The sequence below is a fragment of the Ascidiella aspersa genome, chromosome 6 (genome assembly GCF_963924565.1).
Source record: "Ascidiella aspersa chromosome 6, kaAscAspe10.2, whole genome shotgun sequence".
NCBI classification, from domain to species: domain Eukaryota; kingdom Metazoa; phylum Chordata; class Ascidiacea; order Phlebobranchia; family Ascidiidae; genus Ascidiella; species Ascidiella aspersa.
In genome coordinates, this window is record NC_139452.1 from 31,337,314 (window position 1) to 31,404,990 (window position 67,677).

The following is a 67,677-nucleotide window of genomic DNA, read 5'->3' on the forward strand; positions in this document are numbered from 1 at the left end:
ATTGTACACAAACATCTATAAATTCAACAGGTAGAAAAATATGAACTCATTTCGCAACATTACTAAGTAATTGCATATAAAGAGGTATAGCATAAATTTTAATAAAAAGCTACTTGCATGAAAATAATAAAGTGTTTAAAAAAGGCACCAAAAACAATATATCTGACAGCGGTTTGATTAATTAGAAATCCAATATCAGCAGTAGGAACAAACACTACTGTAATATATCTTGATTTGGTTAAAAACGGAAATAGTGGAAAATTACAATGTACAAAAACTAAGGTAGTAAACGTATTAAACCACAATTATTCAACATAAATAAAAGTAAACATTAATGCATATTTGTTTTTTAAGGTAGGAAATTAGTAAAATTAATAAAAGGGTTTTAAAAGTTAGGTAATAATTTGAAGACTTTAAACGGAAGAAGGACAGAGTGCGGAATATCATGCCCGATCCCGGCTCGTCCGACACAGCACCAATACTCTAAATAAGACAGCTATTTATTTAAACTTCAGTGGAACATCCCTTCTTCGAGAAGAATTAAGTCAGGAGTTTATCTACCAAAGCGAAAATTTATTAATTAGCGTCGCGGAGTGAAGCAACTTAATAAAGCAAATGTGTAAAACAATTTTTTCACGCACTTCTAGCATTATAAGTAATCAAAATGGAATTTACGTAGAAAGAATATCAAAGCCCATACAGAAGTAGGTGTATCATCTTGAATGTTTCGAATAACTCTTTATTCATTTTCAACTAAAGAGTTATTCGAAACGTTCACAAAATACTTCCTACTTCGTAACAATATCATTCAAAAAGTTTTTTTCGATTTGTTGTGATTTTTAGGCTCATATAATTTCAAATATATCAAAATTAAGACAAAAAACAAAATTGAATTATAACAGCATTTAATTTCACCTTAGTTGTAGGAATTATCAGATGCCAAAGAATCAACTTTTAAAGAGAGCTCGTTAATTTTCAAAGTCAAGTCGTTATGCATGTTTTTAACCTGAAACAAAAAAATATCGATGTTAAACAAATCGATTGAAATAAAAAAACTTTAGTTAAAACTATTTATTATCACTTAAATAAAATCAGAATTTTCTTTCGAATAACAGAATCTGCCTGAATCCGATATTCGGTTTACCAAGTTTCTGTACACTTACAATTTTGTTTGTTTAAAATCAACAAATTGCCTCAAGGAAACATAAAAATCAAACCAAAATATTCAACCTGTTATATTAAATCTTTCTTTTGTTTAACATTACTATTAGGTTACACTATGCAGGATCTGTAATGTAGCTTGCAATAATGAATTGCAAAGCAAAATAGGTCAAGAAAAGCGACATCATGTTTCACAATAACTGAAGAACGTCTGAATTAAGATGATGTCAATTTACCCGAACTTTTTGGCTTTAAAAGTATGAACAAAACACTTAAATACTCACCGCACGGGCGATGTCATCAAGAGAAGCTTCTTTGCCTGGAGTTGAATCGACTTGCTGAACATTAGAAGGCTGTTCAACCTGTGAATGTGAATAAAAAGTTTGGAACTTAAAGTTTAATAATTTAATATCGGTATAAACGTTAAGACGCTAAGCATCAGTTTAACATAATAACAAATTTCAATTTAAATGCGGAGACAGTAGATTATAATTATCAGATGCAGCGCAAACTTTTTAAAGAAACGTTATGCACTTTCAACCTAAATAAACGCCAACCCTCGTGAAATATCATAAGTGTCCAATCTGGGTTCACGGATTGGCTAAGCAGTATTTTGTTTTTGGCGAAAGTTTAATTTTTGCATCTGGTCACCGTGATAAGGGATTAGGCAATTGAAAGATTTAGGAAATGCTTACCTGGCATTGCATTGGTGTAGATGTTGTAGTTTTAAGCTCAGTCGGTGATTCGTAGGATTTAGATTCAAGCCTAACAATGTGAAATTATAGTTAGTGATGTAGAAATCAATACAAAACACGTAGATCACAGGATATTTTAGTTGTAAAAGGCAGCTATGGCCGAGGTCGTGAGTTCGAACCTCACCGAAGGCTATATAGTTGTTTTTCTGCCTTGCTTACACCATTGACTGATGCTTAGTATTTTGTTTTTGAACAAAGGTACCGCGACTTGATCCGACCTCAAATAACGTTACCGGTACTATGCTCTAAAACGCTATATTTTTGACTTCGGAATTCTGTTCTTTGTCAATTTCAATGTAATGTATTGGTAGAAATATATTTATTTTACTAGGATATCTACAATGAATCGCAAGTTACAAATTAATCAAGCATCCGATTGGCACCGGTATCACCCTCACATCGCTCCAATCCACCGCCGCCGCCGTTTGTCTCCAAAATTGAAACAACATTGTAAATATTGGAAATCGCGCTCTGATTGGTCCAAATTTTTGCGATTTGGGGATTTTGGGAAAAACCGCCAAGCGAAGTCTGGTGGCTTGGCAACTGACTACAACAATGCAGTATTAGTGCTGCTCTGCATTTTAGACTTTCTAAAGGCCTTGTTTAAAGTGAGCAGATAAAATAGAGTAGCGTCACAACTTGCGTCATGCTGTTTTCCCCGTGGATTGCACGTAGGGTGTTTTACCAAGCAGACAGCAAGGCGACAAGCTTGTCAAAAAAAGCTTGACCGCCTGCTGTTTATGCACTGCTACTTCCTGACTTTTATTTTTTAAAACGGCTTGAAACATTTATTGGCAACACTTAGAATAGCTTGTATAGTTTGTTTTTAGGTTTTGGTGAACTGTAGACAGGAACAGTTGTTTTGCTATGTGCTTAATACTTTCAACGTTGTTAAGTACGATAAGGCTTTGTTTTTGTTTATTTTTTATTAAACACCTTAATTAAATGTAATATTGATAGATGGGTGTTTTGTATGCATTATCGATGCGTAGCTTTTTTACTGTGAGACTTTGTTTTTGTTGTTTTTAGATATTAAATACAGAGATAATAGTTTACTAGATGTTGATTGCAGTATGCCTAAGACAGGACCATCTGACTACGAATGGAATATGCGCATCGAGCAGTATGTCAACAGCTCATTCAGGTTTCAGCGCGGACAACGACCTAAACCTGGCTCTAAATGGGCAAAGGTCTTTGACAAAATAGACAAATGTCCAAGACACAGCAATGTGTCCGCTAAAGGACTATTTGGCTCTTTGATTAAATGTAATTGTGGATACCACGGACAGGTAATTGAACAGCTTTATAAACAACAAGATTATTTGCCTTTATATCTATTTTAAAACTTTGTTATTTGTGTTTTTACAAACTGATAAAAATTGTTGTTGTATCAGGTGAAAAAACAGTCAAATATACACCAATCGCCGGTAAATAGAGCTGACATGGGTTCAAACTCAACAACAGTAAGTGAAATATTTCGATTACACAGTTTGTAGACTCAAGAAAAAATAAACTTAATCATTAGTAAATTTATCTTATGCAGGAAATTGTAGACTTGCCTTCTACAAGCACACCTACTGATAAAAGCGATATTGGATTGCTTAAGCCGGTGCCCACAACTGAAGGAACTTCTAATGTTGAGGTTGGTGAAGCTTTATGACCAGTTGTTTTCTAATGTTTTACGGCCTAATATTAACACAAAGTTTTGTCATTCAGCCTTCAACTAGCACTTCTGCTCAGGGAGTTATCACCACTGCTACTGGGCTGGCCAAGGTAAGAAATTGCTTTATTGATTTTGTTTGAAATAGTAAAATTATATTTATTTTGTAAAAGGCTTCACGGCAGCCAACTGACTATTCCCTTCGGCTTCCAAAACTCTGGCAAGAGAACTTGGTTGTCAGGCTGGGAGCCAAGGAGGATGCTAGATGGATTGGCAAGTCAATGTTTTCTAGCAAGGGTATTCTTTCAAATAATCTTTCTACATGGAATTTCCCCCCACCCGCACCAAAGCCTACAGATCCTGCAAAGCCAAATCCAGCAAAGTACTTTTTGAGGAGACTTTTTTTGTGGATGCCTTACAAGATGTGGGGTTTAAGTCTCCAATGCAAAAGCTGCAAATTACACCACCTGACATCGAAAGGTCTTTACAAGACCATACGCTTGGTTTTAGATATGGCAGACCATTACTACCTTGCCACCGAGTATTTGCAATGCACACAGTGTAATGCAACTTACAGAGGATATGACAAGGCCGTAATGGAGCAGCTGCCATACAGACTGCACTGTCAGTTTCCTGCAGTGCTGACCTACAAGTAAGTGATCAGGCTTTAATGGACCAAGCTGTGTGTTGATGTTGTGTTCTATGAGTATCAATCTATTATTTCAGATTTGGATGTGACATGGCAGTTGTGTCGCTGATGAGATCACGAACACTGGGGAACAGTCCAACGGCGTTGCAGAATAACCTAGAGGAAATGCATAGCGAAGCATGGCTCAAAAAGTCCATCCACTACTTAAATGATTGCAAACGGTTCCAGAAGGGTGCTGCTAGATTGGCTGGCATGCAAAATTTGGTATTTGAGGAGCCTCCGCCGTTTCGCAATCCCCCAACTGCCAAGTGGTTTTTAACAGCACATGTTAAATTCCTCTTTGAACAGTTGGATGTCATGAAGGCCAGCCTGACATCGGTTTATGGATCTGTTTTAAAAATAGATTCCACCAAAAAGATTGTGAAAAAAATCCAAGGGAAGCATGCAGGTAAACAGCTTTTTTGATAATTTTTTTCTGTGTTTTGCTTGTGCTGACAATAATATGTGTGTTGCAGGTTCTGCCAATTGGGTAACTTCGGTGGGAAATGAAAGAGGAGAGATTGTCCTGTCAATACTGACAACGTCTGAAAGCAAGTCAACACTGCAGCAAATGGCAGATGGCTTGATGAGGCGTTATGCTGCTGCTTCTGAACCACCACCAAGCCTTCTTTACACAGATTGCGATTGCTGTAATTTTCGGGGTCCATCTAAATATCAGGATCTCTTTAGCCAGTGGCCAGACCTTGTTGTCAGACTGGACATTTGGCATTTTATGAGAAGGCTTGCTGTTGGGTGCACAACTGAATCTCATCCTTTGTATGGGCCATTCATGTCATCACTCTCCAAGTGCATTTTTGAGTGGGATACAAGTGACCTGGCCCTGCTGTTTGATGCCAAAAAGAATGAGATTCACAGAAGCACAGGAAGAATGCCCACCGACATAGCAGTGAAGAAAGCTATCGGCAAAAAGGAACTGGCCAGGCATTGTCGGCGTCAAACTCGAGGTGCAGAGGCAACTATGGCATGGATCGATTCGCTCCTCCGTTCCTTTCATCCTGCTACGGATTGCTTAGGCGTTCCAATATTTAAACAGGAAATGTTTGAAATTTGGAATGAACAAAGGAGGCATGTGGAGTGCATCCAAGACCCTCCTAACTTCTCACTTTATATGCTGATTGGTAAAATTGAAAAGGGTGGAATTACACTGCCTGTTTTCCGCTGTTGCAGAGGGTCTACATCTCTGGAGAGTTTCCATCTTCATTTAAATCGTTTTATACCAGGTACGTAATAAGATATCATTTTTCTAATTGCTGTTTGCATCTAATGGCTTTTTAACTGTAACAGGTTCATCAGCTAATCTAAACAATTTCCAGGCCTATCTTATGGAAGGAATTACCCGCTGGAATGCTGATCGGCTGTCCGCCAGCATTGACTTGGAACAAAAGCCAGCATTGCGGCTTTATGATGTCCAGTTGCAAAATGTTGGCAACAATCTGTTCCAAACAATGCTGGGCAAAACCATCCTTCCCGCTCACCAAATGCCTGGGGTTTACACTCAGGAACTGGTAGGCATAGAATATCTGTTGGCACAGTCAGATATTTCTATGCCAAACGTAGACTTAAGTGGGGACACTGATGAAGGTTTTTCCTCGGACCTGGAAGAAAAACATGATGAAGACAGCCCTTCTGAGACCGACATGGACTATGTAGATGTGCCCGGTGATGTGGAAGCCAAGTTTGAGGTACCGTAGGTAACTTTTTTATTTGCAGATTTCAATATTACTAACAACAGCTAACTTAGCACCATATTCCAGGAAATACTTTCAGATGAGTCTGTTGATGCTGCTGGTTTGCCTGGCTGGGATAAGGTGGAAGGCTTGTCCAAAGCTCTGGTCGATCTGCAGGGTCAGACAGTGGGACAGAATGATGGGCAGAAAATTCAACTTCTCTGGAATAACCTTGACGAATTCGACAAAAGACCAATGCACTTTCAGCAACGCTTCCAGTCAAAACCACTGGTCGTTTTCACCGTGTCAAGCAGCCGGATAAAACACACCCTGGATCGGATTCTGCAGCTCGGTAAGCGGATTTAAACTGTTTGGCACGTTTGGCTGTGAACGCTAATAAAGTAATGCGGTCACTTTTTGTTTAGAGCCTTTGTCACTGGCGGAGAGGCCGCCTTTGGTCCTTCACAGAGTCGCCTGATGGAGGCGATATTCACCAGGCTTTGTGACCAAAACGCATCTCCCGAAAAGGCCACCACCAACCAACCTTTTACGTCGCGCTGGAAGCTTGTTGTGTTGAAATACAACGAACTTCGTAATAGCCTGCAGAACAGTCCGTTGATGGATCAAACTGGTATTCAGCTTTTACCAGTAAATGAGACCACCGTCACAAAATGGTACGTTTTGTATGTAGTTGACGTATTTTGAATGCTAAAGGGTGTAATCCCTTTTTTTGTTGCGCCAAATTTATGTGGCACCTCTTTGAATTTCAGGTACAAGGGAAAGGTTCGAAAGCAAACCCAAACGACCTTGCTTCAGGGAATTCCCCGTTTCGAAACAACTGCTGCAGCAACAGCTTTGCCTCCCTACGAAGAACGACCTACAGCGCCGCCAGCAAGGAAACATGAACAATTAAAGCAGTCCGAACCGGACGATACAGTTGGCGGGGCAACCTGGGCGAGAAAGCCGCATGACGTACCGTCCACCTCGAGGGGTACGTTAAAATCATTAACGCACTCAACAATGTTGGTCTCCGTTTTATGAGTGTTTCCTTATTGTAGACTGGTCGGGCATGTCTAGAACAACCATGTACCGCAGAAGGAAAAGAGAGCAGGCTTTATCTGAGGCGCAAGGCTTGTTCGCTGCCGCGCCGCCCGTCAAAGTTGTTGCAACATCCCGGCAGCCATACACGTGCAAGAAGTGCGGGCAGCCTCCCACAAGGGATACTGGCCACTCCCAATATTACGGTCAATCCTACTGTCCGAACGTGGAAGGTCAAATTCCCCGAGAGCAGTGGCTGGTCGAACGAAAGGCTGCCCGAGCACAAGCTAAGGCTGCAAAACTTGCCGCGTCCGGTTTATAGTGTTTAACCTGCTCTTCACCCCTTAAATTTCCACTTTGTTTACCAAAAATATTTCTATGCAATTCGAAACCCTGTGAACGCTTTTATATTGCTTTAACGTACTATTCACTGTATTTATTTAATTTTTCTAGCCCTTGTACATTAAGAAATTCACTGCGTGCAATTTTAAACCTTGTGAACGCTTTTATATTGCTTTAACGTACTATTCACTGTTTTTATTTAATTTTTCTAGCCCTTGTACATTAAGAAATTCACTGCGTGCAATTTTAAACCTTGTGAACGCTTTTATATTGCTTTAACGTACTATTCACTGTTTTTATTTAATTTTTCTAGCCCTTGTACATTAAGAAATTCACTGCGTGCAATTTTAAACCTTGTGAACGCTTTTATATTGCTTTAACGTACTATTCACTGTTTTTATTTAATTTTTCTAGCCCTTGTACATTAAGAAATTCACTGCGTGCAATTTTAAACCTTGTGAACGCTTTTATATTGCTTTAACGTACTATTCACTGTTTTTATTTAATTTTTCTAGCCCTTGTACATTAGGAAATTCACTGCGTGCAATTTTATAAACCTTGTGAACGCTTTTATATTGCTTTAAAGTACTATTCACTGTTTTTATTTAATATTTCTAGCCTTTGTACATTAAGAAGTTCACCACGTGTAATTCTAAACCTTGTGGACGCTTTTATATCGCTTTAACGTTACATTTATCGTTTTTGTTTATTTGTCGTTTTTGTTGTTTGGTTACGCAATAAAAAGACTGATTGTAATTCGCAATTCTATGTCATTTTATCAATTCCCGGCTTGCGTTGTAGCTGTGTTTAACGCATCCTGAAAACTATTGCAATAAGCAGTATCTGTTCATTCAAAGTACACAGTCGTCTAGAGTCTAGACCAGGGATGGCGAACCACTGACCCGCGGGTCACGGAGTGACCCACCACCCATTTTTAATAACCCACTTGTCTCTCTAGAAATACCGAAATGTTATCAATCAGTTTCAAGAAAGAATAAAGAAACAATTCTGCAGCAAAGTTTCGAGTAAACGCAGAAGCTAACTTTCGTGTAAAATCAGCATAGAGTTATATATATGACCCACTTGCGCATTTTCTAAGGATTAAGGTCGTGCTTGTGACCCACGCGATGAAAAGGTTCGCCATTCCTGGTCTAGACGAATTTGGGACAAAATACTGTAAACGGAAAATGTAGTAGAACAAACAAACAAATGTAAGGCACAAGTGTTTTTTTCAGCTAAAAGAACTTTTACCTTTCAAATAGAATGCCAGAAAGCAAATAAGTTAATTTTGAATAATTTGTGGCGCCAATGATCGCCGTCCGTCAACCTTGTTTAGCAATGAACGCTTGCGCGGCGTGGAATTCCCCCCACCCTTCTTGTCCCCTATTTTTTTGCCCTTCAAGTTATAGTTTAGGCAGTTTAAATATACCTTTTACTTCATCATAAATAGAATTCAACAAATCAAGTAGGGCAAAGGTCGCCGTTCTACCTTGTTTAGCAATGAACGCTTGCGCGTCGTCTAGCGGTGTGCGTTTTTTCTCCCTTCTTGCCCCCTTTTTTCTTTTGCCCCTCTTTTTACCCCCTTTTCCCCCCTCGGACGAGAAGATCGTTCCCCAGCTTTTTTGCCATATTAAGCTCAATATTCTAGTAAAAGTCAAACGAGGTTAATAATTTTCTGACAACTTACGAGTAGATTTGCTGGTCCCCGGCTGTTCTTTCAATTACCTTAAAAAACAAAAACTGGCATTTGTAAAAAAATCCAACGTTATAAAGTTCGCCCAAACAGACAGCATGGTGTTCCAATGTGGAGATTTTTTATTATGTCATAAAACTAGTAAATCTGTTATTTATTAAGATATCATGGAACAAGCAATAATCTCATTGTGGATCGAACCCGTCGTTATCCTGGCTTACTGTGCAGTCTTCGCCGCTTCCCCGCGCCAGAACAATTAGCTTTAGCAGGAAAATATTATAAAAACACAAGAAATGTCCACAATATAAAGACAGTTTCATTTCTGTTGCAATATAATATTTAAAAATTAAGAAGTCACCGTTGAGGGGCCGTGATTCACCCAGGTTTGTTTTAAATAATAACCCTCCATGTTTAGTTTAGTGTTGATTGGGATATTTGTACTTTAGCCTAATTGGTTAACCAGATAATAAAAATCAATTATTATCAGACTTTTCGCAAACGTTTGGCCTTTTTTAACTTTTGCATTTTGTCACCCTGGTTGAAAGATTTAAGCGCTTACCTGGGTTTGCATTGGTGCAGATGTTGTAGTTTTAACATCTGTCGGTGATTCATAGGATTCAGAATCCAACCTAAAAATTCGTAATTAGTTAGTAATGTGGGGGTTAATACACAATGATTACAGGATATTTTAGTTGTAAAAGTCCGTATCCGATGAAAGATACACACATGACCGAGGTCGTGAGTTCGAACCTCACCACAGGCTAGTTGTTTTTCTGGCCTGCCCTGCTTACATCATTGACCGATGCTTAGTAACTTTGTTTCACAGTTTTTTGGACAAAAGTTTTGCGGCCTGACACCGAATTACGTCACTACTTTACTCAAAACACTAAATTTGTCAAAATAAAACAAATTAAGATTTATAGTTTCATGACAACTTACACGTAGCTTTGGTCCCTGACTGTTCTTTCAGTTACCTTAAAAAATATAAAAGGGTTTAGAAAAAATTGAAATATTACATTAACAAGTTAAATTTAATTTTTTTAACAAGCTTAAACCCAACCAAAAGAAGTCGCGAAGAAATGGGGAAGAAGTGCAACTGAACATGGAATTTAATGCCTTTCTACCAGAAGTGGGCAATTGATTTAAACAGGGGCCGCATAAGAAACAGAAAACGTTTTGGATCGCTGGGCTGAAAAGAAGCTCCGAATTACATATAATACAACGTGCTATTCCCTTAAAAAAATCTAGAAATTTTCTTAAAATAAAAAATCAAGAAAAAACAGCAATAAAAGAGACACCTGTGGTTTGCCAAGGTCTACTTCCTCATAAAACCAAAATAGCACTAATACCTCATAGTCGTAATACAAAAAAAGATTAAGACTTAAACCAGTCGGAATATCACCTATATGGCCAGAAGCAGGCATAAACAACATTTTAGCTAACCTCAAACCCCACCCACTACCCACCAATAACCCAAAACAACTAAAACACCAAAAATGCGGTGTTAAAACAGCGGCGCCCTAACGGCGCTGGTCAGACGCGTCCAAACGTAGTCACCAAAAAGCCGGTGCCAGACCGACGGCCCCCGATCGTCCCATACCCTTTACCCACAGGTTCGGGCGTAGTTTTGGCCATTTAGGCCTTATTTGAAATTTGGACTTTTCCGACAGATCTGGGTCTTATTCAAACGATTAAGTTCCCATTCTGTAGTAAATAATACTGCGGATTTGGATTTATTGTGTCGTTGGTTTTCAATACTATGGTTTTATAGATCTTTCTGCATTAGTTATTATTGTTTTACCGAGGTCTACTTTAAATAATACCCGTCCTTATTTAGTCGTTACCTGAACAGGTCCACGTTCGACTTTGTTAGGTTCAGTTCGTTCCTCGGCGCTGAAGTAAAGCTCGGCTGTGAGTCGGGTTACGATCGACGGAATCTGCTTCTTCTTGTTCATTTTTGTGTCGGAAGTGCTCGACGCAAAGTCGTAAGCGACCATGTGGTTCACACGGGTCAGTATCTGAAAAAAAGTTACAAGAAAGCGAGTTTAGTGTTAGATACCAGTGTGGTAAACAAGTCATTTCAAGATCTATGTTAACTGCTAGAAAAAATGTGTGTTCACACCAAAATGACAAAAAATCAATAAATAAATAAATAAATAAATAGTGTTATGAAATAAAACCACCATTAAAATTGACAAACTTATATGATTATAATGAACAATGATTCTACCAAAAAAAAAAAAAAAAAAATTATTGTATAAATCTAACGGTTTTACGTGCAAGTCGCAGGAAGGTCATTCTACCAAAACGACTTTACTGCGAGATATTGTAAAGTATAATGTTTTTTTTTTAAATACCAGTTAAACCTGCTTATTTGTGTTTCATTTCATAAAAGAAGTTGTTTCGTTGCCTCAGAATGTATGTTAATGTTTTTAAAAGGATGTCAAACTGTTGTACTAATCACCTAAATGTGCGCCAGTTTTGGAAAAGGTTTTCAAATTTTTTTCACAACTTTGCAAAACTATTTTTAAAAACTGAGCATTTTTAACATTTAAAGATAGCAAAGAAGGTAGGTTTATAAACTACAAGTTGGAAGATTAACACAAAATAAATTGTTGTTTCTGTTTATTTAGAGTCTTATTTACAAAGAGAGCCTTGTTTTTTTTATTAAAAGTGTATTTTTAATCCAGTACATTTTACCATAGCTCAAAACAGGCTTATAACATATGAAATAATAAACCTACATAGTCTAAGTTCTAAAACTAAAAGTTGCAAGATAACACTAAAGCGTGGGTGTTTTACTGATGAAAAAAAGTTTGTTTACATCAAAATGACCAAAAATAGAGCAATTAAACATTTTGCAAAGCAACAAGATGGTTAATAGAAATTGTTCAAGTGGTTACTTAGGGTAAGTTAAAGCTAAAAGTTAAAAAAAAGTCTTATTCACAAAATCTTTTGTCCCAGCTAGATTTTAATAAAGTTATGAAAAAACAGGCTAGATACAGACTTTCAACAACTGAGATAAGAAACCTTCATAATCTAAGGATAAAACTGAAAGTTGTAACTGTTCAAAAACCCTAAACAGGCTTAATACATAAACACTAGGTAAGACTAAACACGCACCTGCATAATCTCTTTTTTGTGTCCCCACGATCGAAGACACTTGCAAAGGTTTTGGATGAAGATTGAACCACTGCCTTTACTTCTCCACGAATAATAATCTTATAAAGTAAAAAACAGTTGAACTATGAACTAATCAACAAGAAAATGTATTTTAAGATCTTTTGTTTAAATTTAATTTTTGTGGGGAGGGGATTCAAAATATTAATTTTATCTTATTTAATATCAAAAATATTATTTTAATTTTTTAAAGCTTGAAGTGAAAGCAACATTAAATCCAACAACACTGCTAAACACCCGAAGGTGGTAAATTTTTTACGAAATTCTTGAAATTTTTAGCAATACCTTCCACTGTGGATTGTCCGATGAGAAAGTCAGCCTCAACCGGAATCGTGTGAATCTCGATTTCGTCCACTTGATCGTCACCGGGGGGCGGTATACTGTCCACGGAGTCGCTTTGAACTTTTCGATAAGTCACGCCTTTGTCACATTTGAAACCACGACAAGCCTTTAAACATAGAAACACAAGATTTATAATTTTTGTATAATATTATTACTATAATTTTACAACAAAATTTTTTGGTGTTTAATCTTGCATATTCAAGTGATTAATTTAAAAAAATAAAAAATTCTGTTGTGTTTAAGAAAACGCTATAAAATGTTTTTATCTCGGTAAAATGTCAGCTCAAATTTACAAAATTATGTCTGACATTTCAGTCACTATTATCAATCTATCTCTGATTTAAATATCAATAAGGTAATTTAAAAAAAAATATTCTCACTATGGCTGTTTGTAGCATGTTTATGCAAAATCTTGTCATTATTAAAATAAGCGATACTTATGTAAAATTTAAATCATTATTTTATTCAATAAAAATAATGCCTAAAAAATTGTTGTAGTTATGATCTATTTCAATAATAACAACACAAGAATAATAACTTAAATTTAATTTAATATTTCTAAATCAGTAGTTCTTAACCTAAAACAAATGTTTAAAACAAAATTTTTCCTGTATAAAAAATTAAAATGGTTGCAGGTAGCAAAGAAACTTGCCAAACCTATCTGAATTCGTGTCAAGCAATAATTTATTTTCAATGAACAATGCGATAGTTCGCAGCATGTTTCCAATTTTTCTAACCTGGCTAAAAAGTACAGACTTTTCAGGCAGGATTCTAAAAAAACAACTATAAAAAATATTATTAATACAAAAAATTGCAATTTGTTACTTTAAAATGAATAAGGAAAAAATCAAATTGAATTGGTGTTAAGTAATAATTTTATTTTCAGTAAACAACGGATTAATTTTTGACATTTTGTGCTAGAATGCTTTTTCTAACCTGTATAAAAAATAGCTTAGGCTTTCCAGCAAGTGAGGGGCAGTTGTCAGGTCTGAACATTGCAGTTAGATCCTTGAGTTTGAAGGGTTTATCATAAGCGTACAACACGTCATCCTCTCCACCATGCGTGAGAATACAACACACAAAGCAATCGTAATCGCTGTGGTCAGCTCCAGAAACTGAAAGGGGGAAGATAAATAGATGAAGTCAGGGTTGTTATACAGAAGGCATTTAAAGACCTTTTCAAAGATTTAATAGGTTTTTAAGGAGTCATTTGAGAACAAAACAGTACACCATGGTCAAGGGTTTATTACAACACTTTATAAATGCATAATTTAAGCAGCAAATAAAATAAATTCATAAAGTTTTTGTCATTTAAAGATTTTGCGACAACAATTTGTCTTTTTTTACGAAATCAGTAAAAAAAGTAATAAAATTTGTTGTCTTTTCATAAATTTTTTTAAAAACTTAAAAACAAAAAGGACAAAAACAGAATCTAAATTTTAAAAATAATACAAAAGAAATACAAATTTATTTTTTGCGTACTTTGTTCCATCCAGGCTGTGATCTTCTTTTCATTTAGGTCGGTAAACACACGGACAGCTTTAAACCCAAGAAACTTTGCCGTGGATTCCAAGTTTGCCGCGTCGATGTTTGTTCCGTCGCGTTGGTCTAATGTGTCAAATTTCTGCGACAAACATATAACAATATTAAATTTTCAAATGTAAAAATACTTTTGTATATAATTCAAAACAGATAATAATATATAGAGTTATTAGCAAAAGCAGGTCTGAAGTGTAAATAAATACTAAATTTCCATCAATTTTTTCTTAAACATTTTTTCAGCAAACAATAATAATCAATTTCAATGTAATTCCTTTTTAATAATCAATTTTCAATGTAATTTCCCAGCTTGACCGGAGGTCGTGAGTTCGAACCTTACTTCAGTCTAGTTGTTTTTCTAGTCTGCTCTGCTTGTTGTATCATTGATCAACAGACTCGGCGAGTCTGCAATTGCTACTCGGTGTACTAATTCCTTTTTTGTAATGATTTTTTCTCTCTTTTTGAAGGGCTGGACAACTCAAGTTCTGAAGAAATACTTGCCAATTATCGATTCAGCACACTCAATATTGATGACTACTTGTAAGTATTTCTGTAAACATTGTGTTATGGTGGCCAGATTACACAGACACATGTTTGTTACTTTTGTACATTATTTAAAACAGGTCTGAAGTGTAAATCATTTATTAAAATTTATACAACATTCTTTCTAAACATTTTTTCTGCTGTATTTTTTTGTCAAATGTCCAATGTATGCAATTAACAACAATAGCTAATATTTCCCCATGTAAGTTAAATAAAACACTTTTTATTGCAAAAAATATGTAGGCTATAAATATAAATGAACAATTTTTCTTCTAACAGTTAATTATTATTACTGTCTATAAAACAGGTATAAAGTAAGTGAGTATTGTTTCTGTTCGTGCTGGAATAAATACAAAAAGAAACAATTTGATGCTGTCGGAGGTGCGATGGATATAAGCGACCTTCCAGTCAGCCACATGGTAAAGGCAATATCATTTTTTTACCAATATAGAACAATATATAAAAGTGAATACATATAACCATTAAGCCTAATTTAACCAGGATTTTTTTTGTAAGTTGTGGTTAAAGAGTAGACAAATAGAGCTTTGTTAAAGATTAACCAGTGGAGAACTTAACACAAGGATAAACTTTACCTCCTGCAACATAAAACTAACAACAAGTGCAAAACAAACCCTTAGAAATAAATAAAACAATGGCATCTAAATTGTGATTTAAAAAAAATACAAAATGTTTTTTTAAGTTAGGAACGAAAAATATACCATTGTTCAAACTTTTGAAAAAATTGTAAATTTAAAATAATCTTTTGAAGGTTTTAGTAAATGCAACGTGCTAATTAAAAAAAACCTTACATTTTTTTTATTAATTGGTTTCCGTTTCCCCGGAAACAAGCCGAAATGTTCTAAATTAATTTGCCTCAAGTAATTCAATACAATTTCTCTACCAACCTTTTGATTAAAGATGACAAAGCAGCCTCTCTCATTATGTTTCATGTCGTATTTAAACTCTTCGTCCAAAGAAAGCTGTGAACTTGACGTTTCTTCTTGTGGTTGGACTTGTACGTTCGACCGAGTGACGTCGTTCCAACTAGAAGTGTCAGCAAAGCCACCTGCATCTGTAACATGAGCTTCATCGAGGATCCTGTGAGTAAAAATTCACTGTTGGTAAACATTTTTATTCTTTCATTGTACAATTGTTTTTCAAGCAAAAATTTATTTAAGTGCCAACGTTTTGAGCACCTACTCTTCACGGCAATATTATTGCATACAGGTGAAATAACCGTAAAAAAAACAAGACTGCAGCTTTCTAAAGCCCGCTAATACACACAATGATAGGTAGGTGTAAAAAAATTGTCTTGCTTCATGTTTATTTTATTTGCATGCTGATGTATCCCATGACTCCAGAAAACCTGGAGATTTTATTCCACCTTATTTTTACCTTTTTCCCAGTAAATTTGACCAAATTAAAAAAAAAAAATTGCAAATTTTAAAAATTCTTAAAGTCAATTTATTTGTTATAAATGTCAAACTTTTAAAATGGGTAAACTCATCTAACTCTGGGTGATATTTATTAAGCAAACAACAAAAACCCTAAAATATGTTTCTAGAATGCAAAAGTGAAGTACAATTGTAACAAACCAAGAGACGAGCTGTTTAATGGGGAACTACTACCTACAATAATATTAGGTAGCGAAAAATAAATTTAAAAAACTTAACATTAAAAAATTGAAGCATGACTAGTTATTGATGTAATGATGTACACCCTACAACAATTAAAAATCAAACAATTAAAAAAAATCTCGAAATAAATTTTGCATACTACAACTAAACACATGGAGCATTGAACTAGTTGTAGCGTTTTTATAAATATTATGCAAGTGAGATTCACTCACGGCGCAAAGTGCTTGATTGAATTTGATGCATTTTCTTGCTTGAACTCAAATCCTTCCCCATTTTCGAGCGTTTGAAACACGTCTTCTGCTGCATCGTAATCAGGTCTTGATTTACAAAATACATAATTTATAAATAGTATCAGGCGGCACCATAGTAACAAACTCCGATGAGAACGACTGGCATAACTGTTCTTCTGGAGTTGACTTACGTTTAGCAAGATTTGCATATTAATTTTGATTTTGCCTTTAATGCTTTGCTAGCTGCACTGATATGAAAATGTGACCATACATCAATAAAACAGATTCTCATGTATATTAACATTGTAGTTGGTAAAATATTGGTTATTAATGTCGATAAAATATTTCTTTCCACTGTCAATAAATATATTTTAACAAAACTCATTACCAAAATAATAGTTGTACAATTAAATAGATAAAACAGTACTTTTCATTCAAACATCAAGTAATTTCAATATTTCATATACATAGAATAATTTTAGTAAATTAAAACCGATAATACAAAGTAACATTCGTCTAATAAAAGCAAAACAATAGAAAATTTGGTTGTGTTCGAGGAAATGCTATACAATGTATCAATAAGTTCATTTAAAAAAAATTATTCTCACTTTGGCCGTTTGTAGCATGTTTATGCAAAATATTATCACTATTAAAATATAATTGGTCAATTAAGAGTATTACCAGATTTAGATTAAAGGCCGTCAAATGAGATTTTACAAACACAGCTAAACAATAACTAAGCCTAGAATATTTTAATATTTAAAAGCAGCTCTTCTGGTAAACTGAAACTTCAAGTATGAATTACAATTACCAGAGGAGCTGTTGTTGATTATTATAACTATGCCTGGTAGCAACAGTTCATATACTGGAGTATTTATATTCAAGTTGGAACATTTTTTTGACATAACATTGAGTTATAAACTTACTGTGGTGTTAATTCACCAAATAAGGCATCTTTAGCTGAAACTTTAGCAGTGCTTGGTTTTGCTTGAGCTATCCTTCCCATTAAAACATCTCCTAAGTAAAAAATAAATATTGGTTTATATTTGTCTTGTTGATAAACAGTATTTTATTAAACCGGGGTGTGTCAAACATTTTCTTTTTTCAATGTTTTACTGTAATTTTTACAAATTAATAAAAAGTAAAAAATAAAGTAAGTGGTGATTGTGTGGTGGATGTATTCTTCCCATTGGCTGAAAATCAGGCCGGGAATGCCTAAAATGCCAGTACTGTTCATTCCTCGGACAACTGATCTCCCATAAGGAGCCTACCTGCAATGTATAGCTGACATTAGGTACAATGCAATTCCTACACTGGTCTTAGTCTTTGGGTCCACAAGGGTGTATATATTTTATAATTGTTGGAGAGTTACATTTAAATTAGTAGTTTTTATTAGACTTTAAAGACCTACCGAGTGTTTTTTAGTGACACATTTTTCGGACTTCTGGCATAAGACTGAGATAAGAACAACATCAACGTTGAAATAACAAGGGGGCCACAAACTATTTGTTCAGTAAAATTTATGAAAAGTAAACTGCCTAATTTTCGGGTAAATAAGTTAGTTTTGATGCTAGATTTTAACTAATTAACAACGAATAAGTGAGAGAACAAAATACCTGCTCGGTTTTTCTTGCTGGACGACACCAGTTGCTCACCAGAACCTGCTTTGTTAAAATATATTTTATTGTATATATGTGATAAATTAAATGACAGCTCCAAAAATGGGGTAAAGTGGGGATTTGGGGGCTTTAAGAATATATTTTAAGTTACATAAAACTGGAAAATAGATTAGTGATGCTTTCCTGCCATTGTTTAATATAAAAATTACAAGGTTTCTGTGTTTTTTAAGAAAAACGTACAGTATCGTGTTAGGGGAAGTCCCAGATTTTAGCAATTTCAGTGTGAAAACTTTGGGGTGTCTGTGGAGCTCCTAAATGTTGTCCAATTGTTTTGAAAACTTATGAAACTTATTTTTATGTGACACATAATGGGAAATCAAGCAGGAAGCATAAATTTTCAACAAAAAGTTAAATCTGAACAACCCTAATGCTAGTATTGTTGTAGACCTTTTTTTTAACTGCACTAATCACGACTTATAACTTAATGTAATGCTTTTTTTGTTTTATAATATTACCTGACGCTATGTTTCCACTCAACTGAACATCCTCACTTTTGGAATTAAACGGCGATGCATCGGTCGTATCAGATCCAGAAGCAACAAACTACAAATAAAAGTTTGTTTCTATTGTTAGCAAACACTATGTTAATGGGCACTGGTCTAGAATCCTTTCACTAAATAAAACAAGTTGTCAAAATTGAAATTGCAAGAAGGGAAATAAATATAGGAGAATAAATATCACAACAATACTTCATCTAGCCCAGGTTGGCAGAATCTTGCCAGCCTTCTGGTGACAAGCATTTTTGGCGAAAATTCTTCGGTTTTTGATCACGCCCCTTAAATGATGTGTTCGCCTAAGGAATGTATGAACCTTGCCATGTTTTGGCGATAAACAAGGCTATTAATAAGTTAATTGGCTATTAATAAGTTAATTAGACAACAAAACGTATCGCCGAAGGCGCAAAATTTTTTGTGACATCAAGTCATTAACAAATACATAAGGGACAAGTGAAGGTACAACCTGGGGCCTGGGGTGTACGTACATGTCTGCTTTTCTTGTTTTAAAAGTGTTACATAGATGTGAAAATGTGCTGCTCAAAGCCAAATTGAAAAGCAGGAAAAAATATTCTTTGGATAAATTTCCAATTTATATTGCTCGAAATAATGATGTTTATAATAAAATTGAATAGAAATTGTCACAGTCATAGTGTATTAAGCCCCATAGTATGCATATTACCTTTGGGATAGATTTGTTCAAAACAAAGACACATAAACCTAGCAAAACAAGGCTGAAGGTCACGCGAAGCGCGAAAATTTTTTGCATTTGCGTAATTAAACATCCAAAAATATACTTTAGGCCTTAGGGGGAGAAGCATAGCCTGGTACATTCTTAATATGCCGATGTGAATGTATACCTGTATATTTAACAGGAATGGGGAATTCAACTCAAGTACTTGCCAATTTAAAGTAAAACTGCCAACACGTAACAATTGTATGATCAAAAGTGTGTACTTTTTTTAATAATAAACAGTCTATATGCCTTACGCTGGCTTTTTCTCACTAAACAACGTGCTTCATATTACCGTAATTTTTTTCAAAATGACACAACAAAATTAATTTCTGCTAATTGTAAAATAGATGTGATTAAATATGTGTGGAAACAACCACAAGTAAATTTAATGTTGGAAAAAAAAATTTTTTTTTCAAATTTTATTTTTTTACTTAATTTTTTTTGCACCAATTTCTTCGGTTTTCTGATTCTTCGGCCGACATAGTCGCCAAGTCGCCAGCATTCTGCCATACTGATCTAGCCTAACCCCAACAATTTGCGTTAAACAAATAGTCTGGGTAAAGGAATTGGCGCTGGTCTAGAATTCTACCACAATACATATCTTTGGTTTGGGTAGGTTAACCTTTTTCATAATATTACTTGACCAACCCTAACCCAAATAATGGGCGTTGATTTAATAATTATTCTAGGAAACAATTTAGATTTAGCCAGCTAAATACCACAGTTGAACATTTTTTCTGTTGTGTTTTTCTGTTTGAAGTTTATTAAATGTAAGATATAAGTATATAAAAAAGGCTGAGAAAATAATAAAAGGCATGCACTGCAAACAACATTTTGGGCCACTCCCTTATTCATTGCAGAAGTAGGACTCTAGACCAGTAGTGGTTAAATAAATATACTTACAGGGGGAGGTGCATCCACTGCGTCCACCATCCTTGTGGTTTAAAATCCAAAATTTGGACAACGCTATTTTAAACACACAGACAGTAGACTTCTACAGAGGAATATAATTTAAAGGCTTAATTGTACTATTATTACAACACCTGCTTCATATTAGTTTGTGATATCTTAATTTAAAAAAAATATTATATGAATGTATGGCTTAGGTAGACTTTCGTAAGAAATAAAAGATTCATTCATTTATAACCAAAATTACAAAAGAGAAAACTAAGGGAGTTAGTTAAATTACTTTATTCACACCAACTTTGGCAAGTGAACAAAGTTTTTTCAACCGACCATAAAATTAAACATCCCCCACAATTTTCCCATAATTCACATTCGCGGGGAACACTCTGACCTTAGGTGCACCAAGTTCCCTGACTATTACCCAGACTATAAGATCTTGTCAAGATCTGCCATACTTTTCAGACAAATCACCCATTAATATCAAAATTAGTTAGTTTAGGTCCTAATAAGAACAAAATTTCATCACAAAAATATAGAATAACGCTTAATTTTCCCAATAATTTTTTCTAAAAAATATAAAAAATATTATTTTTTTAAGTTGTAAAAATTTAAAAAAGTAATGAAAAACATTTTTTATTTACAAAAACTCTGTTTACTGTAAACAACTCTGTCGTAAGTTAAAAAAACGTTTTGGTGACGAAACACTTGCAATACTGACGTAATTGTTTCGCGCGAAATCTATTTATTTTCAGGGGTGTAAACCTCCTTTTTTTTTAGGGGTGCATGAATTTGTCGCGTGTTTGGTTCACATATAACAACTAAGAAGTGAGACAATTTCACGCTATTATAATGTTAAAAGGGGAACTAAATATAAAAACTCATGGGAATATTTGTAAGCATTTAATAGATTTTAAAAATATTTTTTTCTATTATTTGCTTAAAATCCGTGCTGTAAGCTTTCTCGATTAAAAGCACAGTTAAAGCATTCTATTAAATTATTGTTAATTAAAAAACCGAACTCTCGCAAGATGCTTGTTTTAAACATCGAGGCATCAATCGTACAATGGTGGGGTCGGATAGTACAGTTACCCTTTCTTGAAATACACACACGCTTTTAACAGCAACAATGTTTTGTTAGTTGTCTGACCACTCTAAAAATCTCCAAAATTTGTACATTTAACTTTATATGAATCGGTATAGATTGCGTCTTGCACAGCTTAGATTTACAAAACCCTGCCCTGATTCACAAGCCAATAAAAACAACAAATGTTTACTACAGAAATCAACGCATGTTTAGTCTTGAAATCGTTTGATTCGTCAAAAATCAAAGGAGAATTAAATATTTTACAATTAAGGCAAATATTATTTTAAAATTTCATTAAGTCATTGATTTTTTATTCCCAAAAGGGTTTGGGGAAGATTTTGTGTTACTCATTATTTTACAATTCCAGCATTGAGTGATGTCTAATGAAATCGCTTTTTTGATTCAGTTCTCGGAAATGTTTTTCAGCGGTTCTGCTTAACGGACTAATTAATAACAACACAAAAACTAATTAGTTCTACTCCTATTTGACCACAATATCAGTCGATACAAATTACTCTTGCGTATAGCTTTGGGTTAAGCCTATTTATGATATAATGCTTGCAAAAAACACAAAAGAAAAAATACTGTCAACCAGTGTGATTTAATATTTACAACCTGCTATAAATCACCACTGACAAGGCACAAAATTAGCAATTATATTGCATATTACAAAAGTAAAGAAATGCATATTAGGGTTGGGTTTGAACTTTGAAATGTTAAAAAGGGTTGGAAAGTACAAAGACACCGTATTGCTATAGGTTGTTTATCACTGCTTATTTCCGGGGTATAGTGCTGGTGAACAAATGGCTTTCATTTTGCGTGTCACTGGATAAAACGTTTTCACAGGCGCACAAACATTGATATTGTGCGGATTAAATTTACACAACAAAGTTAGAAAAAAAGTTAGAAAACAGTGGGAGTGCTTACAGCCGATGAAAGTTACAAGTTAACAAAAAGAGAAGTGCTTAGGAAAGTGCGAAAACCTTTGAACTTATAGCTGAACATAAAGTATCAAGATTCGAACACCAAAATCAAATAAATGCAGCACAAATAAAAATGATGATATAGAAAATATTTTGAAGAAATAGATCCACGTTCGGGTAGATGACTAAGTAAGAATCCTGTAAATATAAAAAATAGGATTAATGGAATGGTTAAGTGGTCGCCATTTTAAATTGTAATGTTTTCGGGTAATCAAGCAAACAATTATTTTACTGCTGGTAAACTGTGCCACCATAAGCTATTTTCTAAAAAAAGAAATCAAATTAATAGACGCTCAGTTATATTGCAAACTATGACTGAAATTAAACGGATATCAGATCGGCAGCGATACCAGCCTTTTTAGCATTCTACCAAATTATGTTATAATTTCTTTATATACTAGAAGTATACGTTCGTGGATTCTGCGTCTATAAAAGATTTCTTGCACCAAGAAACCTTGTTTTGGCATCGATTGAATATCTACCAGCTTACTGAGCGTGGTACTGATTGTTGGGCTTCACATTAGGCTAAAGTTTGCATGTTCGGATTTTTTGAAAACAAGAACATGAGTAATCATTTTATTTTAGGAAATTGCCTGAACACCATGTGATTTAGGAAACTGCAATCTCATTTAAAAGTTAGATTATATGACGTGCATAAACCAGGGCTGCGGAGTCGGAGTCGGACTCGGGTAAGACCACGTAAAACTACCCGAGTCCCGAGTCCGACGTGCGCATGCACAGTACCAATTTGAAACTGCTAAGGCTGCAAAATGAAAGTTGTAAAAGTGTAATAGCAAATGGTAAAATATTTTTTAACCATGTAATGCCCGCGGGTGGATCAATTATGGCACCAATATGAGTGGATTGCGAAAAATCCACCTTAATTTAGTTGCGTAAATTGTTAAAATACAGGCTGTAGAGTAGGGCTACCATATTTTCAGCACCTTAAAAAAGGACATTTTCTTGCCTTGAGAAAAACGTGCCATATCCAAGCATTGCATTCAGCATCGAAATTAACACGCTACTCATCAGTAAACAGAGTTTTCCTTTTTAGCATTATAATGTATAGCTTATATTTTGGTTTGTTGTAGTCTAAATTTAAAGAAAGCGTCTGCTGAGAACCACCTGATGCCAGACAAAGTGGTTCTTAATCTTTTTCAGCCGTGTTGGTAATTTTCCCATGCCTTGCGCCCCCCCTCTCTACGAAAAGCACTTCGGCATGTTTAATTAAATATCACTGAGACAACTTGAAAATAGTAAAGTTTGTCGTCGGTCGCGCAAAGCATGAAAAAAATTGGGTTTAATTGGCGCTAAACTGTAAATTCAGGAGGATTTTAGCGTTGGGCACACAACAAATTGCTCGTGCACGAGATGATTTTGACAAACGTGTCGTGAGGGCATTCACTCCACAGTTGTAAGGCCGCGATGTCAGCGCAAATAGAAATGAAAGCGCAAAAATTAAACTTTGCGTTATCGTGTTTCGAAAGATGTGATAACACACAACAACAGCAGAAATATTGCAAAAACATTATCGATTCGCGCGAAAAAGTTTGAGTTTTAATGTTAAAGTTGGCAAAAACAGAGTTTGTACAGCGCTGTAGGAGTGGTGTACAACACAGCGAAACCATTGGAATCATTGCAAAAATTAATTATTAACTTAGAGCTAGCGCAAAAAAAAGTATGAGCAACTAACTCGAAATGCGAAAAAAACAGTACATTTGGACATCTTTGAGCGTCCTCGGAGGACCATTCAGTTTTCTCAAGAAAAGGGGACAAATGGTAGGCCTTACTGTAGAGTCAGAGCTGGAAATAGGGACTCGACAAAATCTTACATTTGTTTTTTTAACCGACTCCGCAGCCCTGGCACAAACCCAGCCCTTGAAAAATATGCCCTCTTGTATTTAAGTGTGCAACAATATTTCCTCCGTTTAAGTAATGTGGGTATAAAAAACAAAATTAAATATAAAATTAAACTATAGCAGTAAATACTACAAAACAATATATTTAAAATAATTACCTTGTACCATCCAACGGAAGCATTTTAGTGTCCTAGTAGTATCCACTAAGACCCTCAACATCTTTGAAGACTTCGTACAAATGAACGAGCAGATGTTCACGACCTTCCAGGAAGCAATTCAGAAATGTTTCCCATTTTTCATCACCCTTCTTGTCTCCAAAAAGCTCCTTTTTTTCAGGATCAGAAAGATCTTCTTCGTGAGAAGCCTGGCATAAAACAAATGCAATCAATTACTTTGTAGTTTAATGGTTGGAGGTTGTAGTTAGACGTAGAAGTAATATGAGCCACATAAAGAAGTAGGTAGTATTTTGTGAACGTTTCGAATCGCGATATTCAAAACCTTCATGCTACCTACTTCAGTAAAGGCTTTGAAATTCCTATTACAATCAATTTCTGACGAAAATTAAATTTAAAGAATTAACTGTAAAAAACCTAAGGCGATAAAACAAAATTAGTTATTCGATGTGTTTTAGTTCTGCATTGCAACCCACCTTATTTCCCATGACGGTTAAAAATTCCTCAACATTTCTGCAGCTTCTAACTTTATGCATCCCGGTCACTTCCCTCACAGATTGTGGGAGAATTTCTAGACATATCTCGAACTTTGCTTCATTTTTTTCACCATCTGATAGAAGTTGAGTGTTGTAGTTGTTTAATTTCTCATGCAATTCTAAATCCTCGATATTTTTTAATCGACTTTCATTCTCCACATATGAATCCTAAAACAAAAACATAAAATGCCACAATTATTAATAAACTTTGTTAGGTTTTTAGAATAAATTCAGTGAATATAAAAAACAAACAATTTTTCCCCCCAAAAGTTATTATTATGGTGTTTATATATTTTTTTCAGCTTACACAAATGAAATCTTTTCTCCTTCTTGCATTCCAAAACAGTGGATGCTTAAGAACTTGTTCAATAGTTGGTCTCTGTTTATATTCGTGAAGCAGCATTTGACGGATAATTTGCCTGGATTCTGCCCACTGGGCCTCTGGTAACCACATATCAAATATTATGGCGGCAAATAATCAAGGAGTATTTACAAATGTTTGGGAACAAACAGTTTTTAAAGAGTTATTGAAATCAGTGGATGTCACAAACAAATTATTTACCTTAAAAATTGCTAAAAAAATGGAGATACAAATTTAGTATAACAAGGTTTTTGTCTTCAGTTGTTGTGTTTTATTTTTCTACAGTATGACTTAAAAACATGGTGACATAAAAAAGGAGTGCAAAGTTCTAAAAAAACTTTGTACATTTAATAACAATAACAATAACAATTTACCTGACAAGTCTTGACTTCGATCTAAGTTGTTGCTATCTAAAAAAAATAATATGTAATGATTAGCAACTTCAACGTTCAAAAAGAAAACGGTTAATCAGAAAAAACACCGTGCTAACTTTTAAGGCTAACCAAAAAACGACGACTGAAAAAGTTAATAAATTAAATTGTGGAAAACCTTATCCTGCTTTAAAAATAAAAATCACCAACTCGGTCATTCAGAAGGAGTCTGATTTTTGGCTAGCTTAAAAAGGTTACATGGTGTTTCATAGGTGAAAAAAGTGTAATGATGCATTAGGATTTCCTAAATGGCTGGTCCCAGTAACAAATATACATATTACGTCAAATCTTTTTAATAATAGTAAGAAAACATTTTTTTTGCAATCTTTACAAATTTTGTTTTTTTAAATAATCAAGCACAAAATTTCATGATAAATACATACGTTCACCAACCTGAACAATATTAACCATCCTGCATTAACATGCAAACAAATATAACATGGATTAATAAATAGATTACTTTTAGACACACTTTACAAAAGTCAATAAACTAACAAATAACAAAATTTTGAAACTGCTATGGTACACTAAAATAAAAAATATTATTTTGGACAAAGGCCTAATCTTCTTTTAAACGACTATGTTTGTGTTACAAAAATATTTGTTGTTTAAATTTGTGATTTGATTCATCACCAAGTTTGTCCAAAGTTGGTGGTTTACTCCTGTTAACTGTGTATAAATGTTCCAAGTATCCACCAAAAGGATGTTTTCCGTTAGTGAGCACAAAGTAAAACGTAACACCCAGGCTGAAGATGTCCGACTTTTTGCTCTGCAAAGAAAGATCCAAGTACAACATAAAATTTATACATCATGATATGTAGGTTGCTTGAAATATTTTATTGTTATCTAAAATTTAGATGAACCAAAAGCATTTAAAATATCATTCCTTTTAACTTTATGTAGAACATGTGTGAAAAAAAGCCTAATTTGATGTTCATTTAAAAACACCTACTTATTTATTAAATGGATGCTACATATAAGAAACTGGTGGAGATTAAAATGTGAAATCAATGACAAGCCTTGTTGCAAAGTTACTTCCAGCGCATTCTTCTTTAAGATCAACTGATGCGCAGCTCTTTGCAAAGCTTTGAGATAGAACTTTGACCTTAGATCAGAGTTTTTTAACCTATTTCCGAGGCGACCCAATTTTCCTTGATTTTTTTCATCTCAATAAATCTAACCACAACAGTAGGCCGCCCAACCAGATCAAACGGCCGCACAATTATGGGTCGTGGTCCATTTGATTAGAAACACTAATTTTGAACAATTGAATACCAGTGAGCAAAACTATCTACAAATCCATTGTTGAATAATGTAGGTAAGCCGCGACTATGCAATAGAACACAACTGGTTGATAAAAAAATAATTTTAGATTTCATTGCCAAACAGGCTTGAATGCCCATAATTCAACTTGTGCAAATTGTAAAGAAACCAAACCAAGTAAAACAGCTTGGATAAATGTGAAGTTTAACGATACTATAAAATAAATACTCGTCTAAAAACACTTTTTTATGAGATTTATATATTGTTCTTTTAAGTAATTTTATAAGTAAAATCAGCAGAGATAAACACATTGCTTGACTTACAATTTTTGCATATAAAACCTCTTTTGCAGTATACATCATAGTCCCACGATCACTAGTATCAGTAGTAGTTCGGTTGCCATCCAAAATCCTCATCTGTGCAGAACTAGGTTCTTCAGTCCAGTCTTCTTGTTTTTTTTTGTCATCATCATCCATAATTTTACTCAGTTCAAAGTCAGATATTTTAATGCATACTTTATCCCCTTCCTTAGTAAGTAGAACATTGCTTGGTTTGAAATTTTTGTGGACTGAAATTAAAACAAAATATGCAAGTTGTAATGTATTTTGTTTATTTGCTTGTATTTTAGAAAACCACCACGGCATACTTATATGCATTGAGTGAAGGTGATTTAGCCCTTTGCATGCTTGCTCAAGGATATCTAGAGGTTTAATGTCCAAATGATCTTTTACCTTGGTTCCTGTAATCAATCTGGTGTTTTCCTTGTCAATATACTCACTGTGGTTTTCGACATACTGTAGACAACAAACACCATAAAAGCAATTTTTTATTTTAATGGTTTTAACAGCAAACTTACATGTTTTAAATTTGTGATACAAAGTTCCATAATGATATATCCAACAGACTTCACCTAAATAGAAAACCCATCTTTCATTATTGAAGTAAATCGTTCACGCTATTACATATAAAAGATTACACGCAAAATCGTAATTGATTAGAGACTAGTAAGTTCAAATTTATTACCTAACAAACACAATATTATGCTACTCCAAACAAACTCAACAGGTCATTTTAGGGTTTAAACAAGGACTCGGTTTACATGGGTGATTGCAAAAAGCTGGTTAGGTTTTATTTTAAATAAAAAAACCTTCTTTTCAGAAAATGAAATATGCATACACACATATCTTTCACAACTGAATGTGGTACTGTATCCCTCCTTGATGTGAAATTGTACGAACAGGCAACGGTGATATGGCTGATTGTCAACTTGCTCCCCTCTGAGCCTGTGTAGCTCAGTTAGTTGAGCGACGGTCCTGGTATAACCGAGGTCGTGAGTTCGAACCTCACTGCAGACTGTTATTCTTCTGATTTTTTAGCATGGCTTGCAAAAATATACTTAAATAATCGAATGCTTCGGTAAGTCTGTTGAAGAGTTCTACGTTCATTTTGATAAATGCAATATTTTCGCAAGTTAGAACACATTGTTCCACCAAGCCCATCCTACACATCTTTTTTACCTACCTCTGTACAATGATAATATCGGATTATGTTATCATTCGATGTTCTTTCAAGCACATCTATTGCTTTGTCGAAGTTAACCTTGTTGTAACACTTTTTTACGCAACGTGGACGCCGTTTTTCTGTTGTCCATGCACTAAACGTACCAATGTTTTAGAAATTTGAAAAACAAATATTTTTAATTTGTAAATGCAACTTACAAATAAATCTTTGTGCGATTCCTGAATATTGGTCCCTCTCCAATTTCGAACTCTTAATAGTTTATTAAAAACAAATCCATTTTAACTAATATATTGTGTTGTTCTATTTAAGGGATCTTTTAAAAAAAACACTCCATAATTAAATTGGTTATGCGTAAGTTTTTTTTCTAAATTTAAATGATGGTCCAACGTCAAAAGTTGCACTGAGTTAAATAAAAATAGGTATCCAAAATAAACCAAAAAAATCCTGAAATAAACTAAGTTTAGAATTGTTGCATAGGAATTGGAAAATACCTGAGTAGTTATCTTCTTTAAGCTTTGATAGTATTTCATTATGATTCTGTAACAAATATGACCACACAATTTTTTAAAACAGAATAAAGAAACCAATCACATAAATATTTTGATTGGTTATTTGATATTCTTAGTTATTGTTTTGCACTAAAAACTATAACTTCAAAATACAGAGACATGCTGCATTAATGCTAAACATTGTCACTTGTCAGGAAATACACCTTTTCGGCTTTTTATTTATTTTGCTTAGCTGTTTGCGTTTTATGTTTAAATTAATTATGAGAATAGGAATGAATGATTTGTAAAGGTAATAACGTTATTTAAAAGGATTGACAGTGTTGTGTTATATTAACCAAGCTAAATTTTTTATTGCTTTTAGACCTTAAAAAACTTGTCATCTAGTGTGCTTAGCTGTTCGCGAATTTGATGTAAGTTTTCCTCAACATCAGAGAAGGGTGGTTGTACGTTCTGAAAAAACAACATTTTAGATAATTATTGGAACAGGAGCATTATCTAAATAATAATATTGTAATGTTAAGTAGGCAAACAAATAACATCACAGGTTTGAAGTTAACAAAAGAAACAACAGCAATACTTAACAAACTTTTAACATTGTTTTGAGTAAAAATATGATTAAAAACTAAAATCTTATTATTGATTATATTATATATAACAGACTATTTTTGTTTAGGATGTTTATTGTTTATTGCACTGTATAAGTCGCCAATTTTCCCAAATCACTGATTTATGAAGGTATCAAGTCAGACCCTATAATCTAAACATAATCTGAAGGGCTTAACTTTTTTCCAACCATCGCGGGCTAGATATAAAGATCTGTCTCGCATTGTAGTATAATTAACAACTGCAGCCTACAACCAAATCAAACGTCGACAGTCTCGGTTGCAACCCATACATAGGTCAAGAAACACTACTCTAGGATGTGTCTCAAGGATGTCGCACATATTACCAGTTTTGCAAAGACTTAACTTAACAGTGCAATTAAGTCTGAAGCTTATGATTGCCGCTGATATTAGCAAAGCCAGATTCACAGGAAACTGGCGTCACTTGCACAGTTGGGCACAAACGTTACTATACACAAACGTTACTATACTATAAATACGGTTAAGAAATATCCCACCGGCCAAAAATATTAACTTTGTGAGCTGTAGTTTGGCGATCACTGCTCAAACTTATTTATGACTTGACTTGACTTAAGTCTTTTGGGCAATTTAAGCTTGTTTGCTTCCACTTGAGTTATTTTAAGATGTATTGTTCGCAATAGCCATGGCAGCCTTTTGTTGTTCGAGCTTCTATCGCGTATAAACTTGTTCTTAAAGGGGTTATAGAGACCAACCATCGCGGGCTGGATATGAAGATTTCAAGAAATATCCCACCGACCAAAATATTAACTTTGTGGGCTGTAGTTTGGCGATCACTGATCAAACTTATTCATTTTAAATTCAAAAATTAGAAACTCTTTTTCATGTTCGTGGTTAATAACAACTCAACTGTAAACATTTTTTTCTAGTTTTGTTTTAATTTGTCACAATTAAAGCCGTGCCAATTAAACAGACAACAGCCCTTTAAAAGCACATCTTTGTGACAAAGGTTTCAAGCAAATATACTAAATATATATTTTAAGTTGCTCATTAAAATAGCAGGAACACTTACACTGCTTGTAGTGTGCTGCTGTTCAACTGATAAATCATCCTGAATTTCTGCAGCAACACTGGACTTCTAAGTTGGAGAAGTATAAAAAGTAAAATTTATACAAATGCTAGTTAATGTTTCCAACAACAACACAGATGGTGGCTCTGAATTATTATCAGCCGCATCGCCATACTTTACGTTGCAAAACTTTGTGTATAGGTTTTAAAATGAAATGTCATATCAGACATGGCCAGTTAGCTAGAGGTAAATAATGTGAAATATTGTTGATAAGACCCTAGTTTTTAAGGATTAAATTTAATATCGATTGCACATTTTCCTTATAAATTGTCAATAGAACCAACTTTTATTTTTTGTTGCTCTTGTTTTTTAACTATTCTTTAACTTTCAGCATCAAAAGAAGGGGTTTTCATGTTCCAAAATACCTTTTTTGGGTGTTGAATCTCTTGATAGATTTTGTTTAGTTGTTCACCTTGTCTTTTTCGTTCTTCTGTGGTTAAGTTTTGTAGCTGCTTGCTTATGTTTTCCAATGTATCACCAAAGGCCGATTGAACTCTCTGTGTGAAATACTTAAAAAGGCAAAAAAAAATAAACCTTTTAGCAATAAGATATTTCAATCATTGTCTGAATCGGATTAATTTTTTAAATATTATTTTTAAAAATATCCATAAAAATAATAATATAGGTTTCCAAATAAAGCACAACGGCACAGCAAAAAGTTAATGATAGAAACCAACATCTTAGGTTTGGCACACTTTTCAAAGTATAAATATAAATTAGTAAAATCCTAATAATGGTTTATAGAAATACGACAGACCCTTTACAAAAACAACTTTTAGGATAATTCCCTTTTTAGGATAATAAAATTTTTAGGATAATAAAGCGAATGTATGGTTACACTTGGCCTATATATTAGTTATAAAAATCTCACTGTGTCTATATTTAAAAGATTTAGACTGAATAAGCTGTTTGATCATCTGACAAATGCTACAAGTTGTACAATGGTGTTATTTACTAGTAAAAATAAATGGGAATAGAAAAAAATACTTTTGTTAAGTAAAAAGTGTGTTTAAAGAAATGTTTTACATTTATTTTTTGAATTCGTAGTAAATCATGAGTTTGACTATCCTGGATTATTATTTAAGAAGCTAATATAAAGTTTGATAAAATTTTTACATACTTGTTGCTTAAAAAACATTGCATAACTAATTACATTTGCAAAATGGGCAGCATCATTTTGCAAAATAGTTTTGTGTCTAAACAGAAAACAATTTTATTTTAAGCCACTAGACTGAAACAAATCTTTGGCAGTAAAATAGTTCTGCAAATGCACATTTTTGGTAAGCAGATGAAAGAAGGGATTTTTGTGTTCCAAAATACCTTATTTAGATGTTCAATCTTTAGATTGATTGTGTTCAGTTGTTCTTCGAGTTTTTTACCCTGTTTTTGTTGCTCTTCGGTAAGCTTTTGTAACAGTTGATTCAGGTTTTCACCATCAAAGGTCAATTGCCCTCTCTGTTTAAAATAGTGTAAAGGTAAAAATCCAAATTAAACTTTTTAGCAATGAGATATTTGAAACATTTGCTAAATCGGATCAAAATTTAAATATAATCTTTTGTAACTGATGACGTTTTCATCATCAAAGGTCGATTGCCCTCTCAGTGTAAAATAGTTTGAAAGGTAAAAATCAAAATTAAACCTTTCAGCAATGAGATATTTGAAACATTTGGTGAATCAGATTAATATTTAAATATTATTTTTAAATATATCCATAAAAATAATAATATAGGATTCCAAACAACCACAACAGCCCACCAAAAAGTTAATGATAGAAACCAACATCTTATGTTCAGCACACTTTTTGAAGTATAAATATAAATTAGTAAAATCTTAATAAAGATTTCTAGAAATAGGACATACCCTGTATTACAAAGACAACTTTTAGGATAATTCCCTTAAAATTGGCGAAGGTAGTTACACTTAAGACAAACCCTTGTCAATATTTTAGTTATGAAAATCTCAACGTGTCAGACTTAATAAATTCACAGTTGGATGATCTGGAAAATGCCACCAGTTGTACAATAGTGCTATTTACTAATAAAAATAAATAAAGGTGTGCAGTTTAAACCTCTACCCCTTTAACCAGTAGTGTATATAAATATTTGGGATCAAGATTCTAGAATTTGTTTTAGTAAGGCTAATAAAGAGTTTGATAAAATCTTTAAACAAAAAAAAACATTGCATAATTAGTTACATTTGCAAAATAGGCTGTGTCCTTTTGTTTTGTGTCCAAACAATTTTATTTCAAGCCACTAGAAAGAAACAAATCTTTGGCAATAAAATTGTTCTGCAAATGACAATCATTGGTGTGTAACTTATAAAAAAAAACAGCTGCATTACTCGCTGGCATCTGTATTTAAAACAAGTTTAAGACTGAATAAATTTACAGTTTAATGTATATAAATAGTTGGAAAGAAGTGAAGAGTGTGTTTAAAGAAATGATTTACATTTACTTTATGAATTTGTTAAAGTTAATCATGAGTTTGACTACCAAGATCCTAGATTATTTTTTTACTTTTAAATACTTGTATTAATTACATTCGCAAAATAGTTTTGTGTCTAAACAGAAAACAATTTTATTTTAAGCCACTAGACAGAAACAAATCTTTGGCAGTAAACTCGTTCTTCAAACGACAATTATTGGTATGCACCTTTCAAAAAAATTTAGAAATTATAAATGTATTTATATGTGTTGAAATAACTTATTTACTCCTGTGGGGGTAAAGTTTCATTTGCATCTTAAACACATCGTTATCAATGCTCTAAAGCAGGGGCGAGCAACTTCTCCAGTTGGTGGGCCTGACATGGAAAAATGAAGTACTTGGCTGGCCGGATTCCTGATCGATATATTAATTGTACTGCCAAAGTTTACATGTTTTTTTTCATAATGGCGGCTAATGTTGTACTCTTTCAACACGGCAACACTTTCATTGCACAGCAAACATACTGCTTTTTTCTTGCCGACTTAAGTGAAAAATGTACTTTGGCATCCAATCCTTGTTAAATTTGCAACTTTATGTTTCTTAGCAAAATCCTAGAGAAAATATTTATTGTAAATTCTGAATCTAATTTGGGAACACGCAATATGACCTAAATTCCTAAAAAGCAACAATACCTAAAGCAGAAAAATAAAAAAACATATATAGTATTTGATGCTTTTCCACCAACGACATAATAAAGCCAAATACTCAGCGATATCCACGAAAGTAAGAACTTAATCGTCTAAATAAGACACAAATCTGTCAAAATAAGTCCCAAGTTCTTCAGAATAAGGCCTTAACGACCAACATAAGGCCTGTAACTGTAGGGAGAACTTATGGGACGATCGATGCCCATGGGTATGACATAGGCCGTTTTTTTCAATTTCGGCCGTTCTAGTTTGCATGTCGCCGATGATCTGGCACCTGATTTTCTGGCCCTGTTTGGGGTTAGGGTTGGAATATTAGATGTACTTAGGGGTGAGTTTGGGGTCTGATTCACTTTAGGTCTTATTCCGAACTGTGTGTTATTCCGACGTTGATGTTGTTCTTATTTAGATATTATAGCCTCTAATTTTAACCCAAATCAAAGAACTATAAATTAACTAACAATCACTATTGTTTGACGTAGTAAGCAAGTAGTGGGGGATTGCGACAGACTGTGTCCGCGGGCCACATTATTATGTAAGACCGGAAACTGTCTGCGGTCCGCTCAAAATCCCTACCGTATGTTGCCCGCCCCTGCTCTAAAGAATATAGTAAAATATATATGATATTATACTAAAGTGAATAAAGTTGAACAATCCTATTTTATTAATTACAAGAATATACAGACAATCTATGTGACTCTATTTTATGTAATTTTTACAAAGATTATCATAAATGTGGTAATAGCACTTCACAGATTAATAGTTTAAAGAGCAAGTAGTGATGGAATAAAATGAGCTTAACTTTTCAAATAGTTAAGTATTGCTATTTTGTTGGCTGCAATGGCCAGATTGCTGTGTGAAATTTAAAGTATAACTTACAGGATAATGTGTTGAATGTTTGCTGCTGTCAGATGAACTTTCATCTGAATCATTGTCACTTTCATTGTCATCCGCCTAAATTAAAAATAAAACATTTAATCACTACTAGTCAAGTAAAGTTTTTTTCATGCAAATATTAAAGTACTAAAAGTGATGAATACCAAGTTTAACCTGTACAATTCCAAACATGTTGTCAGTGTATAAATATGTAAATAAATTGAATAAATCAACAATGTAAACAGGTTTTTTTTCTACTTTGTGACTAGTTAGATAAATTTATATTTTCTTGGATGTTATTTCATTCACTAATCTTTTCACAAAACTACAACAACAAAAAACATAATTGCTTTTAAGTAAGTTTAATACAAATATATTTAATGTAAATGTTTATTTGATTCAATATACTTTTCCGAGTCTTACATTAAAGTGGCACAGAAGTAGGAATAAGTTCATACATTTAGTTAACCTTGCCTAAAGAAAATTATTTTAATGGATTACATTTGTAGGCAACCTTTTTTACTTTTTTGTTGTATGAATATAACAGTATTTCGAGCAATGTGCTTTTTTATGTTTTATCAATCTGTCTCTTATTTAAAATTGTCAACCAAGTAACCGTAACTTTTTTCACGCTTTGCATAAAAGTTTTTGCTGCTTTTTTTCAATTAGTTGAAAATCATACATTTGTTGCAACAGTTTAATCAGAGCTTGGGTGCACAACCTGCGGCCGTTTAGTATTACCTTTGCAGCCGTGCACGTGTTTAGGAAAATACAAATGTTGGCGGCCAAACGTTGATACAGACTCGTGTTTACCTAACGCGCAAATTGAAATTTTGAAACAGGTATTAAATTGGGCAGGGTTTTTATGTTGTAGACCAGGCAGACATCAATCGTAAATGCCCTCCCTACCCCCAAAAAACAAAACATTCCTCCCAAAATTTTTTTTGGCACTGCGCGCGAATTTAATTAGGGATGTTCACACTAAAATATGTAATTCTTAGATTCGTATCCAATTCTGACACTTATTTTTGGTAATTGGAACCGACATAATTTAATGTTTTACCGCCAATGGTCAGGCCTAATTCTACATATGGGAGTGGCAAGTTGCGATAAAGGCCTATCGCTAATGCGACACATTTACAATGCTTGCTTTAAATATAACCTTGCAGTGCAGTGACAGCGTTTTCTTGGGCGATCAATCCAGCGTTATTGGGCAATCGACTAACAGTAATGCCAGGTACAGAGTTTGCAATTTATTTGAATGCGTTAAGTTACAAAAGTCACAACCCCTTGTTACCTCGCATAACTTGCTGGCCTTAGACAATTGCTTTACTTAAGGTCAATGTTCAGCCAGGTTATGCACAATGCTAATGTTTGTAGTAAAATGGAACTGACACACAACAATGCTTTGTAAAATAAGACTAAATTGCTAAAGAGTTAAGTGTGTTGACAGTGTTGTATTGTACTCATTACATTGGCAAAATGTTAAGTATAGGCAACAACCTGGTGTTTCTATCATGTTTCATTTTTTTTTTATATATAATCTTTCAGAACAGTTTACACAACTGCCACTAATGACAGTTGTTCAAAATGTTAAACATTTATGAGACTTTTTTATTACAATATATAAACACATGTTAGCAAAGTGTTTTGTGATTAATAGATGTCACTGTAAGTATATTACGATAACCCCCCCCCCCCCCCAACAAACACACACAAAAAAAAATACATGTTAACCATACTAAATAGGCATAACCTCTTGCTACAAAAGCGCATCTTTGTTACAAGGTTCCACGAAAATATAATGAATATCTATATATTCATTTTAAAATTCTTGCAGTATCACCATTGATAAGTGGCAGTCTACAATACCCGACTTCTAAGTTTGGCAAAGTTAAAAACAAAAATTTATTGCAATGCTCGTTTATGTTTTATACAACAACATGAATGGGTGCCTTTTTTATTATTATCAGTTAGCATTGGATCGTGTCGCGATACTTTGCGCCCAAAATATCAGGTATTGAAATGAAATATCAAGTATGGACATCTCTAGTTAGCCGGAGGTAAATAGTTGGAAACATTGTTTATGAGAACACCCAAGTTTTTCCAAAGATTAAATGTAATATAGATCGCACATTTTCACTATAAGTTGTCAATAGAACCAACTTTTATTGTTTGTTGCTCTCAGACCCTAATTTTATGAAGAATATTTAGAAAAAATAGTTATAGAAATAAAATCTTAGAAAACTTTTAGAGTCAAATAAAGGGGTCAAAATACCTTATTTAAGTATCCAGTCTTTTGATATTTTTTATTTACTTGTTCACCCTGCCTTTCTAGTTCTTCCCACCGTTTTCGTTTTTTTGTTTTTTCTTGTGTTTTAGTTCTCTTCGAGTAAACCCGTTCATATATATTAAAGCTTGTAATATATTGCGCCGCATAATTAGGGATGTTCAAAGTAAAATATGTAATTCTTAGATTCGTATCCAAATCTGACACTTATTTTTGGTAATTGGAACTGACATAATTTAATGTTTTACCGCCAATGGGCAGGCCTAATTCTACATACGGGAGTGGCAAGTTTCAATAAAGGCCTGTCGCTAATGCGACACATTTACAGTCCTTGCTTTAAATATAACCTTGCAGTGCAGTGACAGCGTTTTCTTGGGCGATCAATCCAGCGCAAAAGTCACAACCCCTTGTTACCTCGCATAACTTGCTGGCCTTAGACAATTGCTTTACTTAAGGTCAACTACTGGTCAATGTTCAGCCAGGGCTGCGTCGGACTCGGGACTCAGTAAGACTACCCAAGTCCGATATGTGCGGCAGCAAACTGTAAATTGTTAGGGTGGAATATCATATGGTGGCATATTTTCCATGAGCCCTATGATTGGATTGATGAATATAAGTCTTAGTTTAGTTACGTAAATCAGTGAAATACAGGCTTTAGAATGTGAGCCGGAGTCGGACTCGGGTTGTTTTTAACCGACGCCGCAGCCCTGATTGCCAGTGCAAATAATCCGAACATAGAAAAATGTTTGGCATGCAAGTTGTTAAAATTTTAAAATTGTTCATAAACTGGCACACTGCATACAAAGTATACTAAATCAAAATATCCTTCTAGTTTCATTCAACTTGGTATGCTGAAAGCACTAAGAAAGAATTTTAGATTCGTGATTTGATTAGATATGTTTTATCATATTTTAAATTTTATATCACTAATGAAATGAACGCTATAATTTACCAAAATCAACTTAATTTTACAAAAATCTACTTTATTTAAGAGACATGACTTTTCAAACAGTTGAAAAAGCACATATCTGTTAAACAATTTACAACAAAATATGTTTTATCTTCAGTTATAAAAAGTAATTATATTTTTAAAAATACCTTAAAATAATTCTTAATGGTTTAATGAACATGAAGTTGACGTAACAAACACTGTTTACTACACACACTTTAAATAAACATCAAGAAATTTACAAAGTTTATACTTTTATGTTTAGTAGCTTTTTGCAGTTTTTTTAACCACGTAAGAGATAGTCCAAGTTTAACGTATCCGCGCAAAACTATTTTTCAAGCGCAATTACCTGCCTGGACATAAAAAAATCAACGTAAGTTTATTTCCTTAATAAAGTAAAGTTTAATGTTTCCAACTAAAAACTTTTATGTTTAGGAACTTATCGATGTCTGTTACCGCATAAAATTTAGAACGTACTGTGCAAAACCTTTTTTCAGGCGCAATTACCTGCGGTTCATAAAAACTCAAATTAGGTATATTGCCCTAATAAAAAATAAATTTTAATGTATTTAACTTAAAAGATGTTTGACGTGCTTAACAGTTGGCTATTTAGTCCTTGCAGCGGTTTTAATAGCAGTCGATTTTCAGTTTCAAGCGAGATTTTACTTACGTTCGAAGAAATATAGTACCGGGATTACGTTAAAAGCACATCACATGTTACAATTCATGTTAACAAACGTGTGCAACGTTCCAAGTAAACACTGAAGTTTAACCATGTCAAATTTAGGCAGAGTTTATCGCGTTTATTGTCGCAGTTTGAACAGTAAGCAAGTTATATTTTTAACGGGTTACGGGTTTGTCTGACGTTGGACGCAGCTTAATTTGGCTTTTAGTGCAAAGGTTTACCATTTTCACTTTTATAAACATACTTTGAATAAACCTCAGGAAACCTACACGGATATCTACAACAAACATTCCCAACAATATTGTGACAGTGATTCAGGCCTAAGCCTAATGGCTTCTTACAATATGTTTATTCACGCATGTCTTGGCAGAGTTCGCAAAATATTGCGTTTTTGTAGCAGTTTCATTACGATTCTTTCACGAAGTATTAAGACATTTACACAGACAATGTACAGTAACCCTAACCAAGCATAAACTACGCAACATTTAGACTAAGTTTGCAAAATGTCGTGTGCCGCGGTTTGACCAATAAGCAAATAGTCTTTTCGGGATTTTCTTTCATTGGATGCATGGTACCTACCGGGATTACATATTTGCTTTAATTTCGCGCATTTTAAACAATTGCTGCTACGACTTTTTTATGAATGTTAGTGAATTTCGATCGACATATGTCACAGGTGTTCGTTACGTAAAATATTACATTTATTGCCACATTTTCCTTAACATTCTTTTATGAGGCATTAGGACGCTAACCAGACAACGTACAACAACCCTAACCGAGTATAAACTATGCAATATTTGGACTGAGTTTGCAAAATATCGTGTTTATTGCAGCGGTTTGCACACTAAACAAATTTACTTTTTAAACGGGATTTTTTTCGTTGGATGCAGTATGCTACCTACCAGGATTACGTATTTGCTTAAATTTCGCGCATTTTAAACAATTGCTGCTACAACTTTTTTATGTTTGTAAGTAATTTTTGATGGACATATGTCACGTTTTTTTTCGTTAACAGGTTAATTTTTCTAGTTTGTGACTAGTTCGATAAATTTATATTTTGTTGGATGTTATTTCATTCACTAATCTTTTCACAAAACTACAACAACAAAAAATATAAACGTTTTAAAACAAATTTAATACGTTTATTTAATGTTAATGGTTATTTTATTCAATATACCTTTTTTCAGTCCTATTTACCAAGATAAGAAACATGTAACTAAAATGCATGCAATAACAAAATAAGCGTTTGTGTAAAAGCAATAAAATTAACAACAGTATATTGGCAACACTGAAATGTAGGTTATTTATGGAAAAAGCTATAAATTTTTTGAATTTAAAAATGTTTATAATATGTATTCTGGTCTCTAACAAGACACCAAAATTAATGTGTCAATAACCTGTTAATATTAATAAAAATAAGTCAAAGATTAATAACAAAACTGCCAATATGTATGTAGGTGGTGAAATAACTTATTTACACTTACTTGACTTGTAGAGGGCTGTTCTTTAGTTGCATCAGCTTGCGTACTTGAAGTTGCACTTTTAGGTTGGGGGTCGTCAGCATTTAATTTCTAAGTTTAACACAGTAAAACTTAACAAAATTATATTTTTATCAGGCTAGTTAAACAAAAAACTGTCCATTTTTGTTCCACGATTGCCAATAGTTTTTGAATAAAGAGCAAGCAGTGATGGAATAAAACAAGCTTAACTTTTTAAATAGTTAAAAAGAAGTGTATTGGTGTATTGTTGGCTGTAATGGCCAGATTGCTGTGTGAGAATAAAAGTATAACTTACAAGACGACGTGTTCCAAAAGTAGTTAAATGTTCGCTGCTCACAAATGGACTTTTTTCTGAATCATTATACCTTTCATTGCCATCCTCCTAAATTAAAAAAAAATGCTTAAAAGTCATCAAAACTCAATTCCGAGCCTAACGTAAAATATTATTAAAAACAAAACATATATATACTTGTTTCCTGGTATATATTTGTTTGTCCAATGTTTCGGCGACACACATGGCCGATAAGACGCAAGGTAAATGTTGTCACTGTAAGGTTTATCATAATTAACCCCCATCACCTCCAAACAAAATTAAAGTTACATGATTAATAAAAATACACTAGGATTGAATATTATGGATTCGCCAACTAGATTTTAAACCTAATATCCTAGAATCATATGGAATTCTCTTTCGAAAATCCCGAGCCAACGGTTTTTAACAAACTCTAAGTCCAATTTTTGTAAAATTAGAACATTTTCTGCAATTGTTTTAGGTTTAAGTTTGAACACGGAAAGCCAGTGAATTTTTAACATGCCAATTATTGCTTTTGTGTATTTATACCAGTTTTGTGCATTAACTGCTAACAAAATAAACCCTAAATTTTATTTATTATGGTCTAGTTTTCCTGTTTAATTAGGAATTTCATCTAAACCGGGTATATGTCAAGGCCAGCATAATATTTTTGAATCGGTCCATTTGCAACAGTCTTTTAAAATTGCATCCTTAAAATCATCTCAATTTATGCGGGTATTTTATACATACTCATATTTTAAATTAAGCATATTACAATAACTATATTTGAATATAATTTAAGTTTCTTTCATAGTTCTGTTAGTATGACCCACTGAAGTACTCAAGTTAATTAAGCCTTGAGTCTGACAATCAAGCAAGTTAATATTTAACAAAATAAAATTAGAATTAAATTACTCAATAGACATTCACATAACAGTTCATGTACTTAAACCAGCGTTTCTCAACCGGTGCGCCGCAGATGGTTGCCAGGTGCGCCGCGAGCAAAAAGAAAAATTTTGTAATATGTAAAAATGTATTTTTTACTTTCCTATTAAGCTTAGCTGATTGATTCAGCAGTAGTTTTAAGTAAAAAACACAGTAAGACCTTTAAAGCAACAGCATCTAAATCAGATAATCTATAATACCAATCACCGACATAATAACGACAACTTCGCAGTAATAACCACAACAGAATAAGATCTAAAATAGTCTAGATAAGACCTAAACATGTCGAAATAAGTCCAAAATTAATCGGAAAAAGACTTAAATGGACAATGTAACGTCCCAGATCAGCGGTTTTTAACCTATGGGCCATGGGAACATTTTGAGTGGGCCACAGACTAATTTAAAAAAGCTAGTTTTTCTGAAAAATTTAGTTTCATTTATTTCACTATACTTAATTTTACAGGAATGGCTTGGGGATGAATTGAGAAGGAATGTAATTTTTTTGTTAAGCAGATAGTATCTCACTAATGCACAGTGAAAGAAATAATCTGTTTTGAAACATGATCGGCTGTTTTTTGTTCTAAACCTAGTTTATAGTTTTTTTTCATAAACATTTATTTTGGGCCACAGAAACAAACAAAAAAAATAGGGCCACAGAATTTTTGTGCAACGAAAATGGGCCACGGAAGAAGAAAAAAAAAACACGTTTGTTAAATGTAATACTTCATGTATTTTATATATAAGGATTCCAAAGTTAGGGTTACTGAAAAACTTAGGGGTTTGTAAGCTTAAATTTACTAAAAAATGTTGAAAGCCACTTCAATAATGATTAACCAACCAAACATACCACTGATTCCGCTGGCACACTTCCTTCCCTAAAATAAATGATCTTGATTTTGTCATATACTGGTTGCGGATCGTCGTACTTCTCCGCATATTCTTGCACAGCCGTGTTGATGATAGCAAGTAGCTCTCCATTCAAGTAAGACTTCAGCAACTCATCGCATGCTTCCTTAGTTTCTGCCTCCAAATGTACTACCAGCGAACCTGGTGTTGAGTCAGTAACCTCAAGTTTTTTGTGGACATTAGTTTTGACATGTTTATCCACGATTTCAGTGAAAGCTTTGGATTCTTTTATAATAGCTACGCCTGCCCCAGCACCAACACTGGCCGCTGCTGCTCCAAGTCCTTTCCCAAAATATTCTGCGGCCTTCCCTGTAAGTTTTAAACCAGCTCGAGAAAAATTGACTGACATGATCTCTTGTTAGTTTAATACTTATCTGCAAAAAAGTAAAAAAAGTTTTTAAGTTTTTTAATGTGCAGTCTTAATGCAAGACTTTACATTTACACCATTATCACAGGATTTTCCGTTTTTTTTAGTCCTAACATCTCAGATTTAAACAGAACATGCACCATTCAACCAACATGGAACTACATAAAAGAAACAGAACTGCGAACAAAATATCATCAGCCCTAATAAAAGTATAAATGTCAAACAGATGGAATTTTTTTTCAATGAAGCCAAACCCCACTTACTAACATAGAGTTATCCACAGCAATGCTGTTGGGAGATTAGGTAGATGACAACGCTAATAGCGACACAGAGGCCTAAATTAAATGTTTGCTAAATAACCTTAAAGCCAAATGCTAAGCTTACGGAATCGTGCATGAAATTTATCGTCATATAAAAATGACTTGACAGCCCTTGGTTGCTCATTTAAGTTGCTGTGGTCATAAAGAGTCGACAAATTTATTGCATCTTGTACTGTTTTTTTTAATTCGTTTATATAAATTTATCGAAAAAAAAAATCTTTTATCAATTTTACCTCTCAAAGAAATATAAAAATACCCACAAAATGTTGCTCTGCTGAGTTGTAGTTAATTGTTTTCTTTATATGCGAAAAATAACATTGTTTAGCAGTACGTCGTACACCTGCAAAAATATTTTAATAGGACGGCGTTCCGGAACGTTCCAACTAAATTTCACCACTGGTCGCCCTATCACACATAGGAGTAGCCAGGGAGGGCCTGAGGGGCCATGCCCCCCCCCCAAAATTTATAAATATTGTACTCTTAATAATAATTGGTTTTGTGGCTTTTATGAGCAGTAGCCTACCACAACAGTCGATCACAGGCATGCCACACCTTCAATTGTCATGCACTGTTACGTCACAAACGATGCAGTTAGTATTACGTTTGCTATGCATTAATGTAGTTTTACTACTTTTAAACAGTTTTTGCTCTTTGAATGTTTTTTGAGTATTGCGTTTAACACTCGGTCAGTTGCTGCTCGAAACGGTTTGCTAACATTGTTATTTGTGTTCGTTACGGCAGTTAATACAATGACAAAAGCTAAACAAAAAGTTCCAACTTTTTGGCCCTCCCAAAAATTTTCGGCTGGCTACGCCACTGCTATTACAGAATAATGCTTTCACTCACTCAATTGCGAAAAGAATACAACCGTAATATCTCAACTGTATAACAATGATGTTAATATTTGTGCACTTAATCTTTAGCCAAACATTGCAATCATATAAACGTTCTAATACAGTTAAGAGCAGTGTTTTTTTAAGGTGTTTTGGGGGACCGTTTCGGTCAAATTTCTCCAGCGGTTTCCCAAAATTTGGACTTGCAACTACAGTAGAAAAGTAATGGTTGTTTCTCGCTATGTCTTGTCGATAAAAAACTACTTAGCGGTCACCTAAACCAAACCTTAAAAAAAACTGGTTAATAGTATTGTATATTTCAACAGGTGAGACATGATCACCGTGCTATCTGAACTCCACTAAATCGAAACTAAACAAACTGCAAGTAAGGCATGCATCAGTTGACTGTAGTGTTTAATCCAACAGCAGCGTGACACTATATAGCACAAGAGCGACTGCGATGGAGATTAGCTGAGTTGAAATGTCGGCTAGATTTGCCAGAACGGCCACGAAAGGAAATGAGTATCTAGGTGAAATATTTAACACTTTACCAGGCGAACACGCTATAATTACAAGCACAAACAGACATGCGTCGTTTCTCTACAGTATGCTGGATTACTGGTGCTGTCTCATAAAAGCTGGTGTGCAAATGTGCAATCAATGTTAAGGTAATTGCGTGTTGCAAAAATAAATAGCGTTTCATTCTTTGTAGAAGCGAACAAAATAACCTTAACTTCAGCTAACCACAGCGTCATCTAAATAACGGCTGGCTGGTTTACAGGTAAACACATAAATCTCAACCCATTCAAGTATAGTGTTAACTGAACAGGTTGGGTTGTGTTTGACTGAAGCACAATAACCCAAGGTTAATATTCAATTTCAATCAGCACTCGCCCAGACGAAATAACACTAGAAAAAAATATCGTCACATCGTCTGCATTTTCGAAAATCTTTCGTACAAATTAAATTTAAGAACACAACTTGTTTCTGTTTAGACAAACTTCAAATACAAATAGTAAGAAAAAACAAAAAGTATTTTACAGCAAACTACATTCAGGATATTTAAATCAAGTTTTTCATAAAATCGTAGAAACTTATCTTGCCATAGCTGAAAGTAGGAAACTCAATTAACTTCAACTAAACCAACATACATGCTAATTAGGCTTTGACCTGTAATGCCTCCCACCCCTTACCCCAGACCAAATCGTAAATGTAACCCACGCTTAGCATTCGGCAACATTGCGGAATGTCAATCAAAACACCCTCCCCTTATTAGCATCTTACTTTTTGAACAAAGAAACCGCGCGCTTAACATCATCACAAAGCTCAGAATAAACGCGCCGCGCGTCACTTGATGTCACTCGACACCAAATAAATATTTCAAACGCGAGAAGCAACAATTGGATCGCTGTTGGTCTTTATAACTGTGCTTGGCTACGACACAACAAACCCACACAGCATTTGTTGAGGGAGGGCAAATATATTGTAGGACTATCCAGGCGAAATATCGGTTCCTCTTTGTCACAGTAAAGTTCCGTTCTGTGCTTGGCTGCGACACAACAACCTCAGCCAAGCTTTGCGCTACCTAAATAACGTCTGGCTGGTTTAAGGTAACACAAAAACCTCAACCCATTCAAGGGCGTCAACTGGATAGGTTTGGGGTGAGTTTGACTGTAGCACAGAAACCTCACAATATTTAACCAAACAAACGAAACCCGTTGGCATTACAAAAACAAGTTCCAAAGTTGAAAGAGGAACTGAAATACTCGGCTAAAATAGCTTGTAATAACAGCCATTTTGCAACTTTTAAATCCAATTGGCATATATAAGGACTGGTATCTTCTATGCTCGGTATCTGGAACTTGGGTACCACCATAATTTTTGTCAAATACATGGTATTCTGGTGTTTCTTGGGGGGTTTTGAAGGGTGAGGAATTACTTTTTCATACTTTTAACCTTCTACCACGTCATCTAAAGGTCATTTAAAGGTCAAATCACATAATAATAGCGCAAAATCAGTCAAAACGTTGCATTTTTTCTCACTTAAACAACTAAAACACACAGTATGTTACCCTATGACTGAATTAAAATCTATACATGGACAGTTTAGCCTGGATAGTTCAACAGAAACATATCTTAGACGAACAACTTGGTTATTCTTGAAATAAATAATTAAAAGGTAATTTTTCTACAATATATATTTAACATTTTTAGGTAAAAATTGCTAGAACAATGTTATTTCAAGGGACTCATCACAATGAAATTTGTACAAACGAGTAATTAAACTACTTGTTGGCATTCTAAAGATACTTGTTCAGTTTTTAGTAGAGGGTTTTTCTTTTCTTCTCAAACAGTCGAGTTGTCTTTCTTTGTCACTGTTGTCAAGCACAAATGTCACTGTTGTCAAGCACAAAAGCTCGGCAGCAATGCAAGCTGCACTTATCAAACAGTTTATAGGCTGAGTGTACGAAATGTACTGTTGAGAGTAGAGGACTAGAGGTACAGTTAGTTCACCTCTATTTAAGTTTGTAAGAAACTCCGAATTAGTCCGATTGTCGTCGTCATTTTCAGTTTCGATACACAATATATTAGCTCGATATTTGTGTTCCAAATATCCAGCTAGAAAAATACATTTATGTTTGGCACTGTCATTAGATTGCACTAGGTCTTCAGTGTCAGCAATGGTGATGTCGGATTGATCATCATCAATGCAAATTTTAGAGGTGCAAGGCACATCATGAGACTCGCACGGAGTTTACTCATATTTTAAAAGTGCAAAGAGGTTTTTGGTTTTTGCAGCTGTCTTGATATATCTACAATGTCACCATCAAAATTTCTTTTATTGCGTTGTCTGGCTTGACCAAAGAACTTTTCAAGGGCCTCATCAGCAAACACACCAGGTAGAACGTAGATGAAGTTGTGCTGAGTCAGTGGCAACTTTGCGGCCTCGATGTTAGCTCTTGTAGACAGTACAAATGCTTCTGCAGTTTGATTGGTAAGCTTCTGCGTTCAACATCCACCACCTGACCATGCACAAGAGGCTATAATGTCACAAGTTTCATTAAGTTTCTTGAAACTAGTGCAGTTCTTGGTCCATGGTTAACCACACTCATCACGCATGTTAATACCGGAATATCGACCTTTCACATTCATCATGTGAAACCAATCACTGATGTGTTTGACAAAAATGATGGTGCCCTCGTTAATTCCAAGTTTATCCTATAGAGTTGAAAGAGCAGCAACTGTCTTGTCATTGAAGATCTGGCATACAAAAGGCACGCTTTGTCTCTGCAAAGATTTTGGGTATACAGCTGTGTATGTGATCTTGGTAAGATGGAAGCTGTTTTTCCAGTCTTCATTATACAGTGCTTCTATGTGCTTCTATGTCGAGTAGTTTTTTCAACATTTCCACTCTCGGTAAAACAACTGAAACGGACTTTCGTATCATTTTATATTTATATGCAGATGGAGAAATGTTATGAAGTTCGGTAGCAAGAACATAACGATTTTTGTCAAAACGTCAACCTTCTGGAGGAGTGAGCAATAACTGTAACTGGGCATAAATAAACTGGAAATAAAGCGAATCAGAACAACTCATGCTATTCAATTCCTCTACAACACTTTTTAGATAGTCTGTATCTTTAAACAAAGGTTCTAGTTAGTATAGTTAATTAGGCATTGTAGAAGTCAGAGTTTAACCCCCTAACCATTCGTTAACACCGGGGCGCCCTCAGAAGATTTTCCAGGGGGAGGGCATCATGCAAAGCGAACACGTGAGTCGTCGACAATCCTGTCAGGCGCCAGCTGCGAAATCACAGTGTGCAATCATTAACTTCAGGCAAAAAAATAAACCAAAACCCTGAAATATGTTTCATTAAACATAATTCGACTATCAGCAGCGTAGTTTCCTAAGTTCCATGAACGGAACTAGCGCTAAATTACAAGCACGCCTTTCGCCACCTGCAAGGGGAAAGAGCCCCAACCCCCCTGGATACGCCGCTGGGGCCAATGGATAATAATGTATAATGTTTCTAACCTTTATAATAAATATATACATATCACTCTTACAAATATTACTAATAATCGCATTTTGAAATTCCAAGGGGGCAAGTGCCCCCCTGTGCGGGCGCCCATGATTAACAGCATAATGCGAGTAGTCTGTCCATGTTATTGGCGACATTTAGATGAGATAATAACATAAAATATTGGGACCATATCTATTTAAGGCAGGGGTTCTTAAACTTTTTTTACCGCGGACCCCTAAATATATTGTTTGCTTCGCGTGGACCACTGTAGGCAAAAATGTCAAAAATGACGTCATGAATTGACGTCATGAATTGACATCACAATACAAATGCATTTCATACATCTGTTGATTTCGCTTCAAAAAATGTAATTGTGAAATGGAGTCTAAATACAGTCAGTGCAAAACCGTTATATTTATAATTAAACTGTTTTTTTTAAAATAGATTACTTCTTAAATTTATACTAATATATCAATCAAATCTTCATGGACCCCCTAAAACTAGTTCACGGACCCCCAAGGGGTTCATGGACCCCAGTTTAAGAACCCCTGATTTAAGGTGTCTATGATTAGGACCCAAGTTCCGTTCCGTAACCCGAGAGTGCGAGTTACTAGTCCTTCTATTTAAGGTGTCTATGATATATATATATATATATATATATATATATTAAGGTGAAACAATGTTAGCTGTCAAATCAATGCAATTCGCAAAACTGCTAACTGCTGACGTTGTTCATATTAGTAATTTTTGTTTTGGAAGAAGCGTTTATATAAAGGGATGGCGTAGTTTCATCTAAACGTGACGTCATAAACGTAACCCACACAACACAGTTCGTTTATTTCGTTAAAGTTTTAGGTTGAGGTGTTGGTTTAAATAAAAAAGCTACTTTATAGAGATGTTATTGATTAGCGCAAAGCAAAAAACAATATTACAACGTTTAAGTTGCCAAACTTTCATTGTCGAAGTAGCGATGAGACGCACAACGCCTTTAATTTAATGGAAATAGGTTAAGCTAGAAAATGCTAGAAATGTAATTCGATTTTGTTTGCAAGTACTTTGTTATAATTGGCAACCAATGAGTTTTGGTGATATGGCCTCGTGGCTCGCCCCTGGCTTCCACACGTTTACCGCGCTCCAACGCATGAAAGCTCTGTAACAAAACACCGGAGTCGCGCTAAATGTTGCAGACATAACAACACAGGTTCACACCGGTTCGCACCGCAGCAACCTTAGATTATATGAAGCGGTGTGTAGACTAAAACGTACACTCGTAGAAGCTACATTGGCTAGAGACGACCTTTTGTGAATAAAGCGCGCCTTTGTATTTGCTAAACAACCTCTGAATTCGTCAAGCTAAACGTCCTTCATCCAATGGCATCATATAATAGTACAGGGGCAGCATTTTTCAAGTCACGGGCCAAATCCAAACTCAAAATGTCTTCGGCGGGCCGCAATGCTTAAACGGAATATTTTGTTGTCAAAACATATAGTTTTTAGGATTTTTAAAATAACAAGCGTTAATCACAGGCGGAACTAAAAATGTTTTGCGGTTGAAAATTGGTCTAATTACATTTAAGAATGAAATGCGTTTGTTTGGTTTAAAACTTGATTCCACACAGCGTCGTCCATAATAACCACGAAAAGGTGTCGTAAAAATACTTTTTGAAAACGCGATATATGAAATCGTTAATCTGTGTTGTGGTGTAAATTAAATAGCACGGGTAAACTTTCAATATTACATTCGGATCCAGCCCGCCGACCGTAGTTATTTGACCCCTGAAGTAGCATATTGTGTAATCATGTAGACTTCAAAAAGCATAACATTTTATCGTTGCAAATGTTGAAAAACGACGATCTTCTCATAAAGCATAGTCGGCCTTAAGTGTCGAATGTGAACAGCTTTCTCTCACGTAAACCATATTTTCCGAATGAAAACGAAAATTAGATAGGAATACCATCACTGGTATAAGTCGAGAATTTCGACAATTTGTTTTAATTGTTTACTTGCAGGTTATAATCACACGCGGACAATAATAAACCACTTCGTATTGAGCCATTTACATCTTCTACTTGACACCAGAAAGTTGATTTGCCTTTTTGCCATTGGAGAATAACTTAGCATAAATGTATTTCATCGATTTTAAAATATTGGTTTAAGTTTTTGTTACTTTTAATTCATGCTTAATATTCTCCTCTCCATAAATTGTAGTATATAACCAACATGTGGTTGTTAATGCCTGTAAAGACATAACGTCATTTGTTATGCGGAACAATCAATACAGTATTGTGACGTCAGCTGGTGAGAAGCATAGACCAAAGTAAGGTGGTTTAAACCAAACTGTTTTTTTTTCAAACAACAAAGCAAAAACACGCCTTGTGCGGCCAAATTTGATTTTTATTCTACCGCTAAATGGCAGCAAAGGCACGAGTCACAAGTTGTTCCAACATCAAATGTCTACAGCGAAGCCCTGCTGCCGCAAACTTGAGTCAGTCGCGGAAAAGTTTCACCCAGTGACCCCTACGTGGTGAATGGTGGCGGTAAAGAGTCACAAATCTATTGGTAGTTTTGGTGATTATTGTGTGTTGTGGTATGGGCCGGATGAATTACATTAAGAGCTTGACGCGCGCTGTAGGTTGCCGATCCCTGTTGTAATGTGTATTCGTTGTAAAGTGTATACTTTAAAAACTCTTAATGGTGGAAACACACATCTAAAGTTGTACTATTTAATATTTATAAGCGTAGCTATTTTATGGTTTTGACCAGTATGGCATTTACAAATATACCTAGTGACTGTTTTCACACATATTTAATTACATCTTTTTTTGAAATACGGAAATATGTAGTAACATTATACACTACAATTGGCAGAAATTAATTTTGTTGTGCCATTTAAAAAAAATACGGTAGTGTAAAGCACAAAAAGCCAGTGGAGGTAGAGAAAACAAGACCTGTATAACCTTTTACCTAAACTTATAACTATAACTCCTCTAACAATTCAAAGCCGAACTTAATCTTTAACCCAACCTATTACTCACCACTAATAACCCCAAACACGGGGAAACAATCCAATGCTAAAACAGCAGCGCTATAATCAAACTAACACGCCGATATGAAAAGAGATCACAGATGTCATTAAACACATATGTTTGTGTGTGTTTTTCATTGGTTGATACGGACTGATGATCCCCCAGTGTGAAGTTGCTTGTACTAACAGATTGAGCAAGTATTGGCGCATGGTTGTTTCTCGACTCGCTCCTCTCTGAGCCTGCATAGCTCAGTTGGTAGAGCGACGGTCCCGGCTTGACCGTAGGTCGTGAGTTCGAATCTCACTGCAGGCCAGTTGTTTTTCTGGCTTGCCCTGCTTGCATCATAGATCGACAGATTCGGCGAGTCTGCGATGGCTTTTCGGTGTAACACGCCGATACGTCGACACCAAAACATCCAATGTCAGACCGATAAGTCCCGATCATTTATTAACCTCTCCTTACAATTTTAGGCATTAATCTGTCAATTTAGACCTTATTCCGACAGGTTTAGGTATTTTTTCGACGATTTTAGATCTTATTCTATCGTAGTTAGAAACAATTGCGGTATATTTATACTTCTGTTTTTGGGTTAGTTAAAAAACTGTTTTTAAATTCGACTTGCGGCGATTGAACGTAACATAGGTTTTAGTTTTAAATATTTCGGAAAAAATATAAGTTACACATTATTGCATAAGGTTAAAATGACTGCCTTGACCTTTGTAATAAGAAAAATGTAATCAGTCTGTAATAGGTACCAAAACGCTTTGGAGGTTAGTTGTCGTAATTTAAGAACCACAAAGCTAAAGGATAGATAATTGAAAAACGTATAAAAGGGCGGTTTATATGAAATCCCAAACTATTGGGAGCAGGTTTCTACTTGTCGATCACTGTCCCGCTTTATTTGTTCTGTTGTAAGATTACAAAAAATTACGCGACACATTTAAAATATTTCTCGAGGCATAGTATAGTGTGTTGTGGATAGGGATGTCCGATAATAACAAATCGTAGCCCAAGCCAAGTGGTAGTATCGGTACTCGTTCGATACTTGTTCGACAAAATGTAGATACCATCAGTGGTAGAAGTGTGTTAATTCTTTACTTGCAGGTTATAATCACACGCGGACAATAACAAACCACTTCGTATTAAGCCATGAACATCTTTTACTTGGCCGCCAGAAATGTAAATTGTATTTTTCCCTTTCGGAAATAACTTCATTCTTGCAAAAGTATGTAGATTTTAAAATGTTTTTGTTAACTTTACATTCATGCTTAATATCCTCCTTCCTTTAAACTATAATATACAACCCACATGTTGTTGTTAATGTCTGTGAAGACATCAGGGCTGCGGAGTCGGTTAAAAATGAAACCCGAGTCCCGAGTCTGGCTGCGACACTACAGCCTGTATTCCGCCAATTTACGAAACTAAAATGCGGTGGATATTAAGTAATCCACTTATAGGGGTCATATAGTTCATTTAGCCACAATGCATGTTTGGAAATTTTCCCCATATGATATTCCACCTTTACAATTTACGGTTGGTGGCCAATTTTGTAATGTAAAATATTCCACCATATTCTATCACACCTTTTACAGTTTGCGGCCATACGAGTTTCAAAATTTGGTGCTGCGCATGCGCACATCAGTTCGGGATTCGGGTAGTTTTACGTAGTATTACTCGTGTCCGAATCCAGCTTAACAAACCAACTCCGTCGAGTCCCGATTCCTGCTCTGCCTCCGCAGGAAGACATGACGTCCTCTATTTGCGGAACAATCAATGTAGTATTATGACGTCAGCTGCCAAGAACCATGAACAAACGTAAGGTTGAAAGGTAGTTAAAACAACCTTTTTTTAAATAACCAATCAAAAACACGCCTTGTGCGGCCAAATTTTATTTTTATTTACCCGCTATGTGGCAGCAAAGGTACGAGTCACAAGTTGTTCCAACATCGAATGTCTACAGCAAAACCCTGCTGCCACAAGCTTGCGTCAACCGCGGAAAAGTTTCACCCAGTGACCCCTACGTGGTTAACGGTGGCGGTAGAGAGCCGAACATCTATTGGTGGTTTTGGTGATTATTATGCGTCTCAGTTTACCAAATTAACACCTGAATAACTCACTGCGAAACTTTAACAAGGTTGGAATACAAACTGTTGTGGTATGCAAAACTACTGCAGTCACTTTATAAATTGCACCATTTAAAATTATTAAGTAAAAACAAACATTCTTTATAAAATAAGCATTTTTTATGAAAAAAAATAATGTTGTTTCGGGATATTTTGACTGGTATATTAATCATTATAAAATATATGAGAGTAACAACATACAGTTTGACACTCTAGTCGTAAAACAAATCGAAAAGTGTATTCTATTGCAAACCTCTGTTGTTATCCGCCGTAACAACGACTGGTCTTGTATATAACATGCTCGACTGTATTTCAGGGAAGCACTTTGCTATGGTGAATGTTACATCCAGACTGCTGTCGCGCTTTATCTTAATTCAACCGTTCGTAAATAAATTCGTCCAAAGTTTCTTTCAGCAATCAAAGTATTGTGCTTGTTGTCCTTTCTTTGCTTTCTAAACATTAACTAAACTTTTGGTGATACAATTTTATTTCGTTTTTGGTCAATTTGTAGAAAATGCAGCGAGGCAAGAACGTTACAATATGGAAAATCAAATAAAAATAAAAATAATTTGAACTACCACATGCGCTGAACACGTGATCAATACGTCACACCTCGTCATAAATTGTTTTCAAATTAATCAAAACAAACTTCTTTATCTGGATTTGTTTTGATCCCGATTGATACAAAAGGTTCTGCGACAGACAATTTGTGCCAGGCTAATTTTTCATAATTAAAGTCAATTTCGTATAATGTAGAAGTAAAACCCATATGGGTCATTTACATAATATTCACCATTTTTATGATTCATTTGTAATGATTGTAATATATTTCGGGTTTTGACAATTTCAACTTTAACTTTAAATTACTTAGAGCGGCACACGGGTTTTATAAAATCGCTGATAAGCAACATTCACTTGTTTTCCTGAACGAGGACTTTAGCTGCGTTTTTTATCGCAAGTCAAACACAGCCGCCCACTTTCACTTGAACATCACGTCGCAAAATTAAGCAAGGTTTGAAAGTAAATTTAAATACAAGTTTGCATCACAAGGTTCAAGCCCGCTTACTTGCTCTAAGAAGAAATAAAGTCAAAGGACAGAGGGTCACAATGAACTTTTAACTTTGCTAGAATGAATTAAGGCTGATTTTTTTCAACAAACTCCATCCACAATAATTAGCGTAACGGTTATTCCAATTTGCACATACACGATTTTTAGGAATAAACCATCAATTTAGAAAAACACAAGCCTATACCTTACTAAAAAGTTCGTTCATGCGGAGTTTACTGTGACTGAGAATCTACTGATATTCCAAACAGCACCACAACAGTTCCAGTCAGTATTTTAACGATTAACACCGCAAAGTTAGCTGACGGAAAAAAGTGAAAAAAACACGACATAAACGCCTTTTTTGTGTTGTTAGTTTGAGTAAGGTGTGTAATGTGGCACACGCATATATAAGAATTTAAAACTTTAGCCTTGTCTTTCTTGATTTTGCCTTAGTTTGAAGCATTCGGAACTGATATAACCGCACACTGTAAAGGCGAAACAGCTTATGGTGGGTAATTCCCACTAATGTAGTGATGGTTGATAAACTATATGACGACCCTCTAAGTGGATTGCGGAATATTTACTGCATTTAGTTGCGTTAATTGGCGAAATACAGGCTGTAAATATTTATTTTTTGACCGGAGTCGGACTCGGGTTTATTTCACCCGACTCCGCAGCCCTGGTTTAAATTATACAAGATCTCAATTGACATAGAACGAAAACACATATATGTTACAATAGGAACACAAAATAAAACCTAAAAAGCAACAATACCTAAAGCAGAAAAGATCTATAAACCATCTACTAAGACCAACGACATAATACAGCCAAATACACAATAATTTCCAGTACAGCATAAGATCAAAACCGTCTGAATAAGACGCAGATCTGTCAGAATACTAAATTCATCGGAATAAGGCCTAAATGGCCAAAATAACGCCTTTAAACTGTAGGGAGAGGGTAGGCGATCGTGGGCCGTAGGTCTGGCATTGGCCGTTTTGGTGTCGACGTTTGGGCACCGCTGTTTTGGCACCAGATTATTTGCCCCTGTTTGAGGTTAATGGTGGGTAATGGGTGGGGTTAGAATTGGGTTAGAGTTTAGATTATTAGGGGAGTTAGTGATGTAGGGGTGGGGTTTGGGGTTAGTTAAAATGTTGTTTAGGGCTTTAAGTCTTATTCCGGCGGACTTAGGACTTATTACGTTATACTATGATTGGATAATAGCCCTATTTTGGTGTTATTCCTAACTGTGTTTTATTGTGACGTTGATATTGTTCTTATTTCGGTCTTATGGCTGGAGTTCGTTACAATTAATGCGTCTGAGATCTATCACGGCATTTGTAAACGCTCAGAAACAGAAAGGCAGGTTTAATCACTACCGGAAAACAGTTTGGTGAAAGGTAAATTTGCAGACGTAGTGCAGATGTTTTTTGCGAGTGTTATTTCGTCTGGGCGAGTGCTGATTGAAAATTAATATTAACCCTGGGTTATTGTGCGTCAGTCAAACACACCCCAACCTGCCAGTTGACGCTTTATACTTGAATGGGTAGAAATTTTTGTGTAACATTAAGCCAGCCAGACATTATTTAGATGACACCATGTTTGGCTGTGTTGTTGTATAGTAGCCAATCACAAGGCGTGACATAACGGTGGGAATGAGCAAATAACTTCTTTTGCAAACTTTAAGTTCGAACATTGTGAGTTTCGATGCTTTTTAAAATAAATTCACAAGTTGATGTTCGAGTAGATCTGTTGTTGTGTTGTTGGTGCGATTATAAATTAGTTTAAATAAAAAAATGTTTAAGTTAAAAACTGAAGCAAGTTGTAAGTCAACAAGGTGTGTATACAACAAGAACTCGTGATGTTTGCTGTTAGCGTTTTAGTTCCGCATTCAGCAAACCGTACTTCGTTAAACAGTAAACTTAATGAGGCTGGTATTACGTATTTCCGCATTAACTGTTTTTCTCTTATCGAAGGCTAAGGTGGGCGGTTCCCTGTCCCGTTGTCGTGTTTTTAGTCATTATTCCACCGACTTGACTAGTGTTGTTGCGTCTGGGCGAGTGCTGATTGAAAATTAATATTAACCCTGGGTTATTGTGCTGCAGTCAAACACACCCCAACCTGCCAGTTGACGCTATATACTTGAATGGGTTGAGGTTTTTGTGTTACATTAAATCAGCCAGACATTATTTAGATGACACCATGTTTGACTGTGTTGTTGTATAGCAGCCAAGCACAAGACGTGACATAACGGTGGGAATGAGCAAATAACTTCTTTTGCAAACTTTAAGTTCGAACGTTGTGAGTTTCGTTGTTTTTAAAATAAGTTTACAAGTTAATGCGCGAGTCGATCTGTTGTTGTTGTTATTGTTGTTGGTGCGATTTTCATTACCTTAAATAAAAAAATGTTTAAGGTAAAAATTAAAGCAAGTTGTAAGTCCGATTAGAAACCAAACTCGCACACTAACCCAAAAAGGTTTGCAATAAAAACCTCTGGACAAAAATGTGGTAGGACTTTTTTGACTAATAAGGTCCTCCTTAACCAAAAGTCTTAAATCATCTGTAAGTTATTTGTTGATATAAAAATTGTTGTTACCGGATTCCTGGCAGACTGCGAACGCTGTTTGTGATTTCTTTAACATCTGGGCAAAATCTTTCGATTGATTCCAACGCCGGCCAAAAGTACTTGTTATGAATGAAAAAGTTCTTTGGATCTAGACAATAAAAACAAATAAATAAGTGACATAAGTACAACTAAACCAAAAATTTAAATCCAAAAGAAATCCCTTGAGCGTTAGAAATGTCACACAATAATTGCGCGGCACCCCGGTTGGGAAGCACTGCCTGAAGGTTTGCTGTGATGTGCTTGAACATAAGTATCAGCGTTAATCCCAGACAAGCCAAGTAGCCTGTTTGCCCAAAGCAAGGTCAAATGTTTGTCAGAAGTAAACATTAGGCTAAAATTTTTAAAACCTATTTGTTATAACTGCGCTGGTAAATAGGAGTTGGCGGAGTTTATAAACGTGCTTTGTATTCCGGGTGGAAATTCAATGCGCCATTCTATCACGCATCTGTTTTGTTCAGATATTCAACTTTAACAAGATGGTGTTGTGTCATAATTGTGTGGTTTTCCGAACAAAGTTTGTATGTTGGCCTTTTATTGTGATATCGAGCGTTTTATCACAATTCAAACAAAGGTGTGACTTAAACAGCCAATGGTGTGCAACGGGCTGAATCATTGTTAAGCAGCCAAGTACTACCTTATACGTTGTGAGTTTTATACATTAACTTTGTAAACACTAAGAAATAGAAAGGAAACAACTGGTAAAACGGAAATTAGCAGACGGTGTGCAGATGGTTTGGGCGAGTGCTGATTGGAAAACACTCGCCCGAGTGTGAGCGCAAATTGAAATTGAATTTTAACCCTGGGTTATTGTGCTTCAGTCAAACACACCCCAAACTGCCAGTTGACACTATACTTAAATGGGTTGAGGTTTATGTAGTACATTAAACCAACCATACGTTATTTAGTTTAGGCAATAGTTGGCTGTGTTTTTGTGTAGCAGCCAAGCACAGAAGAACGGAACTTTACTGTGACAATGAGGAACCGATATTTCATCTGAGCTTATCATAAGGTATTTTTGTCTCTCGCTTGACGCTTGGATATTTTGTTCAGCCCTGCAGAGAATAAAATGAGGAACTGTTCTGTAGCAGACAAATTTATAACTCGCCTGTAAGTTGGTTCAATTTACGGTAATTGAGTTTCGTATTTTCAGCTATGGCAGGATAAATATTTACGATTTCTGAAAACTCGGTTTCAATGTACCGAAGGTAGTTTGCTTTAGAATACGTTTTGTCTTTACTTATTATTTATATTAGAAGTTTGTCTAAAGAGAAACAAGTTCTGCTCCTAAATTTTATTTGTAATAAAGATTTTCTATTTTTCTTTAAACATAACTTTATTTGCAAATTTTATTTGGAACATTGTGAGTTTCGATGTTTTTAAACTAAATTCACAAGTTAATGCGCGAGTAGATATGTTGTTGTGTTGTTGGTGCGATTATCATTAACTTAAATAAAAAAAATGTTTAAGGTAAAAACTGAAGCAAGTTGTAAGTCAGTAAGGTGTGTATACAACGAGAACTCGTGATGTTTGCTGTTAGCGTTTTAGTTCCGCATTCAGCAAACCGTACTTGGTTAAACAGTGACCTTAATGAGGCTGGTATTGCGTATTTCCGCATTAACTGTTTTTCATAAAACGCTAAGGTGGGCGGTTTCCTGTACCGTTGGCGTGTTTTTAGTCATTATTCCACTGACTGACTGACAACCATATATAGCAGGTAGTAAATCTGTTAGAATAATACAGAAGTTGCTTAAACAAATAAATTGGCGCAATAAGATAGGACAATATTTCAACACTGCGTTATCTGCTGGAAAATTTGAAAAATAGTATTTTTTGGCAAACTATTATAAGGCGTGATGTGGCATCAAGCGTTTTGTCAAATAAAGGTGCGACTTAAACAGCCAATCACAAAGCAGGACTGGGACGGTTCGAAAAGCTGATTTAAATACAAGTTTTGAATCAAGTTAACGTTTTATTAATGCTGAGAACAAAAAGGCCAAACAGGCATCGCTTGAATGCATATATCTGTTTATTTCATACCAGAGAAACAATACTTTACTAATCGAGCAAGGTGTAGCATTTGCCACACGGTTATTTTGTCAAATTAACTTTTTGATGTTTAGTTTTTCACTAACATGGCACCATTATGTTCACTTTATTAAAATTATATTGCTTTTCATGGTGAAAATAACGGCCCAAATAGACATAAAAAGCGACATGCTTTATTGTTCAAACGTTTCGGCAAATGCTCATGCCATCATCAGTGATATGAAGGCCACATCAGTTACACCCGTTTATATACACTTTAGTCGCACAAAGGAATGATAAAAAGGTGCGAAACAAGCGTCGCAAAAACGATAGATAAAAAGGTGCGCAGGAGCGAGGTGTAAGCCACCTGCGAGTGTGCGTCTGACGAAACAGGTGCATAGCAACTACGACATACAATATATTTACAAGCAAAGAAACAATAGTCACATCAAAAATACGCAATAAGTTAATTAAGTATTGAACAAATACAGAGGAACCGACTTAGAATCAACGTTTAATTCCGGTTTATAGCATTGAATGGAAATCGATTCCAGTGACATTAGTCGATAGCGGTCCCTTGCTGTTCCAAGCACTTCCGGGTTATTAAAGCCCACTACATGGTCTTTGTTGGCCTGAAGGTGTTGACACACCTCGGACGTTTCGCTTCGTTGGTGTTCATAAACTCGCGTTCCAAGGTTTCGCCTGGTTTCCCCAATGTAGGTTTTTCCACAAGAACATTTCAATCTGTAAACAACCGAAGATCGGTTGAGCAATCCCTGTGTGTCTTTATGCATTTATTGCTTTTACTTCAAGAATACTGTTGATGTGATTGTTATAGAACTGTGTGCAACGGGGCTAATTATTGCAAAGCATCAAGCCCTACCTAACGTTGTGAGTTTCATACAATAACCTCGTAAACGCTAAGAAATAGAAAGATAGGTTTAATCATAGGAAACAATTGGTGGAACAAAAATTAGCAGACGGTGTGTCGATATTTTTGACGAATGTTATTTTGTCTCTGGGCTGAATGGAAGACATTTGCCATACAGGCAAGCGTAAAATGAAATTTAATATTAACCCTGGGTTATTGTGCAGCAGTCAAACCTAACCCAACCTGTTCAGTTGACGCTATATACTTGAATGGGTTGAGATTTATGTGTTACCTTAAACCAGCCAGACGTTATTGAGTTGGCGCTATGGTTGGCTGTGTTGTTGTGTAGCAGCCGAGCACAGAAGAACGGAACTTAACTGTGACAATGAGGAACCGATATTTTATCTGGGCTCGTGTTTGTCTTAAGATCGAATATTTAAATCAATGACATCAAATAAAACTAAATACTATTTAAAAGACACTTGAGTAAATTAATAATCTCCAAGTCAAGCAATTTCACTCAAACTTTAAGTCAGGTCATTTAAAAACAATTACTTAAGTGCACTTAAGTCAAGTATTTTTCCAATTTAGTTATAAATAGAAGTAACTCTATTACCATATGGGTGAATGAGATAATACAAATTTTTAAAACCTATTTGTTATAACTGGGCTTGGCAAATAGGAGTTGGCGAAGTTCATAAACGTGCTTTGTATTCCGGGTGGAAAAGTGGAAAACGCGCCATTCTATCACGCATCTGTTTTGTTCAGACACTCAAATTAACAAGGTGCACTTTACTTTGTCGAAGATTTAGTCAAAGTGCGGTAAAATCAAGGGTTTTATAAAGTTGTTGGTAAACTAACATTGTGTGAAGGACTTTATGTTAAACTCTCATTGCAACATCGAGCGTTTTATCGCAAGTCAAACAAAGGTGTGACTTAAACAGCCAATCACAACGCAGGACTGGGACGGTTCGAAAAACTGATTTAAATACAAGTTTTTATTTAAGGATAACGTTTTCTTTAGAGAGAACAAAAAAGACCAAACAAGGATAACTTAAATGTATATATTGCGTCTTTTTGGTGCCAGATAACATAACTTTACTAATCGGTTAAGTTATCACAACTTAAGCATGTAGAAAAAGTTTGTAGTAAAAGTTGCTGCTATTTGTTAGATCGAGCTAGGTGTAGCGTTTTGCCACACGCTTATATGTCAACTTAATTATTTCGGTGTTGTTTTTTCACTAGGTTGGCACGACTATGTTCACTTTATTAAAACTGTATTGCTTTTACTTTTTAAGAAGACTGTTGATGTTATTCTTATAGAAAGGCGTGCAACGGTGTTAATTAAGCGTCAAGCACTAACTAACGTTGTTTAGTTGGCAAATCACTCGCCAAGTTCCATGTTTACTGCTAAAGAAAGCAGTACATTTAAGATTTGCTGTATCCCCCTGTAGTTTGCTTAATAGTACGATTTTTTATTTGTTACATTGGAAGTTTTTCTACAGAGAAATAATTACTGTTAGTAGTAATTCTTCCTGGTTTTTCCTTAGTATTTCTTCCTGGCCAACAAGGTAACACAGGACCAAGAATATTTTAAAAACCGTACAATACTTGTCCAAATTAAAGATAATAATCAACTATTGACAGTCGACACAAAAGGCATCAATGACAACCTGAAATTGTGGACATCGTGAATTTAAAAATTTTTAGACATGGCGTAGAGTGGTATATGTCGAGTCGGTGCTAAGGGCATTTTTTTGCGCCATTGCGCATTTTTTTTCACGTAAAAGCAAGCCCCCAAAAAAATTAAAAGTTGTTTTTTTCTTCAAAAACTCCAGTCGTCTCCTGAAGCCCTTCTTTTGGACCACTTGATATAAAATAATGCTGTTTGGGAATCTTTTTTGACTGGAAAAAAATCATTATACATTATATATCAAATATACATATTGCTAAACCATTAGGTTTGTTTTTAGTTTGATAATAGGACAGTTTAGTTTGACATTCGGTTGTAAAAGAGATAGAAAAGCGTATTCTATTGCAAAACCTCTGTTGTCGTACGCCGTTACGAAAGTACAATAACCACTGTGTTTTGTGTATAACGTGCTCGACTGTATTTCAGGGAAGCACTACGGTGACTGTTACTTCAAACGCGTTTTATCTTAAATCAGCTGTTCGTGAAGAAATTCGTCCAGAGTTTCTTTCAGCAATCAAAGTATTGCGCTTGTTATTAGTTTTTTGCCTCATAAACATTAACGGAACCTTGATGATACAATTTTATTTCGTTTTTGGGCAATTTGTAGAAACTGCAATAAGGCAAGAAAGTTGCTATATAAGGTTCCGCGACCGACAATTTGTGCCAGGCTATTTTTTCAACTATTTTGCGAAATTTGAAGTTAATTTCGTATAAGGTAGAAAATAAACTTTAACCATATGGGACACTTGTATAATATTGAATATTTTTTAAGGCCCTTTAGCGATGATTTTAATATATTTCGGGTTTTGACAAATTCATCTCTAAACTTATCATACGTGCAGTGGCACACGGGTTTCATAAAGTTGCTGATGAGTCAACATTTAGTTATTTTCCAAACGAGGACTTTAGCTACGTCTTTTATCGTAAGTCAAACACCCACTTCACTTCGACTTCACGTCGCAAAATTAAGCAAGGTTTGAAAGTTCATTTAAATACAAGCGCAGTTTGCTGTGAGTGAGAATCTACATTCTAAACAATGAGTTAAACGCTTTTATTTTTGTATTGTAAGATCGAGAAATTCAAAGAAAAGAATTCAAAACTTTGGCGTTGTGTTCTTGGTTTTTCCTTAATTTGAAGCAGGACTGCGGAGTCGGAGTTGGACTCGAGTAAGACAACCTAAAACTACCCGAGTCCGACTTTTAAAACCGATATTAACGCACACTGTAAAGGCGAAACAGCGTATGGTGGGTATTTCCCACTAATGTATTGATGGTTGGTGAACTATATGACGCCCCTCTAAGAAGATTGCGGAATATTTACTGCATTTAGTTGCGTTAATTGGCGAAATGCAGGCTGTAAATATTTATTTTTTGACCGGAGTCGGACTCGGGTTTATTTCAACCGACTCGCAGCCCTGGTTTAAATTGTACAAGATCTCAATTGGCATAGAACGGAAACACGCATATGTTACAATAGGAACACAAAATAAAACCTAAAAAGCAACAATACCTATAGCAGAAAAGATCTATAAACCATAGCACTAAGACCAGCGACATAATGCAGCCAAATACGCAATAATTTCCAGTACAGCATAAGATCAAAACCGCCTGAATAAGACGCAGATCTGTCAGAATACTAAATTCATCGGAATAAGGCATACATGGCCAAAATAACGCACGAAACTATAGGGAGAGGGTAGGCGATCGTGGGCCGTAGGTCTGGCATTGGCCATTTTGGTGTCGACGTTTGGGCGCCGCTGTTTTGGCACCGGATGATTTGCCCCTGTTTGGGGTTATTGGTGGGGTCAGAATTGGGTTAGAGTTTAGATTATAAGGGGGTTAGTGATGTAGGGGTGGGGTTTGGGGTTAGTTAAAATGTTGTTTAGGGCTTTAGGTCTTATTCCGGCGGACTTAGGACTTATTAAGTTACTACGATTAGATAATAGCCCTATTTTGGTGTTATTCCTAACTGTGTTTTATTGTGACGTTGATATTGTTCTTATTTCGGTCTTATGGCTGGAGTTCGTTACAATTAATTCGTGTTAGATCTATCACGGTATTTGTAAACGCTCAGAAACAGAAAGGCAATTTTAATCACTACCAGAAAACAGTTTGGTGAAAGGTAAATTTGCAGACGATGTGCAGGTATTTTTTGCGAGTGTTATTTCGTCTGGGCGAGTCCGATTGAAATTTAATCTTAACCCTGGGTTATTGTGCGTCAGTCAAACACACCCCAACCTGCCAGTTGACGCTATATACTTGAATGGGTTGAGGTTTTTGTGTTACATTAAACCAGCCCGACGTTATTTAGATGACACCATATTTGGCTGTGTTGTTGTGTAGCCAAGCACAAGGCGTGATTTAAGGATGGTGATGAGCAAATAATTTTATTTGCAAACTTTAAGTTCAAACGTTGTGAGTTTCGATGTTTACTAAATTTACAAGTTGATGCACGAGTGGATCCGTTGTTGTGTTTATGAAATAGTTTAAATATTAACAAATAGTTTAAATAAAAAATGTTTAAGGTAAAAATTGAAGCAAGTTGTAAGTCAGTAAGGTGTGTATCTAACAAGAACTCGTGATGTTTGCTGTTAGCGTTTTAGTTCCGCATTCAGCAAACCGTACTTCGTTAAACAGTGGCCTTTATGAGGCTGACGTTGCGTATTTCCGCATTAACGAGCTCGGCTCATATCAACGGAGGTGGGAACCTTTAGTTCCTTTGTTTCTTTGCCCTACTAAATAAGAAAGTTTGTATCACAAAGTTCGAGCCCGCTTACTGGCGCTAAGAACAAATGAAGTCAAAAGACAGAGGGACACTTGTATAGGCTTAATATTGACTATTTTTTAAGTCCCTTTTTTAATGATTGTAATATATTTCGGGTTTTGACGATTTCAAACCTATACTTAACATACGTGCAGCGGCACACGGATTCATAAAATCGCTGATAAGCAGCATTTACTTGTTTTCCAAACGAGGACTTTAGCTGCGTTTTTTATCGCAAGTCAAACACAGTTATCCACTTCACTTCAACTTCACGTCGCAACAAATAAAGTCAAAGGACAGACGGTCACATCGAACTTATAATCAGCGAACAGTTAAATTATTTCAATTTAAACATCCTCCATTTTTTAAGAATAACCCATATTGACAAAAACACAAGCTAAATTTACTAAAAAGTTCGTTCATGAGTTGCTTACTGTAAAGGGGGATCTGCTGATATTCCGAACACACTAGCAGCAAATACGACGCAAATCTAACGTTGTTTGGATTCTCAAACAATTTTTCTTGGAAGGTGTTGCGGTAGAGAACAACAAGACGATAAACTTGAATTGTTTACTTTCAACCTATTACTTTCTGTTTTTAGCTGCGAGCTAGACTTTTAAGCATTGAGCGGAAAATTTAATTGCCCCCCTCCAGCCACCATTAATTTTTCTTTGGGTTTGCTTTAAACGACAAAACAAAGACGCCATTTTGTTTTCAAGGACGAGTTGTAAAACATTTTTTTAATTTGTGGTAATTTTTTTTCGTATTTATTGGTGAATAAGATAATATTTAGCCCATATTTGAATACCCATGTGTATCAATTGTGCTTGCGAGTAATATGGCATTGTCAAAATGCATAAATCTGCTTCGTGTATCTTGTGGCACATTAAGATATACGCCATCTTATTTCGGGTCTGTTGGATTGTAAATGTTTACCTTAACAAGATGCAGTTTTAATGCAGTTTAACGGGAATTTAGACAAAGTGTGGTGGAATCACGGGTTTCATAAAGTCCAACGTTCAGTTGTTTTTCCGAACACAACGTGTTGGCCTCTCGTTGTAACATCGGGCGTTTATCGCAAGTCAAACAAAGGTGTGACTTAAACAGCCAATCACAACGCACAACGAAACATGTTTGAGAGCTGATTTAAATGTAAGTCTTTGTCACAAGGCCGAAGTTGTTTTTTAGAATGAGCTGATAACATTGAATTCAGGTCAAAGTTTGTTTTGTGGCTTTTGAAGCAAAAAATGTCAATTAACTTATAACCTTAATTCAACCTTGCTGGAAAAGATAAAATATGTTTGGTTCTGCATCAGCTAAAAACATCTCTTTATGAATAGGTTAATACAGTGTTTCTCAAATCATATTTTCACTGTGATCATGGACGACGCCGTGACAAATTTTACACCAAACAAACGCAATTTTGCGCGAACGCTTTTCTTAAATGTAATTAGAGCCATTTTCCGAACAATTCTTCCCCCTGGATTAAAGTTTGTTATATTGAAAAACCGCAAAACTATGTAACAACAAAAATATTCCGTTAAAGCATTACGGCCCGCCGAGGCATTTTTAAGCTTAAAAATGGCCCGTGACTTGCCAAATGTTGCCCCTGTACTATTTTATGATGCCATTTGATGAAGGGCGTTTAGCTTGACGAATTCAGAGGTTGTTTAGCAAATACAGAAGCGCGCTTTATTCACAAAAGGTCGACTCTCGCCAATGTAGCTTCTACGAGTGTATGCTTCAGTCTACACACCGCTTCATGTACATTAAGCTTGCTGCGGTGCGAATCGGTGTGAATCTGGGTTATTATGTCTGAAACATTTAGCGCGACTCGGTGTTTTGTTACAGAGCTTTGTGTTGAGCGTTGGTGCGCAGTAAACGTGTGGAAGCCAGGGGCGGGCCACGAGGCCATTCCCCTCACAAAAACTGCATTTGTTGCCAATTACAACAACGTAATGTAAAGAAAAATGAATTACGATCCTTGAATGTGTTAACCTAGTTCAAGGGCGTCCTGCGTCTCATCACACCCTAAAAATATGACGTCACGTTTAGATGTAACTTTGTGACGTCATCTCTATATAAACGCAATTTGCGATACAAAAATTAATAGTGCAAGCTTAATATGTAAAAATGAAGATATCTCCTCGTCCTAATGCACGTTAATGACGACAATGACTTCGAATGGTTGCAAAAATTAATAATATTAAGTATTTTAGTCGCAATTTATTTATTGATTTAAATTCTTAAAACCTAATGAGAAGCGTCAGCAGTTAGCAGTTTGGCGAATTGCATTGATTCAACAGCTAATATTGTTTCACCTTAATCTATACAGTAGGCTATATATGCCAATTGTATTTAAAAGTTGCAAAATGGCTGTTATTACGAGCCATTTTAGCCGAGTATTTCAGTTCCTCTTTCAACTTTGGAACTTGTTATTGTGAAGCCAACGGGTTTCGTCTGTTTGGTTAAATATTGTAAGGTTTCTGTGCTACAGTCAAACTCACCCCAAACCTATCCAGTTGACGCCCTTAAATGGGTTGAGGTTTATGTGTTGTAAACCTTAAATCAGCTAGACGTTTAAGTTGGCGCTATAGTTGGCTGTGTTTTTGTGAAGCAGCCAAGCACAGAACGTGGCTTTACTGTGACAAAGAGGAGCCCGATGTTTCGCCTGGATAGTGCTACAATATATTTGCCCCTCGCTCAACAAATGCTGTGTGGGTTTGTTGTGTCGTAGCCAAGCACAGCCATAAAGAGCAACAGCGATCCAATTGTTGCAAACCCAAAGTCCCGAGCGCTTCTCGCGTTGAAAAGATCTATGTTGTGCCGAGTGACATCAACTGACGCGCGGCGCGTTTATTCTGAGCGCGCGATTCCTTTGTTCGAAAAGTTAGATGCTAATTAAGGGGAGGGCGTTTTGATCGACATTCAGAATTGTTGCCGAATACTAAAGGCGGGTCACACTTACGATTTGGTTTAGGGGTGAGGGGGTTTGGGGTGAGGGGCATCAGGAGTCAACCCCAACTCGCCTGTATGTTGGTTTAGTTAAAATTAATTAATTGAGTTCCTATTTTCAGCTAAGACAAGAACAATTTAGAATTTTCTGTAAACTCGGTTTGATTATACTAAATGTAGTTTTTGTTTTTCCTTATAATTTATATTGAAGTTTGTCTAAACTCTATATTGAAGTTTGTCTAAACTCTATACTGAAGTTTGTCTAAATAAATAGAAACAAGCTCTGCTAATAAAATTAAAAAAATATTTTTTATTTATTTTTAAACGGCAAATAACTTTATTTACAAATTTTAAGTTGGAACATTGTGAGTTTCGATGTTTTTAAACTAAATTCGGCTCCGATATTATCGGACGAGTATCGATACCACCGCTTGGTATCGTGTATCGGCTCCGATCCGATATTATCGGACGAGTACCGATACTACCACTTGGTATCGTGTATCGGCTCCGATATTATCGGACGAGTATCGATACCACCGCTTGGTATCGTGTATCGGCTCCGATATTATCGGACGAGTATCGATACCACCGCTTGGTATCGTGTATCGGCTCCGATCCGATATTATCGGACGAGTATCGATACTACCACTTGGTATCGTGTATCGGCTCCGATCCGATATTATCGGACGAG

The 67,677-nt window shown here is 35.2% G+C and overlaps 3 protein-coding genes, 1 non-coding gene and 1 pseudogene across 6 annotated transcripts; 2 read left to right on the forward strand and 3 right to left on the reverse strand.

Annotated features, from left to right (window-relative positions):
• Nucleotides 1-2,350: 2,350 nt before the first annotated feature.
• Nucleotides 2,351-6,572, forward strand: LOC146141287 (uncharacterized). Of its 3 annotated transcripts, none has more exons than XM_083391395.1 (10): nt 2,351-3,205; nt 3,311-3,379; nt 3,460-3,558; nt 3,633-3,689; nt 3,750-4,228; nt 4,303-4,673; nt 4,741-5,505; nt 5,570-5,972; nt 6,040-6,304; nt 6,378-6,519. In XM_083391395.1, exons 1-9 carry the CDS (start codon nt 2,990-2,992, stop codon nt 6,272-6,274), a joined length of 2,694 nt encoding a protein of 897 aa, XP_083247521.1. In that variant the 5' UTR covers nt 2,351-2,989; the 3' UTR covers nt 6,275-6,304; nt 6,378-6,519. The 3 variants fall into 3 exon arrangements, with proteins under 3 accessions (XP_083247521.1, XP_083247522.1, XP_083247520.1); XM_083391394.1 differs by having other exon boundaries at nt 2,352-3,205; nt 5,570-5,967; nt 6,378-6,572; XM_083391396.1 differs by lacking the exon at nt 6,378-6,519 and having other exon boundaries at nt 5,570-5,976; nt 6,040-6,163.
• A 2,638-nt stretch (nt 6,573-9,210) lies between these two features.
• LOC146141288 (caspase-3-like) lies at nt 9,211-20,338 on the reverse strand. Its single transcript, XM_083392869.1, has 14 exons — nt 20,309-20,338; nt 18,631-18,718; nt 18,113-18,157; nt 17,423-17,513; nt 16,479-16,583; nt 15,535-15,727; nt 14,030-14,171; nt 13,484-13,662; nt 12,491-12,653; nt 12,149-12,246; nt 10,870-11,043; nt 9,965-9,999; nt 9,585-9,654; nt 9,211-9,285 (listed from the first exon to the last, which is right to left on the reverse strand). The coding sequence occupies exons 1-14, from the start codon at nt 20,336-20,338 to the stop codon at nt 9,211-9,213; spliced, it is 1,488 nt and encodes a 495-aa protein (XP_083248995.1).
• Nucleotides 20,339-24,400: 4,062 nt separating this feature from the next.
• Nucleotides 24,401-42,659, reverse strand: LOC146141289 (uncharacterized). Its single transcript, XM_083392870.1, has 19 exons — nt 42,252-42,659; nt 40,463-40,549; nt 40,153-40,239; nt 34,748-34,822; nt 32,062-32,196; nt 31,107-31,250; nt 30,685-30,750; nt 29,395-29,481; nt 29,014-29,059; nt 28,720-28,771; nt 28,523-28,655; nt 27,858-27,911; nt 27,648-27,795; nt 27,325-27,569; nt 26,372-26,507; nt 25,682-25,717; nt 25,254-25,387; nt 24,887-25,114; nt 24,401-24,601 (listed from the first exon to the last, which is right to left on the reverse strand). The coding sequence occupies exons 1-19, from the start codon at nt 42,657-42,659 to the stop codon at nt 24,428-24,430; spliced, it is 2,475 nt and encodes an 824-aa protein (XP_083248996.1). The 3' UTR covers nt 24,401-24,427.
• A 3,485-nt stretch (nt 42,660-46,144) lies between these two features.
• On the reverse strand, nt 46,145-46,986 carry LOC146141290 (uncharacterized; annotated as a pseudogene).
• A 4,133-nt stretch (nt 46,987-51,119) lies between these two features.
• On the forward strand, nt 51,120-51,194 carry Trnaa-ggc (transfer RNA alanine (anticodon GGC)). Its single transcript has one exon. It is a non-coding gene; the product is annotated as a tRNA-Ala (tRNA).
• Nucleotides 51,195-67,677: the final 16,483 nt, after the last annotated feature.

Excerpts from the sequence above, each read along its gene's own strand:
- LOC146141288 (XM_083392869.1), bottom strand. The coding sequence starts at position 20,338 with ATGGTGGACGCAGTGGATGCACCTCCCCCT. Across the intron at positions 16,584-17,422 it reads TTTGGTGAATTAACACCACA|ACCTGATTACGATGCAGCAG; the intron begins GTAAGTTTATAA and ends TTGTAAATCAAG. Across the intron at positions 12,654-13,483 it reads CTAAGCTATTTTTTATACAG|GCTTGTCGTGGTTTCAAATG; the intron begins GTTAGAAAAAGC and ends CTATGTTTAAAG.
- LOC146141287 (XM_083391394.1), top strand. The coding sequence starts at position 2,990 with ATGCCTAAGACAGGACCATCTGACTACGAATGGAATATGCGCATCGAG. Across the intron at positions 3,690-3,749 it reads CTGCTACTGGGCTGGCCAAG|GCTTCACGGCAGCCAACTGA; the intron begins GTAAGAAATTGC and ends ATTTTGTAAAAG. Across the intron at positions 5,506-5,569 it reads TTTAAATCGTTTTATACCAG|GTTCATCAGCTAATCTAAAC; the intron begins GTACGTAATAAG and ends TAACTGTAACAG.
- LOC146141289 (XM_083392870.1), bottom strand. The coding sequence starts at position 42,659 with ATGTCAGTCAATTTTTCTCGAGCTGGTTTAAAACTTACAGGGAAGGCC. Across the intron at positions 28,772-29,013 it reads TAAAGAAGATAACTACTCAG|AGTTCGAAATTGGAGAGGGA; the intron begins GTATTTTCCAAT and ends TAAACTATTAAG. Across the intron at positions 25,718-26,371 it reads ACCAACTTTGGACAAACTTG|ATAGCAACAACTTAGATCGA; the intron begins GTGATGAATCAA and ends TATTTTTTTTAG.